General features: G+C 46.4%; 3 protein-coding genes across 3 annotated transcripts; 2 read left to right on the top strand and 1 right to left on the bottom strand.

Moving 5' to 3' along the window:
- Window positions 1-17,801: 17,801 nt before the first annotated feature.
- LOC127327376 (EID1-like F-box protein 3) lies at window positions 17,802-19,469 on the top strand. The gene has a single exon (XM_051354146.2). It carries the CDS (start codon window positions 18,133-18,135, stop codon window positions 19,018-19,020), a length of 888 nt encoding a protein of 295 aa, XP_051210106.1. The 5' UTR covers window positions 17,802-18,132; the 3' UTR covers window positions 19,021-19,469.
- A 21,338-nt stretch (window positions 19,470-40,807) lies between these two features.
- Window positions 40,808-44,266, top strand: LOC127327378 (potassium transporter 1). The gene is made up of 9 exons (XM_051354148.1): window positions 40,808-40,952; window positions 41,050-41,272; window positions 41,370-41,618; window positions 41,726-41,776; window positions 41,863-42,123; window positions 42,224-42,276; window positions 42,404-42,518; window positions 42,616-42,870; window positions 42,963-44,266. Exons 1-9 carry the CDS (start codon window positions 40,851-40,853, stop codon window positions 43,961-43,963), a joined length of 2,310 nt encoding a protein of 769 aa, XP_051210108.1. The 5' UTR covers window positions 40,808-40,850; the 3' UTR covers window positions 43,964-44,266.
- Window positions 44,267-46,579: 2,313 nt separating this feature from the next.
- Window positions 46,580-48,649, bottom strand: LOC127327377 (probable sugar phosphate/phosphate translocator At2g25520). The gene is made up of 2 exons (XM_051354147.2): window positions 47,378-48,649; window positions 46,580-46,911 (listed from the first exon to the last, which is right to left on the bottom strand). The coding sequence occupies exon 1, from the start codon at window positions 48,487-48,489 to the stop codon at window positions 47,425-47,427; it is 1,065 nt and encodes a 354-aa protein (XP_051210107.1). The 5' UTR covers window positions 48,490-48,649; the 3' UTR covers window positions 46,580-46,911; window positions 47,378-47,424.
- Between the last annotated feature and the right edge of the window lie 23,440 nt (window positions 48,650-72,089).

Below are 72,089 nucleotides of genomic sequence, written 5' to 3'. Positions count from 1 at the left end.
GTTTGTTGAAAATTTCAGAGAAGAGATGAAGAAGTTCAACTTTGGAGAGTTGTTCAAGAAAGGAACAACCAGCACCGGGAGGCCTTCTAGGGCCGCCACCCGGCTTAGGCGATCGTACAACGAGGATATCATCGCGCCTAGCTTCGCGCCCGAAGAGGACAACGGGGCTCCTAATGCTTCGTCTTTTCCATGCTATGATTTTCTGAGGAATGCAGGGATATTGGAGGATTTCTTCACACTTGTCAACAGGGCGGGCCTAACCACCTATGTGGGAGATGAAAGGGAGCAATACTACATGCTCACCAAAATCTTCGTCGAGAGCTTCAGGTTCCACAACAAGCAATATGAGCCAACAGTTGCATTCAAGATCTATGGTAATCCTGTTACTATGGGATTGGAAGATTTTTGTCGTGCATTGGATATTGCCCCTGTAGGTACAGCAAGTAGGATTGATGACAACCCCCGGGACTTGTTGGAGCTCTATCGAGGGATTACCGATGATGATTGTCGCACCATTCAGCGTGGCAAGATAAGGAACATTCAACTCCCCGCCATTAAGTATTTTGCATATTACATTGCTACTAGCATTCTTGGTAGGGAGAACACTAGCAATATTTCTAGTTACCATCTTGCTTTCTTGAATATTGCACTTACTGGTCGGACATCTTATCACCTTGGTTCTCTTATTGCTCGCCGCCTGTCTAATAGAGGGCCTATTTTTGGAGGAACTATTGCACTGCGCGTTTTAACTTATCTAAGGCTTCCTCTTGATCCTAATAATGTGCCATTGGCCCCTAGGAAACTCGATATTGCTGCTATGAAGAGTCATCATTTTGTTACCGCTGATTCTACTTTAGATAATATGGTCTATAGAATGTTGTTTTCTGACGGGGATGAGAAGGAAATCCCTCTTCCCCAACCAGGTTTGTTCAGTATTGACAGACAATCATGGTCGTGCACTAAGGAGGAGGTGGATGAACATATGAAGATACAAGACTTCCACCAGCAGCATGACTCCGAGGATGCCAAGGCCTCCCACGACTACACCGTCACGTATCCGGGTGCTTCTTCTAGCACATACCCGGAATACGATCCATCTTCGTCATACTACGGAGATATTACCTCATGGGATCGATGGGATTGAACTCCACTTAGGCCAAAAGCCTAAGCTTGGGGGGAGGTATACCGGCATCACTCATTCTTTGCATTTTTTGATTGCTGGATACTTGTACATACTTGTTTAGTCTCTTTGAGTGGTTTTCTAATGAGAGGAAGATGATATTTGGGGAAGTACTGCCTGAAAACAGATTCTGGACTGTTACTAGAAAAATTCGTGCGCACAGCCAGAGCGTTATTTTGAGCTGCCAATTTTTGTGCAGGTTCCCCAGGTTGTTATCTAACTTTCATTAGTTGAACACTTTTCGAGCTGAGCAACGTAAGATTTTTGTAAAAATCGATTTCTGTACTGCTGTCAGGTTTTGGCAGATTTCTGTCATCCTGCTATTATGTGTTTCTTTTAGTTTGCTATTTCTTGTTTTTGCTTTGTTTCTTTCCCAAAACACAAAAAGACCAAAAATATTTCTGTTGTTTCTCTTCACCATTTGTTTGCTTTGGTTTCTTGCATTTGTTTCGCTTTATTTGCTATTGCTAGTTTGCTACAAGAAAACCCAAAAAGATTTTGCTTTGTTTGCTTGTTTCCTTTTGTTCTTGTTCTCAAATTCGAAAACACCAAAAATATTTGCTGTTCCTCTTTGTTTTGTAAAGTTCATCTTGAGTTCAATGGTCTTCGGTGGCTGGAGCGTGGTTTTCATTTCATATTATCCAAGCTACACAAGTGAAAAGGCAATAATGACGATCTACGACAATTGGATTGTGGTGAGAGGCTGGTATGAACTCTATTTGTTTTCATTTTTGTACATATACTCATCCATGTGAGCATGCTTAGTTGGTTCATGTGAGGTATATGTTATTTGAGAAAGTCTAGTAGTTTATGATCTCTCATGTTTAGCTCCAATTTATTAATATGAGTAGCATGTCATGGATATTTGCTTGCATTGTTTTATTCATAAGTAAGTATGGCATTGTGGTATCCTCCTCTGAATAATTCATTTATATCGACTTGGCACATGCTCACGCATGCATATGACTGAACCAAAGTCAATTAAGCCTCGATGATCTATATTGCTTCGGAGTTCTTGTATCACTTTTATGCCTCCGTTAATTTATTTTGCCGCAAGCATGATTATGACAGTTACTGCTCTCTTGATTTGTCGCTCCCTAGTCTATTGCTAGCCTTCACTTGTACTGAGCGGGAACGCTGCTCGTGCTTCCAAACACATGAAAACCAAGTTATTCCAGAGTGTCCACCATAAATACCTATGCATGGCATTTCAAACCATTCCAAGTAAATTCTCATGCGCTACCTTTAAAACCTTCAAAATGCTTCTCAATTTGTGTTTATGTTTCATAGCTCATGAGGAAGTATGTGGTGTTTAGCTTTCAACCTTGTCATTTACTTTTGACGGACTCTCATATGGACTAGTGGCACATCCGCTTATCCAATAATTTTGCAAAAAGAGCTGGCAATGGGATTCCCAGTCCCGAATTAATTAACTTAAATAGACACTCCTCCATGGTTTGTGATTGTTGGACGGCACCCGAAGATTCGGTTAGCCATGGCTTGTGTAAGCAAAGGTTGGGGGGAGTGTCATCATCATAATAAAACTAAAATAAAAAGGCACTCCTTCATGGTATGAGATTGTTGGCAGGCACCCGAGGATTCGGTTAGCCATGGTTTGTGAAAGAAAGGTTGGAAGGAGTGCCACATAAATATGCAAATAATTCATGGGAGCCGCTCTTGGAAGTCCGGTTGGCGAGGTAGTTAGTGTACCCATTACCATTCGTTGACAACAACAAACACCTCTCAAAATGATTTTACTCCTGATTTCAAAAATGAAAAGCTCTAGCGCATGTTAATCCTTGCTTCCCTCTGCGAAGGGTCAATCTTTTACTTCTATGTTGTGTCTCCATTATTTCTTTGAGCACTATCTTGAGAGCACAACTGTCATTCTTAGTATAATATGCTTGTCTCAAAATATGATTGATTGTGGTATAACTTTGATGCTTTTATCTTTGACAATCACTACTTCTAGTCTTTCTATGAACTCCAGAGGTGCCCGGGCATTTATGTTTTGCCAATCAAATACAGGCAAGCGAGACGCCACTTTATCATACTCTCTTATGAACATTGCAATCCTGCTTATATACATGATTCATGATGCTTATTATTAATTATTGGTACCTCTCCATGATTGACATAGCTGTTAGATGATCTTATTTGCATGTACCTCATTATGAACTGCTTAAGTATTAGCCATAGCATGAGAATATATACATCATATGAGTAAATGTGTTCGTGAAAGTTCTTTTATCGCTCAGTTGTTAACTGAATTGCTTGAGGACAAGCAATAAGCTAAGCTTGGGGGGAGTTGATACGTCCAAAACGTATCTACTTTCCCGAACACTTTTGCTATTGTTTTGCCTCTAATTTGTGTATTTTGGATGCAACTAACACGGACTAACGCTGTTTTCAGCAGAATCGATACAGTGTCTCGTTTTTGTGCAGAAATCCAACTTTCGGGAAAATCCTCAGAATTTATGCAGAAGGCCCTATTTTCCCAGAATACTGACGGAGCCAGAAGGTCAAGTAAGGTGGAGGCCCGAGGGCCCCACACCATAGGGCGGCGCGGCCCAGGGGGGCCCGCGCGGCCATGTGGTGTGGCCCCCTCGGCCGGCCTCCGATGCCCTCCTTCGGACTATTTATCGGCCTCGACCTAAAAATGCACGGGGAGAAGTCGAAGTCGCCAGAAACCCTCCAGAACGCCGCCACATCGCGAAACTCCGTCGCGGGAGCCAGAAGTCTCCGTTCTGGCACTCCGCCGGGACGGGGAATTGGAGGAGATCATCGCCGCCATCACCGCCAACGCCTCTACATCAACCAGCCATGTTTCCCCCATCCATGTGTGAGTAATTCCCCCGCTGTAGGCCGAAGGGGATGGTAGGGATTGGATGAGATTGGTCATGTAATAGCATAAGATTGTTAGGGCATAGTGCCTAGTGTCCGTAATTGGTACTTTGATGATATTGTTGCAACTTGTTATGCTCAATGCTTGTCACTAGTGCCCGAGTGCCATGATCTCAGATCTGAACATGTTATTGTTTCATCAAGATAATCATCGTTTATGGTCTTACCTATAAGTTGTATACACATGTCGCTGTCCGGAACCAATGGCCCCGAAGTGACAAGAATTGGGACAACCGGAGGGAATGGTAGCGATGTGAGGATCACATGTGTTCACGGAGTGTTAATGCTTTGCTCCGGTACTCTATTAAAAGGAGTACCTTAATATCCAGTAGTTTCCCTTGAGGCCGGGCTGCCACCGGCTGGTAGGACAAAAGATGTTGTGCAAGTTTCTCATTGCGAGCACGCACGACTATATATGGAACACATGCCTATTGATTGCTTTGTACTTGGACACCGTTTTATTATTATCTGCAAATGCCCTGCTATGATTGTTACATGAGTTTCTCTCATCCATGCAACGCCCGTCATCCGTCCCCGTGCCTACAGTATTTTAATCCTGCTGTTTACTAAAATCACTACTGCTGTCTCTGTTACTCTGTCGTTATTTCACTACTGCTACTGCTATAAAACTGTTACTACTGATAAACTCTTGCGAGCAAGTCTGTTTCCAGGTGCAGCTGAATTGACAACTCCGCTGTTAAGGCTTCCAAGTGTTCTTTGTCTCCCCTTGTGTCGAATCAATAAATTGGGTTTTACTTCCCTCGAAGACTGTTGCGATCCCCTATACTTGTGGGTCATCAATAACTCAATCATGTGTTCAACAGCACTCTCTTTTTCAGTACCACAAAAGGGTGTTTTCTCAACAATAGCTATATGAGATAGATCAAGAGAAAAATCATAATCTTTATCCTTAATGTTTATAGGAGATGTGGCAAACTTAGGATCGGAGACAGCTTTATATCTAACGGCATGTTACGCAAGCAACTTTTTAATTTTTCTTGCATCAGTAGTAGCATTGCATTTTTCAATAAAATCATCATTAAGCTCCACATAATCTTCATCAGGATCATCACTAAAATAATCAAGTTCAGGTGAATTAACAGGTGTAGTAGCATTAGGAGTTTCAGTATTTTCAATTTGTCTAGACCTAGCAATTGTAGCATCTAGAAAAGATCCCAATGAACCACTATCATCAAGCACAGAAGAAATATTATCAATATTATGAGAGTTTTCAGATTCAGCAGAAGTACCCGCATGTGAAGCATGTGGCGGTGAAACAAGTTTATCAATCACAGATGGTGAATCAAGTGTAGCGGAGGTATTCAGAATTGTACCTTTTCTTGTAGTGGATGGTAATATGGCGACCTTAGTATCGCGAGGTTTACCCATGATGGAGAATTTGCAGCGAACAATATTAATCCAAGTGAACTTCCAAATAAAGCTATGCTCCCCGGCAACGGCGCCAGAAAATAGTCTTGATGACCCACACGTAGAGGGGATCGCAATGTCTTCGAGGGAAGTAAAACCCAATTTATTGATTCGACACAAGGGGAGACAAAGAACACTTGGAAGCCTTAACAGCGGAGTTGTCAATTCAGCTGCACACTGAAACAGACTTGCTCGCAAGGGTTTATCAGTAGTAACAGTTTTATAGCAGTAGCAGTAGTGAAATAACAGCAGCAGAGTAACAGAGACAGCAGTAGTGATTTTAGTAAACAACAGGATTAAAATACTGTAGGCACGGGGACGGATGACGGGCGTTGCATGGATGAGAGAAACTCATGTAACAATCATAGCAGGGCATTTGCAGATAATAATAAAACGGTGCCCAAGTACAAAGCAATCAATAGGCATGTGTTCCATATATAGTCGTGCGTGCTCGCAATGAGAAACTTGCACAACATCTTTTGTCCTACCAGCCGGTGGCAGCCGGGCCACAAGGGAAACTACTGGATATTAAGGTACTCCTTTTAATAGAGTACCGGAGCAAAGCATTAACACTCCGTGAACACATGTGATCCTCACATCACTACCATTCCCTCCGGTTGTCCCAATTCTTGTCACTTCGGGGCCATTGGTTCCGGACAGCGATATGTGTATACAACTTATAGGTAAGACCATAAACAATGAATATCTTGATGAAACAATAACATGTTCAGATCTGAGATCATGGCACTCGGGCCCTAGTGACAAGCATTAAGCATAACAAGTTGCAACAATATCATCAAAGTACCAATTACGGACACTAGGCACTATGCCCTAACAATCTTATGCTATTACATGACCAATCTCATCCAATCCCTACCATCCCCTTCGGCCTACAGCGGGGGAATTACTCACACATGGATGGGGGAAACATGGCTGGTTGATGTAGAGGCGTTGGCGGTGATGGCGGTGATGATCTCCTCCAATTCCCCGTCCCGGCGGAGTGCCAGAACGGAGACTTCTGGCTCCCGCGACGGAGTTTCGCGATGTGGCGGCGTTCTGGAGGGTTTCTGGCGACTTCGACTTCTCTCCGTGCGTTTTTAGGTCGAGGCCGATAAGTAGTCCAAAGGAGGGCGTCGGAGGCCGGCCGAGGGGGCCACACCACATGGCCGTGCGGGCCCCCCTGGGCCGCGCCGCCCTATGGTGTGGGGCCCTCGGGCCTCCACCTTAATTGTCCTTCTGGCTCCGTCAGTATTCTGGGAAAATAGGGCCTTCTGCACAAAAACGAGACACCAGAACAGTTCTGCTGAAAACAACGTTAGTCCGTGTTAGTTGTATCCAAAATACACAAATTAGAGGCAAAACAATAGCAAAAGTGTTGGGGAAAGTAGATACGTTTTGGACGTATCAGCTGCCACCGGCTGGTAGGACAAAAGATGTTGTGCAAGTTTCTCATTGCGAGCACGTACGACTATATACGGAACACATGCCTATGGATTGCTTTGTACTTGGACACCGCTTTATTATTATCTGCAAATGTCCTGCTTTGATTGTTACATGAGTTTCTCTCATCCATGCAACGCCCGTCATCCATCCCTGTGCCTACAGTATTTTAATCCTACTGTTTACTAAAACTAGCAAGGTGGCCCTCGCAAATGCGAGGGCCCTATCTTTAGTGTGCCAAAAAATACTTGATGATTTTCTGCAATTTTAGTTAATTGTAGTGAGTAAGTGATCATATATAATTGTGGTAGGTAATGATTTATTTTTTGTAACATTTGAATTTCTAAGGGCTTAATATTCAAATCTACTACCATAATTACAATATTCATCTGTCAAAAATGAAGATAGGGTCATCTAAAAAGATTCATTCTCCACGGTTTCTTTCGACTTCTATTAGACGTTGAGAGATGAATTTATGCTTTCATCAATTTATATTAATCAAACAACCAACAAAATCTGAACAAATAAATCACGTATTTGACTTCAAGGTTTTTTTGACAATCAATACTATATATATTCATATGAAAACATAGTTGAACACTTTGGCAAGGAAATGGTTCAACGTGTGTATCCACTGGTTGCGGAAGGTTTGAACGGTGTGTCTATTATGGGGAATTGATGTTGGTTGTTTAGGATATCCAACGCACAATACTTGATGATTTATTTCATGAGAAATGATTGGAAGAAAAACTTGTATAGAGATTTTTCTCCTCGTTGATTAAAAAAATATTTATACGCGAGAGGGGAGAGATGACATGTCGTCAGACATTAGTGGTGACGGGTGGTAGCGTGGTCACCGTCCTCGATTTGTATGCAAAATGGCTGTCGACCGGACACGTTGTGCCACCGGATATTCATGGTGATGAGCGGCAACATGGTCGCCGCCCACCGATCAATATGCAAAATGGCGGTTGGCCTAACACGCAAGAGCAAGGCTGCCTAGCTAGCAGTAGGAGGTGGTTATATGCATGGACGCGTAGCTAGTTGTGCCCGTGGGCAGCCGGATAGATCGGATGCTTCCGTACCAAGCTAGCAAAATGTGCAACTACGATCAAATCACCATGCCAATATGTTGCTGGAGTATTTAATCTGTGGTGCACGCACGTATCATTCCAACAACGATCAACTCAGCATGTGGGATTGGCTAACAAAAAAAACCCTCACGGTGCCCCGTGCTAGGAGTCAGGACGAACGTATTGGCTTATTTTGCGAACCGTGAGTGGATATTGTCCAACCATGAACACATGTTAGCTTAGATTTACTTGTGCCGAAATATGTCGTTGAGGTCACATATGGTTAGGCTTGCTAGTAAGATGGAGTTGGCCCGATACTATTGGTCGCTGAAATCTCAGCCTTTATGTTCATATTTTTATTAACGTACTTTGAAATTACACGGTATATTAACTTGACACAGAACTCCATATATTATATGAAATTTGTTCCTGACTATTTTTACTTGAAATTTGTGTACTCCTCCATTCCAAAAAAGATGTCACGGATTTGGCTAAATTTAATTTTACATCAAATAGTGTGTAGATACATTAAAATTTAGATAAATATACTACATCCCTTTCGGAGCGAATGGAGTATTATTTTACATATTATTTAATAAGTATAGTTGTGTTCCTGTATGCATGGGCCGTAAAAAACTATATGTACTTCATGCATGTCAAATTCTATTAAGACACTGTCCGAGTTCAATAATTGACCTTAGGCCAGTCTGCATGTATTCTCCTTGCAACAGTTTATAGGCATATGTTTATCTCTAATAGGCAAATAATATTATATATGTGTGAATATTATAATATTATATATTATATGAAATTTGTTCCTGACTATTTTTACTTGAAATTTGTGTACTCCTCCATTCCGAAAAAGATGTCACGGATTTGGCTAAATTTAATTTTACATCAAATAGTGTGTAGATACATTAAAATTTAGATAAATATACTACATCCCTTTCGGAGCGAATGGAGTATTATTTTACATATTATTTAATAAGTATAGTTGTGTTCCTGCATGCATGGGCCGTAAAAAACTATATGTACTTCATGCATGTCAAATTCTATTAAGACACCTTCCGAGTTCAATAATTGACCTTAGGCCAGTCTGCATGTATTCTCCTTGCAACAATTCATAGGCATATGTTTATCTCTAATAGGTAAATAATATTATATATGTGTGAATATAATCAATGCACTACGGTTTTGAGGAGAAAAGAAGTGTAAATTGGTCTAGTGCATGAATGTATTGGAGTTGGAAACAAATTAAACTTAACGTTATTTTTGAAACATGGAAGTGCTAGATGAAAAAAATAGAGTTGGAGACTAATAAAACTAATCACGTGCATGTATAGTAATGCTTCTGGACTCCTTTCATTTTTATTTCGTACGGACAGAGACATGTACGTATCAAACTGACATATTGTGTAGGTCCAAAATATATGTTGGTACATGTTACCTAAAATCTTTTCATCTTAACCATTATAATTATAGATCGAATCATTAAAATAATTTTAATGATGTGGATTAACGTGATGTCTCTATTTTAGACCCTCGAAATATGGAAAGGGTAGATGAAAAAATAGAGTTGGAGACTAATAAAAGTAATCACGTGCATGTATAGTAATGTCTCTGGACTCCTTTTATTTTTATTTTGTGCGGACAGAGACATATACGTGTCAATTTGGCATACTGTGTAGGTCCAAAATATATGTTGGTATATGTTACGTAAAGTCTTTTAATCTGAACCATTAATATTATAGATCTAACCGTTAAAATAATTTTGATGATGTGGATTAACGTGGTGTCTCTATTTTTGACCCTCGTATTGTGCTTTTAGTATATAATAGATCACTGCTGCTGTCTCTGTTACTCTGCTGCTGTTATTTCACTACTGATACTGCTATAAACTGTTATTACTGATAAACACTTGCGAGCAAGTCTGTTTCCAGGTGCAGCTGAATTGACAACTCCGTTGTTAAGGCTTTCAAGTATTCTTTGTCTCCCCTTGTGTCGAATCAATAAATTGGGTTTTACTTCCCGCGAAAACTGTTGCGATCCCCTATACTTGTGGGTCATCACCCCACGAGGACATATTTGGTTAAATTTGGTCTAGATAACACGCTTTAGTGTTTTTTTAAAGCTACGACACTTAATTTAGAACAAAGGAACTTTTTTCGATCAAGGAGCATAGCCCTAGCCTCTGCATCCAAAGGATGCACACATCCTTCTTCTTTATTAAATTATTCGCAATGCCTTAAAGGGGAATACAAAGATCAATCTCGAAGCCTCCTTCCTAGCGACAACTCACCATACCTACGATGAAAGGGGGACCATGAACAAGGCCATACTCCCTGACGGTACACCAACACACATCATCCAAAAAGCAAAACCTTGAGGGTGTGCCATTGCACACGTCGCAGAGTTCGCAACCGCCATCTATCTTGAACCCATCTCCAAGTGAGATCAACGTATTGACCGTGCCAGGCCTGCCGTCAATGTCACCATAACACCAAACAACTCCACCATCCTGCCCACGTCCAGCAATCCTCGCCCGTCTTCCATACCCCGCAGCTCCACGCTGCTGAGAATCATCGATGGCAACATGGTAGATGAACACCACTCCACCAAAAACCACCTCCATCCAGCCGCTGCTCCAAAAACGATGCCCCAAGAGGTAGCACGACGCTGGAAGCGCCGTCATTGTCCGATCCTGGCTGGATCTAGGGTTTCCCCCGGAGCAGCACGAGTGAGTTCCCGTGGACTGCGACGACGATGCCTTCAAGAAGGAAGCCTCATAATTCTTAAGTAGTTTTGGCTGATACTGGTAAATGATGTTAGTTTGTTACTAGCCAGCCTCATAATTTCCAATTCTGTCTTCACCCTAGTGGGGAAGATTGTGGGTGAAGTATTTTACAGAACATCTTACAATTTGAGGCGGTGTGATATTTATATGAAGCCATTGTCCTGATCATCGAAACAGAATATTGGAATTGATATCAGAAAAAGTAATGAACCTCAATGCACGTAGTGGTTGGACTTGGTTCTAAAGTTTATTACATTGCTACTGTCTGCGAACTTCATTAACGTTTTGATTATTTTGCTTTCAGTTCTCATATTGGTGTCATAGTCTAATTAGCAATGTTTACATTTTCTTTATCTGTTTTTGGTGCCACCCAGGATATTATATTAAGGCCCAACTACTTGAAGCAATAGCTTTGCATCTAGATTCTGTGAATGGGAAGCCTTCCATCTGGGAGGAACTTGTATCATGCTTCATTCGGCTTTTTTCTGATCGTACTACTGACAAAGAGGATTGTATTTCATGTAATATTAAAGGCGATGCATCAATCAATGCTTTTAGTAGCCTTTCTTCGGTATTCCGTGAGCAGCATACAAGAGAATCATGGAAGGTCCGATGCAAATGGTGGATGAACCATCATTTCAGCCAAAGCAGCTATATGTCAGAAACAGGGAAAGGTAGCTGCTTGTCCCTTGATTTCAGTCATTGCTAGAATTAATCACATTGCGCTCTACAAAAAGCCATCAAGTTGACATTGATTTAGTACGGTCTCTAATCTATACTGTCTAATCAATATTAGATTTTGACGGTTTATACAACTAATATACTCTTTATTGTATCGAGATAAGACTGTCTCTGCCTCACTCATAAAAAAGCTACACTTGATTATTGTGTGCCGAACTATCAATAGTAAATATGCATTCTAGCTAGATTCCATCGATGACATGTTGGTGCAAAATCCACAGTTTCTATTTTTTGCAACTGCCATTTGCACTCTGTTGTGATGACAGATGACGGGGCCTTTTGCGTGATTGCAAGCTCCTCGCTTCCAAGGCAGCCTGTGCTTCTCACCTGTTTGGGTTTCACTATGTCAGAGGCTGAGAGCTATCTTTCCAAGCAAGAAACGAAGGATGAATTCAGACTCTTGTCCAGGAACACGCTGAATTCTGTCAAACTGTTAGGTAGTCTGGAGAAACTAAAGTGTAATGGCTAGGTTTAGTTCCGCTGCTGCAGCAGCATAGCATAGCATAGTTCATGTTGTAATTTGTAATTACACTTGGACATGATTATAACTTTATACAAGTGTACTGATCACCGAGAGTGTTGAATCCATGTTCCAGAGGTTTCACTGTGAATGTGCTGGAGGTAAGCAACGATAAGGCTACCTGATCGGGTGTCACTCGCTTACTGGAGCTCGTACGAATCTGCTGATCCTGCCAACGTGTGTCAAGTAAGAGGTGAACACACGCCGATGAATGAGGAGGAAGCGGAGCAAAAGGAGCAGAACTCCTGTAACAGCAAACAAAAACTCTTTTCTCGATCGGTCTGAAAAACAAGACAACAATCTTTTCCGTGACATATACAAATCTTAAACACTTCAACCAATAAACATATATACAGATCATCGTGAAACACTTCGCATGTACTCTCCTTTTCCTCCATAATAAGTATCATGGTTTTAAAAAAAGAGTAGTACAAATTATACACTAAGGCCCGGTACTTATTATGAATCGGAGGGAATATACATAACCGGATGCACATCTCCTCCGGGTGTGGGTGACATGTAAAAACATTCTAAATTTGCATAGCAGAACAACTACATGAATCAGCAAGCAGGGCTCATGGTTGCTCGAACGTGCCTGTGCTTACGTGTGCTTTTGGTTCCCTCCGTTGCCTACCGTTCTTGTCGTGGTACCATAGGCTCTCTAGCCTGCGGCAGGTCGGGTGGCGCATGTCTCCTAGTTCCCGATCGCTCGAGCCTAAATATCTTCATAACCACGTCACCTCGTCACTAACAATTTTATAGCATCGATCTGCATGTGCGGGATGTACCTACGTGCCCCTGTTCTTATCCACGGCCGTGGATCAAGGCGTCGAGCGGAATCTCGTCAAATTCCCACTTCCACTTTATTTATCACATTAATTTCTACTAGTTAACAATTCAAGATCAAATTTCAAACTAGAAGTTACAAAATAAGACAAAGGCTAGCCACTGTAGCTACGGCCTATGGACGATTGTGCTGTAGAGATCCAGTAAATGCTAAGAGCATCTCCAGTCGCGTCCCCCAAAGCGTCCCCCAAAGGGATTTGGGGCGCGCCGGACAAAAAAAGCGTTCCAGCCGCGTCCCCCAAAGCCCATTTTTGTCCGGCGCGGCCCCATACGGTGTCCGGCGCCCCGAGCCCGTCCCCGTCCCACAGGGGACGCTCCGGGGACGCCGGACACAACGAAAAGCGAGGCGGGCTCCCACATGTCGGCGACTATTTGCATAAACCGTTGGTTCGCGCCTCTTTTCTAGTCGCTCCTTCCTTCCCGCGCCTCCCACTCCACCGCCGCCGCTGGATTTCCCGGCCGTTTGGGCGTCTGATTTGTGCTGGGAGTCAGCACCGTTGTCGCGGCTGGGGCTCTCGCCGGTCGTGCCGCCGCCGCCGCGTCGCCAGCGCCTCCCAGAACGCGCCGTCAAATCCGCCCCACCTCCGCGCACGGAAGGTGCTCGACGACTTGCCAGGTAGGCGCGATTGGTCGCTGTTTGTTGCGTCGTCTGCCTCGGCGCAATTTTAACCATTGATTTTGCTTTAGGCATGGACAGCGACGATGAGATGGTTGCCCTGCTGCTGGAGGACGAGCAAGCGTTCGACGACGACCTGCGGGAGCATTTGCTGATCATCGCGTCCCTCCAGGACATGCTTGACGCTGAGGCGGAGAAGAGGAAGAGGCCGCGCCGCGGAGGATCAAGGCCGGGAAGAAGGAAGTCGAAGCCCCGGCAGAGGATGGAGGGGCATGCCATGCTGCACAACGACTACTTCGCCAACGGGGCAACACATGCCGACAATTTTCGGCGCCGGTACAGGATGAGCAAGGGCCTGTTCATGAATATCCTCCATGGCGTTCGAGAGTTCGACCCCTACTTCAAGCTCAAGGTCGACGCTGTAGGCGTTCTCGGGTTCTCATCCATTCAGAAGTGCACCGCCGCCATGAGGATGCTTGCATACGGAGCACCTGCCGATACACAGGACGACTACCTTCGCATGAGTGAGTCTACTGCCATTGAGTGCATGTACAAGTTTTGCCGAGCTGTGGTGGGAAAGTTTGGCAAATACTACTTGAGAGGGCCAACTGAGGAAAAGACTGCAAGGATCGTGGCACAAAATGCTGCCAGAGGATTTCCTGGAATGCTTGGAAGCATCGATTGCATGCAATGGGCATGGAAGAACTGCCCGTTTGCTTGGCAAGGTATATACAAAGGGCGTCATGGATATTGCAGTGTGGTGCTTGAAGCTGTGGCAGATTATGACCTGTGGATTTGGCATTCTTTCTTTGGCATGGCGGGATCACACAATGACATCAACGTGTTGCAGCGGTCTCCGGTGTTCAGCAAACTAGTGGAAGGGCATGCTCCACCATGCAACTATGAGATCAATGGCCACCAATATACCAAAGGCTATTATCTAGCCGATGGTATATATCCAAAATGGGCCACTTTTGTCAAAACAATCTCGAATCCATCAGGTCTGAAGAATTCTCACTTTGCTACACGACAGGAGGCTTGCAGGAAGGATGTCGAGCGGGCATTTGGTGTGCTTCAAGCACAATTTGCCATTGTCCGGTACCCTGCTCTAAGCTGGTCTCACGACCAAATGTGGGAGGTGATGCAGGCTTGTGTGATCATGCACAACATGATCATCGAGGATGACCGCAAGAATCATGTTAGGTCACATGTTGGTCCCTATGAGTGTCAAGGCCCTCTCGCGGAGGTTGATCATGAGTTGCCTGCAGATTTTGCTGATTTTCTCGCCATGCACGAAGAGATCCGTGACAGCAATGTGCATGAGCAACTTCAAGCTGATCTCGTTGAGCATTTGTGGAGGATCAAAGGAAATACCGTGGCACCTTGATGTATCATCTAGCCCTTTTTTTTATATTTGATTACTTGTTTTATTGTTTGTTGTAATTTAATTTGAAAACAATCCTCGAAAACATTTTTTTTTCATATGCTACATTTGATATAAATGGTTTATGTGTTAAAAATATTATTTTAAATGTTTGGGGGCGGCGTTTGGGGGACGCGGCTGGGGAGCGACGTCCCCCAAAGGCGGCACGAACAAAACACGTCCCCCAAACGCTCAATCCGGCGCGGTTTGGGGGACGGTTTGGGGGACGCGACTGGAGATGCTCTAATGCTGCCAAAAATCCTGAAACTGACTCTTTCATGTGTATGTAGCATTTTTTCTAAAAAAGGTGGCATCGTTTTGCAACATTTTCGTGCAATGCATTCAATATTCTCCGCCTAACTTATCCAATATTATAGAAATACATATGTAACATTCGATGTAGCATAAGTAGAAAAATTATTGTAGCACTAAGCTCATACTTACACAATAACAGCTATGCACACATGTAGCAAAGCGAAACACTGTACGAGTAACATCGATAGAAATCTCCTAGAATTCTCCTTCCTAGGGACCGTGGTGCCGCTACCATGGCCGATTTGAGCTCGATGGAGGTCCCTCGGAGCGAGATCGGGTGAGCCTCCTACTAATTTGCTTGCATACGTAGACTTAGGTGGTGTGTGGCGAGCTCACCATCAATCGCCTCCAGGTATTAGCGTTAGCAAAGGAACTGCGAGAGCAGGACCGAACTAACGGGGGATCAAGGAGTTGTCGTCCATGGCGGACTCACGAACATCATCTTCTCCCGCCTGGCGGTGCGTGGGAGGTCAACGTCCATGGTGTCCTCACCGACCGGCAGCATTGGGTGGCAACATGCCGGGGTTTCGCGCCAGGAGGAGTGCTCGTCCCGGTGACTCGGTCAAAGGTAGTTGAGAGAGAAAGATGAGAGGGAGAGAGAGAGCACTGGCGCGGAGAGAAGGATGCCCATGCGGCATCCGCATTGAACTAGTCGTAGCTACAACCTGTTGTCAAATATAGAGTATTTCTAAAATAAACTTAAACTTGAAAATTTAATACGTACATGTTTCCTCTACCAAATTTTTTTCTTCGAAATGTCAGAAAATTTTGACAAAATATTATTAGCTCCTTGGTGCAAGATGTTAGATGTAGCTGGCGCCGACAATTGGAAGCACCTGAATTGTTGACCCTTTTCAGGCTAGCGAGGCATAGCGTCGCATCCGAATGAGCCATCACTTGACGGACGCTACGCGCGTCACGATCCGTTCCCGCGCGCGTAACGCGACAAGAAACGCAAACTTTTGCGTGCAGCGCATGCGCAGCCAGGAGCCAGCTGAGTTGATGGGACTACCGGAAAGTTGTTTAGAAACAGAGCGCACCACTCGCCGACGCGTGTGCCGGTGGGCCAACGCAGGCAGGCCACGTGCCCTCAGATATTTTCCGCGTGTGGGCTTCCCGGAGCCACACGCGGCGGCCTCGCCGGCGCCGGAGCCCCAACGAAATCCGGCAATCATTTTTTGGCAGGAGCGCCACGCGTCCCATCGAGCTAGGCCACGTCGTCACGTGTCGTCCCAGGGCGCGGGAGGCGAGACTTCTCCGTGCGGATGCGGCCGCCGCGCCACGTGTCACGGCCGCCAGTCGTCGCGCGCGCCGGCTCCGTTTGCTGTAGACTACGTACTACGTCAGGTCAGAATAAACGCGCATGGCAGGATCGCATGATCTGGATGCTCGGATAAGATAGGCACGGCTGCACTGTTCCCGCCAAGATATTTCTGTGATGGGTAGTGAGTGATACAGTGCTGTACACTACGAGTGTGTGCGGCGAACGACCCTAGCGCGCGGCCTCTCTGCACTTTGGCCAAGAGTTGGATCGGTCGCGACAAAATTTCACCAAATGCAAACTAAACATTTCAGAAATTCTTCTAGACTTGTTGATCCACAGTCGGGCAGGGCTAAACATTTGGCTAGCAAAGGTACGCGCTCACTACTTTGCAGAACCTATACGTCGACTCAAGACATGTGGTCATACTCATGCGCATGCACCCATCAACAAGACCACCGCAATCGTATGCAATCACACGAATAACTACAGACCATTTTGGGTAAGAAGTGAAGTTAATCTTAGCGGTGGCATCGCTCTTGCATTAGAATTACGGACCATGGTCCCTCACGGCATCGAGAATATTAAAAAAACAAATTTCTTGACATCCGGAAGGGGCTCAACTCCAAAAATAGTGCATCGATATAGTGTGAGTAGTTCTTGTAGAGTCGGACATGACATCTTCTCGATTACGCTTCAAATTAGTCTTGCGTGACCTTGTCGAGCCCCTAAACTTTGGCGGCTGCATTTCATTGTGGCCATCAAAATTTACGTTATCACCGTTGGACTCATCATTGAACGATGTATCATGTATGGATGATGATTGTAGAAAATTTCATCAACCAACTGTTCATTTACGTACAACGTAAGGTCAATGATCTAAGGTCAATGATCGTATGATGATCATCAACCAACTGTTCATTTACATATGGTAAGCCCTGCAGTTGACAGGCGGGTTCGAGCTCAAGGTTGACGAGAACGACCTGTTTAGTGTCCCGGAAGGCCGGAAGGCAGCCGCAAAAGGCTACCATCCTATTTCAATCGCGGACTGGTCTGGAATGATCAGTTCGTTTGGGTCGCACCAAGTGTTGTGCCCTTATCTGTCTGGACACGTTATAACACCCTCGGTCTGTTTGCGTCGAACCAACTAAAGATGATCTAATAATAGTATTTTCCACTTTCACAAAAAAAAAGTATTTAGAACAATATATGTAATGGTCATGGCGCAAGACTGCTCCAGTCCAAGAACGGCATTGTTGATGGAGGCACGCAAGAGGAAAGTAGCGTGTGGTGATGATCGAGATATTTTGCGGGTGCGACAAAGATGGCTTTTCATCGCGCCGTAGCGGTTATCGAGGGCGGCTGAGCCGTACAACTGTCGCGCGCGCCGCGGCGACACGAGGACCGGGATCCCCTTCTGCTCCGGGGAGCACGGAGCCAGCGTCTGTATATAACTGGCCACCGGCCGGCGCCGCCCCTCGCCCCTGTTCAGGAAACGCGCGAATCCACTGTCGAGCTTGTCACAGCACCAGGTCGGGCGAATTGAGTTGGGGTCTGACGGTCGGCCGGCGAGGCGGTGGGAAGGGGAGACATGAGCGAGGGCACGCTGGAGATGAAGCGGCTGCGCGTCGGCAGCGGCTGCAGCATTGGCGCCGTCGCCGACGACTGGAACGGCCGGGGGCGGTGCATCGGCGCCCGGATCCGGGGAGTCAACGTGGGCATCCTGGACGAGCAGGTGCTGGTGCTGGTCTTCCGCGCGCTCAACTGGGACCCGCAGGCGCTCTGCTCCGTGGCGCGCGTCAGCCGCCGCCTCCGCGCCGTCGCCGAGCGGGTGCTGTGGCGCGAGCTCTGCGGCTCGCGCGCGCCGCGGATGGTGTCCGCGCTCACGGCGGGGTCGTCCTCCGCGCCCGGGTCGGGCCGCGTCGGCGGCGGGTGGCCGGCGCTGGCGAAGCTGCTCCTCTTCTGCTGCGGCGCGGCGGGCGCCGGCGTGCCGGGCCACTTCGCCCCGGTCTCCCGCTTCTCCAAGACGTCCGGGCGGAGCTTCCTGTCGCGGCGCTGCGGCGGGGACCTGCTGTACGTGTCGGACCCGTGCGAGCACGCCGTGCCCGGAACCGCCGGCGACGAGGACGTGGGCGCGTACCGCGGCGTGTTCCGCGGCTTCATGCGCTCCCGCACGCGGGCCTGCCTGGTGGGCGGCCGCGCCCCGCTGGAGCCGCGCGTGCGCTGCCCCTACTGCGGCGCGCGCGTGTGGAGCGTGACGGCGGCGGGGCTGGCGCCGCGCAGCGCGTGCCGCCGCCTCGGCGCGCACGAGGGCCGGCTCGAGTACTTCGTCTGCGTCAGCGGCCACCTCCACGGCAGCTGCTGGCTCGCGCGCCTCTCCGACAGCGACGGCGAGCGCGACGGCTCCGGCTCCCTCTCCGACGACGGCGACGCGTTCGGCGCCAGCGAGGAGGAAGACGACAGGCGCATGGCGCTGTAATAAAGCTCAGATCTTTGCTTGTTTTGCTAGCCACATGATGAAAGTAGCATGCTCCTTTTTTTCTTCCCTGGCTGTTTTGTTTGCTTGAAACTCGTGGCTCCTGTCTCTTGCGGCGTGTTGCGCAATCGATACCTGCACCATTGCAAGCCTGTTCTTACCGGTTTCAGATGCGAACGCGTGGCCAGCCTAGAGGAAAACGTTTCGCATCCGGCGACCGATCGCTCGTCGTCCCCGCTCCCGCGCGATCCTATATTAGCCTGGTTTTTCGGCCTAAACTAGAGTGTTGCTTTTTTTTAAGAAATATACAGTATTGTTTCCAGATTTATAACAATTAGATAAAAAATTTGTTGTAAACCTACACGACATAATTTGTAAGATTTTTCTAAGTGATATGTTACGAAAATGTGTGTTTCCTGATACGTTGTAAACGGATGACTTTTTCGTTGTAATTACTTGTGATTTTTGGTGTAATTGTTTTAGTCATGGACACTTTTTTTCGTAGAGATGTTGTATATGTTCGTTAGTTTTGTAACAAATGCGTATAAAAGTTATAGAGAAAGCATGTCAGAGATGTTGTAATGTTTACCTGAACGTTTGCTATAAATTATTTTGTTGTAATCGCTAATAATTTTTGGTAAAAATAGCTGGTGATTTTTGTTGTAATTTGATATATATATATATAAAATGTGTTATTTTCAATCAAATTTTCATAGCCACGAACACATGTTTTTTGTTGTTATAGCTTTTGATTTTTTATTGTAATTGTTGTCAAATTTTGTTGTAAACCAACCTATAGCAAAACAATTGTTGTTTAATCATTTTTTATAATACTATTTTGTTTATATTTTTTGTAATTTTTTTGTTGTAATAGTACATATTTTTTGTAAGCGAAGTGAGTTATTTTGTTGTAATACTTAGTACAAGGACCACGGGTTAAGTTTCAGAAAAACAGGGGGCAAAATGCAAATCTCGCACCGCGGTAGATTTCGGACATCGGATCATGATCGTACGGCGCGGAGAACGACCGATTTTCGGCCTTTCCATCCGCCGACCGACGCGTAGCAGTCGCCTAGCCTAGAGCGCAGCTTACCGCTTTAAGCAGTGGCGCACCGATTTGTCGCCGTCGTTCTTGGTTAGGCATCTCCAGCAGCGCGACGCAAATGGACGCTGAGCGACCGTTTGTGTCCGCCTTGACCGAAAATACGTCGTGCACCACCTCCAGCGGCGCGACGCAAAGTGACTGGGTCGTCCGCGGCGACGCAAATCTGGCCCAAATATGCGCCAGGTTTGCGTCTCGGTGGACGCCGCGCGGGCGCAAAGTGTCCGCTCGCGTCTCCACCGGGCCCGTCTGGCAGCGAGTCCGCTCGCGTCTCCATCCGGCGTACGCCATCGACTCGGAGCTTTGGCGTACGTACTTGTCCACGGAGACGGATATGAGACGAAGGGCAGGCTTCATGGGCGACAGGGATTACCCCTTCGGCCCTGCACCGCCGGCTCGTCGTCAGCAGGCGCCGACGCGTCATCAGCAGGCGCCGACGCGCCGTCAGCAGACGCAGCACAACGACACCGACGACCGCGAGGATGACGACGACGAAGCCTACGCCGTGTACGACGACGACTACGTCGAGGCGCTCGCGTACCATAACGAGGAGGTGAAGGACGACAGCGACGACTACGTCGTTGTCATCTTCCACGAATGGCAGCAGGCCTTGGTGGAGGGCCGGAACTTCGAGTTCCCGGAGAACATGACGGACGACGAGATGGCGAAGGTCGCCGTCCTCGTCTCCGAGTACGACGCGCCTGTGCAGCCGCCGCTGCCCCGCTACGCCACCGCCGTCATACCGACGGGCCTGTTGGCGGATGAAGCACTTCGACAGGCGCTCCTGGAGTCGGCGGCGCCTCCGCCACCGCTGGCACAGCCGCAGCAGTGGGCGCCTCCACCGCCGCCACGCCTACGGCGGTGGGCGCCTCCCCGCCGCCACGGTCGCCGCAGTTCGGGCGCTTCCACCGCCGCCACGGTGCGGCAAAGATCGGCGCCTCCACCGCCGCCACAGCCGCAGTACTGGGCGCCTCCACCGCCGCCACAGCCACAACACTGGGCGCCTCCACCGCAGCCACAGCCGCAGCCTCCTCAACCTCGAGCACCGGCGGCGGCGCGCCCGACGTATGCTCCCCCGGATGGCAACTGGCCTTGGGTCATACTGGAGTTCATCATGCTCGACAGCGACGAGGAGCAGCAGAGCGACGAGGAGCAGCACATCGACGAGGAGCAATAGGCATTTAGGTTTATTTTTTATGTTTTAAGTATGTAAACTATATTTCATGTTTAAAAAAATGATTCGTTCTACAAAAATGCGTCGTGCTGCTGGAGCCACTCCCGACGCAAACAGACGCGCGATCGATTTCGACCAAAAAGATCGACGCAAACGGACACGCGCGGACTCTAAAATGCGTCGCGTCGCTGCAGATGCCCTTACAACCAGAACGGGAACGGGAACGGCATGGGCACGCCACGCTCATCAACCGTGCAATGCTGCCAGCAGCACTACTGTTGTCAGGCTCGAATTGCTACTCTGCAAGAGGCGATTTTTTTTAAAATAAAATAGAATTATTTTATAATTTCTAGAAATATCACGCGTTTTGAATCATTTTGAGATAGGTGATTCTGTCGGTTTCCAGTCGACCGATCGGTCTACCGGAGACCATTTAAGCTGTTGGCCGAGCGGTTTTCTTACGTTGTGTCAAAAATTAGCCATCTTCGAACCGATCGACAGCAGCAGACCGTCCGGCCAACAGCAGGCCAATCGGTCAGCTAGAAGCCGACAATCTCATACATGTTCTAGACAGATCACTACACTGTTTGCAGCTTGCAATCTGTCCAACCACTCTAAAGCACGAAAGATATTCTAGAAATTATATTTAGAGAGTAAACCGAAATAAAGGACTTAACACCCCGAGTTTAACTTTTACAGCCAAGCTTAATGCTGAAAACTACACATAAATACACCTCTACTAACTGAACCTTCCTGAACTGAATATCTCATCACAGCCTGCAGTTCTGTTGCAACACTTATTCTTGGTTTTTAGTAGAAGCACAAACCTAGGCTTGAAGTAAATTAGTTCAAGTAAAACTGGAATGAACAAAAGTAATACTGTAGACGAGTAGTGAACATGAGGTCGCCAAAGTACTGACTACCAATCCTATAATCTCCCAAGAAAAATGCATCTTAAATATCATACTACAAAAATGAAATATGGGGGTTTTTCTAATGAAATGAAATTGCCAAGCTCCTCCGATCCGGACTGAACCATGCACTGCACTAGCACACTAATACATAAACTAATTGAATCATAACTGAACCATCAAATACAACTTGTCTATCTCAAACTGTGTCCCGTTTTTCGTCATTGCGATGCAAGTATGCAACCACGATCATGGAGCCAGGCCCAGCCCTCCCGTAACTCCTCCCCAGCCCTAAACGCCGCCGCCGCCGCCTCTAGCGCCGCCGGGGCAAAGACCCTCGGGGCGTGGCGGCGGCGGGGGCCCTTCCTCGTCGACGCCTGGTGGACGGCGGCCGGATCCCCTTCCTCGACGCATGGCGGGCGCGCGGATGGGTTGGGCGGCGGCGGCCTGCGCTGCGCCCCTTCTCCCGTCGGCTCTCCCTCGGCCGGCGCGGTTGGGATGGGCGGCGGCGACCAGCGCTGCGGCCTCCCTCCTCCCGTCGGCTCTCCGCAGCACTCCGACAGGGGCTGGTGGTGGGCGGCGGCCAGGCTCATGGCCTGCGCCAATTTCCCCCCGCCTCTCGCCGGTGAGTGGAGGGGATCTCGGGCTTCACCCGCGACACGAGGTCGCCCGGGGCAGCAGCCTTGGGTAAGACGGTGGAGGTGGCCCTCTTCTTCGCCGGAGGGCCTGCGGTTGGTGGTGGTGGATCTATCGATCTATCACCGTGTTCCGGTGGCGAGATGGAGATGCTTGGAAGCCGGCGACGAAGTCGCCGGTGGAGGGTTGGAGTGGCCAGCCCGGGATGGTCGCCGACGTGGGGGTCCGACCTGAATAAAGGCGGTGGTCCTATGGTCTCTCTTGCGTGAAGAGGAAGACCTACCGGAGGCCTGGACTCGTGATCTAGCCAGAGTGTTGAGTTCCGGAAGGCTCCGCCGGCGAATGTAACAGTGCTTTTTGCCTGGAGTTTGCTGGATCGGTGGTATTCGGTCGTGCGCACCCATGCTTTTATTCCGACCGATTGGTTCTGGAGGGAGCGGCGCGAAGCTCTTTTTCTGTGTTGACATCAAGTGACTATGGATCCATGATGAAAGTCGGAAGAAGAGAAGTTCATGAAGGCCGGAGGGGAGGACTAGCTAAGGGAGGTTCAAGTCTCCGCGTTGTTGAGGGACTTGCTTGGTGTTCCGGGCTTCACAGCAGCGGTATGAAAGTGGGGGCGACAACACAGGTGAAGTTCAGAGTCCTACCTTTCAGGGTGAAAACCCAAGGTCTGGCCTTAACTGATTGTGCCTGGCAATGACCTTGTTAGAGGCATTGTTTTGAGAGCGGGGACTATCTTCAGGGTGAAAACCTAAGATCGTTGATCGGGCGACGATGGTGTCCGCGATGGTGTCCGCGCATTATTCCCTTCTTGGAGGCGTCGTTTTTGGAGATTCTGCATTTCAGGTGTTGTCTTGGCGGTGGATGTATTGCTGTCGTTAGGCCCGAGATACTGTAGCAGGACTTTTGTTTCTTAGTTTTCTTTTCTTCTTTTTGGTTGTGTGCATCCGTAGTGCCATTAGGGTGGTGCGTTGTTGCAGAGGCTGGGTGTAATTGGTATCGTTTTGATATTAATATATTCCCTTTATCGAAAAAAAAAACCACGATCATGGAAAATTACAATTATGAAAGCAACCGTAATCAAGTGTTGAGAAAGTCAGCAATTGAGTTGAACAACACGTACCTGCTAGATGTCTGTACGACTGTACCCAACGGACAAGCACGTCTGTGTTAGCATAAGCCGTTGTATGGCGATGGCGACATGACGCAGCTAGCGGGCGCAGCGGAAGCATGACGACGCCCAGGTCTCGCGGAGGAGCAGCGGGCTCACGAACGAGGAAGACCGGATCGTGAAGCGTTTGTGCGCGGGGCGATCGGTGAGTGCGTTGAGTCAGTCTGTACCGTTGTAGCTAGCTGCATGTCGTGTGTGCATGATCCACTAGGATAGGTGAGTGCTGTTAGTGGTGTGAGTGCATGGGGTGCATGGGTGCTGCGCCACCGGACGGCTATAAAGCCAGCCATGTATTGATCGTTTGAGTAAGGGGAGTTGCAGCAATGTAGCCAGCTGAATAGAAAAGATTCGGGCCGTCTGTGCGCCCGCGGCGGCGCTCCGTGCGCCGGCCCGTGAAAAATTCTGTGCTGTGTCTCCACTCCTTCTTCTACCTTCGTCTGTGCGAGAGAGAGAGAGAGAGCACCGGCTTTTGTCGCCGGAGGGGCTGGTTCGGCGTGTGTCGCCGAGGCCAGCCCCAACATGTGGTATCAGAGCCTCGTGCTCGGGCCGTGGCGCGGCGAGGCTGCGGCGGATGCGGCGCGGCGGCGGCGGCCGTGGCCGTGGCGGAGGTGAAGCCGTTCGTGCGGCAAGGTGAAGGCGGCTCGGGCGGCCGCGTCGTCGCGTCGGAGCGCGACATGGGCGCGAGCCGAGGGTGCGCGGATCACCGGAGGAGCAAGGCGACAAGATCGCGTCCTGGGCACGCAGGGCCGGCCGTGCCGATCGCGTTGGTGCGCGAGGAGGACACGAGCTGGGGCGTGCTGGAGCGCGGCGACGATCGCCGAGGAAGGAGAAGACATGGTCCAGCCGCGCGGCCGGCCGTGGCGATCGCGTCTGAGCGCGTCATGCGCGAGCTGGGGAGTGCTGGTCATTGGGCGAGTGGGTGCGTGTGTGCGCGGCCGTGGCGACGTATGTGCGAGCCACGGCTATCAATCCCCACTCCCTGTAATCTCCATTGGCAACTCCAGGAGGTCGAGCTCGGGTTGCAGAATTAGTAAGAGGCGTATGTGCGCCAGGGCGTTTGTGCGCCGGGAAGAGAAGCTGCGGCGTGTGTCGCCGGAGATGAAGAAGGGCGTTCCCCGCGTCGACGAGGAGCCGGCGTCCTGTATGTCAGGATGGCGGCGCAGTCACGGCTTAGGGGGGTGAATGTTAGCATAAGCCGTTGTATGGCGACGGCGACATGACGCAGCTAGCGGGCGCAGCGGAAGCATGACGACGCCCAGGTCTCGCGGAGGAGCAGCGGGCTCACGAACGAGGAAGACCGGATCGTGAAGCGTTTGTGCGCGGGGCGATCGGTGAGTGCGTTGAGTCAGTCTGTACCGTTGTAGCTAGCTGCATGTCGTGTGTGCATGATCCACTAGGATAGGTGAGTGCTGTTAGTGGTGTGAGTGCATGGGGTGCATGGGTGCTGCGCCACCGGACGGCTATAAAGCCAGCCATGTATTGATCGTTTGAGTAAGGGGAGTTGCAGCAATGTAGCCAGCTGAATAGAAAAGATTCGGGCGTCTGTGCGCCCGCGGCGGCGCTCCGTGCGCCGGCCCGTGAAAAATTCTGTGCTGTGTCTCCACTCCTTCTTCTACCTTCGTCTGTGCGAGAGAGAGAGAGAGAGAGAGCACCGGCGTTTGTCGCCGGAGGGGCTGGTTCGGCGTGTGTCGCCGAGGCCAGCCCCAACAGTCTGATGGCAAGGTGAGCTCTCCGGCGGCGGGGATTTGTTCAGCTACCGATGAATGACGGGCGTGGCCACGCGACGACGGGGCGAGGACGCGCTGGTTTCGGTCGGGAGCGCGCGACGATGGGGCGAGGACGGCGGGGTGTCCGAGGTGGTGCTGCTGAGGCGTGCGGCTTGTCGGCGTCTGGGGGCGTGCGGCGTGCGGCGATCGTCGCCCAGCGTAACCAGCGGATGGCGTCCGACCGGAAATATGGGGCGGTGCCTCTCCAGCGGGGGCGATCCATACCTCTTGCCATGTGCAAAACTGGCCGCGGGAACACATGACCAGTCGCTTATGCTGCAGCGATTCAAACGGACCGATCTATCCGACGCGATCCATCAGTCCATAAAATTTGGAGAGTGGATGCGTCTGGGTAGACGCTACGCTGACAATGTGCGTGTTCGGCTCACGTGCCGTAGGCCCGTGTGGAAGCGACCCAACGACAGAAGGCTGATCGGCGACAGCAGCCACTGCCACCGCTGCCTGCGGGCCCTGCCGCCTATCCTTCATCAATGCCGACGGTTCGTGCTCCACGCTGGTATGCAATGTCTCGGCCTTTTAACGTGGTCTCCGTCGTGCTCACCACCAAACTCTTCCCCCAACACATCCTCGCCGCAAGGCCACCACCTGCTCTATGTTCGATCGCAACGGTCACACGACGCTTGCACCTCCGCCTTCGGAGCTGGAGCTGAAGCAGGAGCCCAATCCTTCAGAAAATTACAACCTAGGCCTCAACGAGGCGGACATAGCGGAGTCCGTCCTCCTCGACACATAGTTTGAGGTCGACGTGAAATGTGAAGCGGTCGAGGAGGAGCAGGAGCCTGTGGCCGATCAGGAGAAGGCGGCGATACTAGATTCTTGCGGATGGCGCACGACCAGGGGAATGCCGCCTGCACCCTAGAGCAGGCCGACCAGCAGCTCCTCCAACGTGTCATGGTGATCTCCCGCGAGCGGTTGCCTACTGAGGAGGCTCCTCATGGAGGCCGAGCGGCAGAGGATCCTTGAGCTAAACGCTCAGACCCTTGCCTAGGAAATCCGCCGCGAAGATGAGTGGCTCACTATGAACACCGAGTTCACCATGAGGTTGCGGTTCGTGATGAACCAGCGAGCCGCCTCTGCTCAGACCTCACCGTTGACCGCCCTGCTCTGGGCGTGAGAGTATGCCTCGGACGAAGAACGTCGACGAAGCTGGGCCGCCGCCCCGCCACGACTGCAAGTAAGGTTCTTTATATTTTAAATTCAGTTGTTTTTCATTTAAACTTGTAGCAAAAATGTAGAGGAAAACATCTCCAGCACGGCCTTCTAGACCTCCTCCGAGGTCGTGAGACCAACCATCTGGGTGAGAGCTTCTCTTGACATGTTGCGCATAAGATAGCCAAGAACCGGTTGGTCTAGTGCAATCTGCCTTGAGTACTCCGGGTTGGTGGTCACCTCCTTCCTAGATTGGTCCTTTGTATTCACTTCCTTCTCGCGCGCCGGTGTAGATCTAGCTAGAAACCCGAACACTTGAGCACCACGGATATGAGCTTGCCACAAAAGGAAATTGTCCTGGTTCAGTTTCTTGGTAACAACAACAGTTAGCGCCCTTCCGGCAGGCATTGACGACGAAAGAGGATGCCCCCGAGCGACGTGGTTACAACTCACAATTGTGGTATTATTCACGATGCACCAAAACATGACGTGCGGTGATACGTTTAGAAAGAAACTGGCTCTGATACCAACAATTATGGGAAGGCGTTAACCTAACTAGGGTTGCCGTTGTGCTTTATATATCAGGACATTACACGTCGGTCCACCTCAATACAAGGGTGTACATAATACAAATACAGGAGGAATACATATACTCTAGACAGCTAACACTATACAGTTTAACAATTACTACCTCGATACCGATTTATTAGGGTATTAAGCATTTTGAGTTATTTCATCATACCCACTACCCACGGGCACGTGTCCATCATCTTGCGGATCCGACACACGCATGTTTCCTCTCGCAAAAAAATGGGAAACACTCAAGAGGTTTTTGTTTTTGAAGTTGTACGGTGAGTTTCCTCGCTGCATATTTTAAATTGTTATTATAAAAGAGTAATTATGTACATGGATGATGCTAGTGATAGCACCAAAGAAGGAAAAGCTAACTAATTTATACAAAGTTATCTACCCATGTCCTAAGCCTCATATAAGATTTGTGCTTAGCCTTGTGGATCAATAAGGCTAGTTCATCCTTGAATTTTCACCTGTCCAGATAGACCAGGAGATAAGCATAATAAGCTCCATGAAAAAAAGGTTGTTAGATCTGCATCTTGAGGCTGTGAAGAATGTTTTGCACAGAAATGTGCTGCAGCAAGCGAACGAACCCAACCAGGACAGAGATATCTCCAACAGCAAACAACAAAGGGGCATGTGAAGAACATATGGCTGCTTGTCTCCAAAACAGAATCATTACACATGATGCATGTGTTGTCAGGCATGAAAAAAATTCTTCCTCTGCAATAGGGCTATGGTATTGAACCTATTGTGTAGGAGCAACCTAAAAAGGTAAATGAAAGATAACCGAGTGTCATTGTTATGACCAGTCTTAGTTATGTGAGGAGGGGGTCCAACCGTGGGCTCAATTAGGGGCTTAGCCCATTATCAGTTTAGGGTTTTAGCTCTTTATATACTGGTTGTAACGAGGCAAACAATCAAGCACTAATAATATTCATTATTGCCGACTCCCTGATGAGTCGGTCTCCTAACCCTAGCCGCCGCCCCTCCTCTCTAGCCCGCGCACGACGGCGCCCTGCCGCCGGCGTTCGCCGCCTCGCCCGCACGTCTCTCCCTCCTTCCCCTACAAGCTATGCCCTAGGGCAGGTAGAGCAGTTGGTTCTACCAATTTGGCAGCTAGCTCGGCTGCGATCATGTCGTCTCCGCCGCCCACCACCACGCCGTCCGCGCCTCCGCCCGCACCCTCGATCGTCGCCACAATGGCGGGCTCTCCGGTGGCCGCCACGTCGGCGGGCTCCGCCGCGCTGGCGCCCGTCCTCTACCCGCCCGAGCAGATGAGCGGGGTCATCAACGACCTCGTCACCGCGGTCCAAGGCATCCGCCTCTTCTTGATCGGCTCCCAGGGGCCCCCGACGCCGTCGCAGTCGGCCGCCTTCTCCGTGCCGGCGCCCGCGCCATGGGCTCCGCCCTTCACAGGCGTTTCGCTGCTGCCTCCACCGGCGTCGGTCCAGCCCTGGGCGCAGTGGCCGCCGTCCGCCCCCGCCAGACCGAGTGCCACCGCCACGGGGGGCATTCCCATCCACCAGATACGTTTCCCCCTGTCTCCGTCTCTGCTGCCAGCGTGGCTCGCAGCGCCATCGACCCAGCCGGTCTACACCACCACCGGCGAGCCGCCGGTTCCCTCCCTCTCGGGCGCCGCCCCCGGGGGGGGTATGCATGCCCCCATGAGGCGCGCCCCGACGCGCACGGCCCCGGCGGGGTTACACAGCCACCGCCCCGCTACACCAAGGTCGACTTCGCCACCTACGATGGGTAGGAGGACCCCCTGAACTAGCTTAGCCAGTGCGAGTAGTTCTTCCGCGGGTAGCGCACCCTGGCGTCGGATCGTATCTGGCTTGCCTCCTATCACCTCCGGGGCACCGCCCAGATGTGGTACTACTACCTAGAGCAGGACGAGGGCGGCATGCCTCCTTGGGACCGCTTTCGGGAGCTATGTCTCCTTCGCTTCGGGCCGCCGATCCGAGGGAGCCGCCTCGCGGAGTTGGGGCGCCTCCCCTTCACGTCCACGGTGCAGGACTTCGCCGATCGCTTTCAGGCCCTCTCCTGCCACGCCCCGGGCGTCACAAGGCAACAACGCGCGGAGCTCTTCTTCGGCGGACTCCCTGATCACATACGGGTGGACGTGGAACTCCAGGCCCCCCACGACTTGCAGACAGCGATGCACTACGCTCGGGCGTACGAGCGCCAGGCCCAGGCCCTGCAGCCGCCTCCCCCGAGTCGCGGGGCCCGACCACCCGCCGGCCGCAGCACCGTCCGCTGCAGCAGCGCCGCAGCGTACCTTCCGACGCCTCACCCCGGTGGGGCAGTTGGAGCGCCGTCGCCTCGGCCTGTGCTTCAACTGCGACGAGCCCTACGCACCAGGTCATGTCTGCATGTGCCTCTTCTACTTGGAGACGGTAGACGACGACGATGCGGACACGGGCGTCGACACAACGATGGAGACCGCCCTCGATGTCGCGCCGGCCACGGCGTGCGTGGTCTCGCTCCATGCGTTGGCGGGATTCCGCAACGAGCAGACAATGCTCCTGCCGGTGACGATACACGGCGAGCAGCTGGTGGCCCTCCTCGACACACACTCCACACATAACTTTCTACCGGAAGCCACCATGCGTCGCTTGGGCCTCCGGCCGAAGTGCGGCGATCACCTCCGCGTCACCGTGGCCAACGACGACCGCCTTCGCTGTCACGGCGTGGCGCAGCACGTGCCGCTCTCCATCGGCGACGAGCACTTCACCATCGCGTGCACCGACATCGACTTGGGCTGTTTCGACTTCATCCTCGGCGTGTACTTCTTGCGGCCCCTCGGGCCCATACTGTGGGACTTCGCCGCCTTGATGATGACCTTCTGGCGCCAGGGCCGCCGCGTCTGTTGGACGGGCATTGGAGGCGCCGCCCCGGCACCGCAGCTCCAGCTCACCACGGCCGACATCGACTCCGAGCACCCTCTGTTGGCCCACCTCCTGCAGCAGCATGGCGACCTTTTTGACGAGCTGCAGGGCCTCCCGCCTACCCAGGTATACGATCACTGTATCCACCTCGCCGCGGACACGGAGCCGGTGGCCGTGCGGCCTTACCGCTACCCTCAGCTACAGAAGGACGAGCTCGAGCGACAGTGCGCCCTCATGCTTGCCGCGGGCGTCATCCGGATCTCTACTTCGCCGTTCTCGGCGCCGGTGCTGCTCGTCCGCAAGGCAGATGACACATGGCACCTCTACATCGACTACCGTGCCCTCAATGCGCTTACGCTGAAGGACAAGTTCCCCATTCCGGTGGTTGACGAGCTCTTCGACGAGCTCCATGGGTCGCGCTTCTTCACCAAGCTCGACTTACGGTCGGGCTACCACCAGGTGCGCATGCACCCGGGCGACATCGCCAAGACGGCGTTCCGGACCCATCATGGCCACTTCAAGTTCGTGGTGATGCCCTTCGGCCTCACCAACGCGTCAACGACATTCCAGGCCCTGATGAACAATGCACTCCGCCCCTATTTATGTCGTTTTGTCCTTCTTTTCTTTGACGATATTTTGATCTACACCGCCTCGTGGGCGGAGCACCTACAGCACGTCGCCATCGTCTTCAACGAGCTTCGAGCGCATCAGCGCTTGAAGTGCTCGTTCGGGACGACATCGGTCGCCTACCTCGGTCACGTCATCTCCGTCGAGGGGGTGGCCATGGACGCCGACAAGGTGGCGGCCGTCGCTGCGTGGCTGCCTCCTCGTTCGCCGCGTGCTCTCCGTGGCTTCCTGGGTCTCGCCGGGTACTACCGGAAATTCATCCGGGACTTCGGCATCATCGCGACACCTCTCACGCGGCTTCTGCGCCGCGACACCTTCGCCTGGGATGACGAGGCCACCGTCGCGTTCGAGGCCCTGAAGGGGGCCCTCACGACGGGCCCGTTCTCCAGATGCTGGACTTCGCACGACCGTTCATCGTCGACTGCGACGCCTCCGGAGTGGGGTTCGGTGCCGTGCTTCACCAGGGCGATGGGCCGCTTGCCTACTTCAGCAGGCCTTTCGCTGCACGCCATCTCAAGCTTGCGGCGTACGAGCAGGAGCTCATTGGCTTGGTGCAGGCCGTGCGCCATTGGCGTCCCTACCTTTGGGGGCGCTCGTTCCAGATTCGCACGGACCACTACAGCCTCAAGTACTTGTGGGATCAGAGGCTCTCGACAGTTCCACAGCATCAGTGGATCAGCAAGTTGTTCGGCTTTGATTTCAGTGGATCAGCATTAGGGTTTTAGCTCTTTATATACTGGTTGTAACGAGGCAAACAATCAAGCAGTAATAATATTCATTATTGCCGACTCCCTGAGAAGTCGGTCTCCTAACCCTAGCCGCCGCCCCTCCTCTCCAGCCCGCGCACGACGGCGCCCTGCCGCCGGCGTCCGCCGCCTCACCCGCACGTCTCTCCCTCCTTCCCCTACAAGCTACACCCTAGGGCGGGTAGAGCAGTTGGTTCTACCAGTCATGCACCAGTTGTACAAAGTGATGATATTCCGCCATAGCTTGCACAGACAAAGGTAAATGAAAGAGAGTTGCAACATCATCTGTGTTAATGGCATCCTGAACAGAGTGTGAAGCATCTTTGACAAAAGTGAAAAGAAATGGCCACTTGTTGGATAAAACCTCCAGTGACCATTTATCAGACCAAAACAGAATGGATTTTCCACTCTTGACACTACAGGAATGGGGCTATATGCCGAGGGCCGGGAACCCTCGGCGTAGCATGCTTTGGCCCTCGGCGTAGGCTATGCCGAGGGCCGCCCTCGGCATAGCTCCTCGGCGTGTAAGTCCCTCGGCAAAGGCACTATCGCCGTCGGCGTAGCCCGGCCCTCGGCGTAGCACGCTACGCCGACGACAAAACCCTCGGCATAGACTTTTAAAAAATTCAAATTTTCCGTTTCCAAAAAAATTCAAAAAAAAATTTCGAAAAAAAAATATTTTTTTCTATATGCCGACGGCAAAACCCTAGGCATAGACATTTAAAATTTTTAAAATTTTAATTTCTTTTACACAATTTTTTCTTTTTTTTTCTTTTTTTTTCTTTTTTTTTACTTGTTTATCTTTCACCCAATACACTTTTAATTCTAACTACACTTAATCTTATGTCAAATTACAATCATGGTTAAACTTCCCAGTCGGTCACCCATCCTCACACTACTCTAGCCTCAGCACGCTTAACTTCTTGGTTCCATTCGGATGAGCTTCCATTATAGAATTGACACCTCTTGCTGATAATAATAGCATATCAACCCTATTAACCCTTGAACCGTGATGCACACTTCTTTATTTTTGAATCCCAAACAATTACTTAAGTAGACAACAATGAATATATATAAGTAATAATAATATTGAATTCAAATAAAAATAAAATGATTTTATTTTTTGGTCTTTTTTTCTATTTAATATTGAATAATTAATATCCTTAAATCGGAAAATCAAAATTCCACAAATAATATGTCTAAATCGATCAGAAAAATGAGAGGAATCTAAATATAATATACATATCATCATTTGAACCTAAAAATTAGAGGAATCCAAATATGACGCCCAATTTGCCATGTGGCCAAAACAGCCCCCTCGCGAGATGCGAAATGGCCGTACCGGGCGGGCTGGTGCACCGTTCGCCAACACGCTAAACGGACAAAAATTAGCACATAAAGTGATGTGTTATAGACATAAAAACATTTTTTGCGGAATTTATTGAGTGACGGAAAGTGTACCCCTAGTTCAAATCCGGTCAGTTTCCAGCGGATTCGGCGGGACACCGCAGGAAGCCTGCATGGATTCCCAGATAGCTAGCGCGCACATATGGCATGTGATATGTGGTGCGAAGGCGGTGTCCTACCACTACGCAGAGGTCTCGCGCAATACTAAAATACGCCCCATGTAGCTGCTTCACAAAATAAACCCGTTTTGGCACCCCGAAAATAAAAAAACCATCGCCCATCGATCGGATTAGAAATCCGCTCCCGAGGCCTTGCTTCCCATCCCAGGGACCACGCACATGCCAAATATGGCCTCGTTCCGACAAACTATGCGGTGTCACGGGCCGTTTCCTACTCATTTGCCCTAAAAGGCATAGAACTCCGGACGTGATAGCCCTGTTTGTGAAGGGTTTTCCAAAATAATTGCCGTATCCTAATTCCGACTTTTGGAGTGGTTACTAGGACACATAAAATGACGCCACGCGGCTCCGCGGGATTTTCTGACTTTGTTTAAATTGTCATTTGGCCAAAACGGGCCCCCACGGAGATGCGGTATGTCCGTACCGGGCGCGCTGGTGCACCCGTTTACCATCGCGCTAAACGGACAAAAATTGGCACATAAACTGATATGTCATAGACCTAAAAACATTTTTTGCGGAATTTATTGAGCGACGGAAAGTGTAGCCCTAGTTCAAATCCGGTCACTTTCCAGCGGATTCGGCGGGATACCGCAGGAAGCCGCATGGATTCCCAGATAGCTAGCGCGCACATATGGCATGTGATATGTGGTGCGAAGGCGGTGTCCTACCACTACGCAGAGGTCTCGCGCAATACTAAAATGCGCCTTATGTAGTTTCTTCACAAAAAAAACCCGTTTTGGCACCCCGAAAATGAAAAAACCATCGCCCATGGGTCGGATTGGAAATCCGCTCCCGGGGCCTTACTTCCCATCCCAGGGACCACGCACGTGCCAAATATGTCCTCGTTCCGACAAACTATGCGGTGTCACGGGCCGTTTCCTACTCATTTGCCCTAAAAGCCATAGAACTCCGGACGTGATAGCCCTGTTTATGAAGGGTTTTCCAAAATAATTGCCGTATCCTAATTCCGACTTTTGGAGTGGTTACTAGGACACATAAAATGAAGCCATGCGGCTCCGCGGGATTTTCTGACTTTGTTTAAATTGTCATTTGGCCAAAAGGGGGCCCCACGGAGATGCGGTATGGCCGTACCGGGCGCGCTGGTGCACCCATTTGCTATCGCGCTAAACGGACAAAAATTAGCACATAAACTGATATGTCATAGACCTAAAAACAATTTTTGTGGAATTTATTGAGCGAAGGAAAGTGTAGCCCTAGTTCAAATCCGGTCACTTTCCAGCGGATTCGGTGGGACACCGCAGGAAGCTGCATGGATTCCCAGATAGCTAGCGCGCACATATGGCATGTGATATGGGGTGCGAAGGCGGTGTCCTACCACTACGCAGAGGTCTCGCGCAATACTAAAATACGCCCCATGTAGTTCCTTCACAAAAAAAAACCTGTTTTGGCACCCCGAAAATGAAAAAACCATCGCCCATGGGTCGGATTGGAAATTCGCTCCCGGGGCCTTGCTTCCCATCCCAGGGACCACGCACGTGCCAAATATGGTCTCGTTCCGACAAACTATGCGGTGTCACGGGCCGTTTCCTACTCATTGCCCTAAAAGCCATAGAAATCCGGACTTGATAGCCCTGTTCGTGAAGGGTTTTGCAAAATAATTGTCGTATCCCAATTCCATCTTTTGGAGTGGTTACTAGGACACATAAAATGATGCCATGCGGCTCCGCGAGATATTCTGACTTCGTTTAAATTGCAATCTGGCTAAAACGGGAACCTGAGAACATATAAGAAAGTGATTGAATTGTTTCTATGTTAACATGTTATTATACATGATTCAAATATGCATGATTTTGACATAAATGATAGAGGATATTTTTCTGAACATTTTGATACCTCATACGCATTTTTCTGACATCCTATGAATTAGTTATGATTTTTACAAAATTAGACAAATTTGAAAAATAGCCTACGCCGAGGGTGGCCGTCGGCGTAGCCCTGTCTACGCCTAGGGCCAAAGATATCCCGAGGGCTGCCCTCGGCGTAGAGATCGCTACGCCGACGGCCACGTTTCGCCGAGTGTTGAAAGGGCAGGCTGGCCTGGCCGGGCCATACGCCGACGGCCCCGACTTTTGGCCGTCGGCGTATAGCCTGGCCCTCGGCATAGCCTCCCATTCCTGTAGTGTGAGTGCACAGGAAGCCATATCCTTTAGGTATCAAGTGACTTAAGACAGCATCTCCACCAAAAAGAAATTTCCCTGGTTTTAAGAGGAGGCAATGAATGCTGATAATATGATTCCCACACTAATTTTACCCAAGGAATATTCTCTTGATTATAGAATCTATGTATGTCCTTCATTAACAAGCAGTCATTCTGCACTGATAACTTGAGCCCTCCTAATCCACCTTGATCCTTTGGTCGGCATATCATCTCCCATGATGCCAGAGGAGGAGCTTTACTATCCAAATCATTGTTTCTCCACAAGACAATGTCTCCTATACTTATCACACTTATCAAGCACCTACTGGTGAATCTTGAGTGTACTCATACAAAAGATTGGCAAGGAGGATAGGGCAGAATTTACAAGCCTAAGCTTGCTTCCATAATTCAAATGCATAGCACATGCTGGCAGCCGTCTCTGAATGCACATGAACAGGGGCATGAAGTACTCTTTTCTAGGCTTGGTAATACTGAGAGGAAGTCCCAAATAGATAAAAGGGAGATTCCCTAATTGACAATTGAGGGCAGAAGTGAAAACACTCACTCTGTCTTCAGGAATATTAATAGGGACCAAATTTGATTTGGCATAATTTACCTTAAGCCCAGAAGCCTCACAAAAGTTTGTAACAATTCCTTAAGATGCAATAATCGAGTGACATCAGCTTGCATGATAATGAGTGTATCACTTGCATATTGCACTATTGTGAAATCAGAGGAACTTTGAAGTGGCAAAGGCCTATGTATATTTCCATTAGTCATAGCATGGTTAACCAAAGATTGCAAGGCGTCAGCAGCAAAGGAGAAAGAGGATCTCCTTGCCTCACTCCTCTTCTACATTTAAAGATAGATCCTGGTACTCCATTGAGCAGGACCGCAGATGTAGCTGAAGTGATCCAAAGGCACTCAAGAGGATATTACACCGAGTATCAAGAGGATAATGCAGTACGCAACGCCAAAAGACTTAAATCACGCAAGACATCCAGCAAATACAAGATTGGGCGCCAAATATGTGGATCTTTCTGCTAGCCCATTAGAAATCTATCGTTAATGCAAAAGAGGAATGCATGCACGGAGTGGGCTGAAGCAATGTGGAGCTCAAAGCGTGAGCAGGTCCTGAAAGAAACCTAGAGCTTGAAGGGAAAGATCTTGTCCAAAGTAGGAATCCTTGCTTGTATTTTTCACGATTTACTCTCATCATTCAAGTTCATTTTTCCGGCCAACCTGTCAAACATAATTGATTAACGCTCCAAGATGAATGTGTTAGGAAAAAATGTAAACATGCACAATGCCAAAAATTAATGCTTCCATCACTTTAGTAGTACTAATTATATTACTGCATCAAAGTTGACTCAAAATTTAAATCAAGAGTAGGCTTAGCACGAACATGCTATTTTACTTCATGTGTAGTGAAGTGCACGAGCATGTCTAGCAACAGCCAAGAAGCATTGCACCTTCGTCACCTACTCTGTCGTTAACCTGCCTTTGTTTGCTTTCGAAGACTTTAGCCAGCCTTGGCCCTTGCCATGCCAACCTCCCTTTCACAGAGTCTTGCATTAGTTTTATAGAACTGGTACTAATGTCTCTCAGGTCCGCGTTAACTCCGCGTCTGGGGAAAATAAACCAAATGATGAGATCATTTGGAGTTTCTAGTGAGCCAACTGGTTTTGAAGAAGAAATAAACTCAATATTTTTCAGAGAACAGGCAAAGAACCTTAATTTTAAGTTCCAACTAACAATACTCACATTATTGCACATAATGTAGCATGGAAATGTTGCTTCTCTACTTCCGATACCGATAGGAATGGTATAATTCCGACCAGCTCATGAAAGTCTCAAGTAGTACTCCCTCCATACCAGTCCCACCACTAATTTCGAGAAAACAAACTTACCATAAGTTTGGTCAATAAAATATGATATATATGCCACAAAATTTATAGCATTTTATTCATAATCAAAAGAAGTTTCAATGGTATAGTTTTTGTTGAATATATTTTCATATTTTCTTGACCAATTTAATGGTAAAAAAATTCTCTAAGCTCATAATGGGCTTATAAAACGGTGAGGAGTTAGTATTAATTTCAGCAATGTCCTGATTATGTTGTAAGATATTTTTCCACGTGAATTAAAAACACCAATCATTGTCTAGAGTTTTAAGAACCTAGGGGAATGACAGTTATTTATCTTCTCTATCATGACTCTCTGATTAAAGTAACACCAATAATGTATTTTTTTTGTTGTTGTTCTGTAGAAGTCAATGCACTCATAGTCAGTGCCTTAAACAAACGTCGAAGTCAGCTCTCATGAGCACCATTAGTTGAGAAACTTATATTGAATAATCTACTAGATTCACAATATTTCATCACCATCCGTACAATTTGTTTCATCGCCATCCGTACAACCTGTACGATCCGTCCCCTCTTTGTTTCTGCCAAATGAAATGAAATGAGTGCCAAACGAGCCAGACAAGATCGTAAGACAACTCGATTTAAAATATTGAAAAGTAAATTCACTAGCAAGACAAGATCTGGGTGCTGAAAACTACCACAATAAGATGCTGAAAACATCACAAATGCACAAGAATGAATGATTTTTCTACACAATTAATAACTGCTACCTACCAAAACATCTTGTAATTGGGAACGGATGGGAGTACATTGTGACCACAAGAAAGGTATGTACACAAACAGAATCCCCTCAAAGTCAACGTGGCAAACTAGTCCATGATGCTATATGCAACTGAACAGAAACTGCTGCCTGCCTCAGATGGGCACTGCATCTGCTTTCAAACGGGCTAGCAGTTAACGAAAAGCAAGCAAAATATAACTGCAATATGAATTGGTCTGGAGATTTAGTGAGCAATTATTTGCAGTTTAAACTAATTGGTCTAACCTTTCAGCAAGCCAGGAGACGTATAAAGTTAGGAAATCAAATGACTTCGCATATATAGATGCAATACCATGCGGTAGATATGTGAGTATATGTTACGGCATTATATATTGGCTGAAACATGAAGGGATTGCAGATTCAGAAGTTTTCTGCAGAACTACATATATACATGAAAAATCGAAATTTGCAGCAGGTTTTGACAACGCCCTGGATCTCACCAGCTATTCCAGACATTGGGTATGGCACAGAACCGATTTTTGAGTATTTTTGGGCAGCTAAATTTTACCGTGACACAATTTATCTGCGCTATTAATTCCTAGAAGTTGAAAAAATCAAATAAATTCAACATACCTGTAAGAAGAACTGTGGGTGCGTGTATGTGTGGGATGCCAGGAACTGAATAAGGTTTTTAGAATGGAAAAGAGAATAGTACATTGGGTAGGCAAGATCAGCCTCCTGCAACCTCTTCTCACGAATATATGCTACAAGCTTGGGAATGTTGGGAAATGCATGTTTTACAAGGCAACCAATTGTCCTATCGAAGGCCCTTTTTTTGGCGGAGAGTGGAAGGACATGCTGACAGATACTGAAACACGAAGAGGTAGTTAATTACTTCCCAAGATGATGACAAAAGCTATACATTTCAGCAGACCCATTCTCAAAAACGTTGACCAACGGGGGAATGATCTCTCCCTTGGCTATACGTTGTTAGGTAGGATGAGACCCTCCCCGCGGATGGACGCTAGGATGATAACCCGGTTTATTCGCCCCTCCCTGCGAAATTACCGCAAGATGGGGATTCGAACCCGGGTGGGCTGGCTGCGCACTCGCTTGCCTTGCCACTGAGCTGGAACTCAGTTCTCCAGCAGACCCATTCTCATGGTTTTGTTTTATCGGTCGATGCAAATATTGTGAAAACTTCACTTGATTAAAATCCGCACCCTCATAATTGTCTTGTTTATTTGGATGAGGATGAGAGTTGAAACTAGTTAACTATCCATTTTTAGTACAGCTAAAGGAAGAACTCTCTTGAGAGTAAACCACCACCTGGCCCAATCATACAGTACTACACTGCATGATAATTCACAATTCTTTATGGTTTCAGTCTGCTTGCCGCTCTTTAAAGGAGCCTTTCTCCCCATCTCCCTCCAATGCAGAGCCGCAGCAGGCCAACTCTGATCCCAGCTTCTTCCTAGTACCTGGAGAGTGTTGCTTTCTTGTTAGAAGCAGTCCCCCTCTGGTTTGTCTGGCTGTCCTTCAGTCGTCTAGCCAGGTAAGGTACCATACCATCTAGTACTATCTGTGTAAAGCTAGGGGTGTAGCTTCTTCTCTTCATGGAGGCCTATTTTTTAGTAAAAGGTTTCTTTTTTAATCTCATACAATCTGTTAAATTCAGAAGTTGAGATGTTTATTTGGTTTATAGATCCTTGAAACCCCAAACTATATCAGGATTTCTTGTTGAACCGTGAGCTATCCCACCCAGGTTTGAATCGCACGTGAAGCTTTCGGACTAAATTGTGTGCTATTCGCGGTCTCATCTACCTAACTACGTATAGCCAAGGGAGGGATGTTTCCCCCATTGGTTAACGTTTTGGTTATACATCTTTGCTATGCATGGACTGATGTTGCATCCTTGTAGAGATTATGCAGGAAAAAAAATCTTCAGATTTGTTTTATCTCTGTAATTAGTCTTAGGAAAAAGAAAGGAAACTTTTTACCACTCATGAACAGAGGCTTGCTGCTATAAATAGTAGCTGGGCTCATGTTTTCCGTAGAAAGACATGGCGTTTTAACTCATAGGTCTCGACGCACCTATTAAAGTTAACATTAGATAGAGCAGGTTGGGAGGTCAAAGGTGCACCCAATGAGGTTGATCTGTGATCAGATTATAGCACTGAAACAAATTGGACTTGATACTATCTGCAAGTGAGCGAGGGCGGCATGCATGACCCAAGAAGATCCGAGATGAATTATAGAAAAACTAAGCTTGTATCATGCGAGGCTCCTAGTCAACACTTTGTGCGTGAGTTAAACTCAGGGCTGGTGTATCTGGCTGGCGTGTATCCCTTGGTTGGAGGTCCAGATATCGCCGTAGGATGATACCGATGCTCTGGAGTATACGTATTATTGCTTAGCAAACAAGGTGCCCTTTTCTGGGTTATTTTCAAAGCTACCATGTAGGTTTATTGCCAACCTTTTTTCTTAGAAAAGGTAAAACAGTTAGTACTACACTTTGTTCAAAAAAAAAAAGTTAGTAGTACTACACTACTTGGTCTCCACACAAGCCTTGGAACCATTTATGCAGGTAGTAAGTGCCACAGGAGACTAACTGTTTTACCATACCATTACTCCAACACATGTAGGTCTCCAAGGTATTCAGAAGTGGTCAGCTTCGACATCATCAGGTAATCAGAAATGCCGGTCGAAGTCAAGGAGACACCTGCCCCGCTCAAGCGCCATGACTCGCTGTTCGGCGATGCAGAGAAGGTCTCCCATTCCAAGCATCATGGCTCCCAGGCACGCGTCTCCTGCAACTTGGTATCCATGCTAGCCAAATGTTCTATTTCTGAGTCTGACCATATATGGTTTGCTTTCCTTCGGGTAACGCTTGCAGGTGAGCTGGATGCGGACGTTGAGCCTTGCTTTCCAGAGCATCGGTATCATCTACGGTGATATCGGGACATCACCGCTTTATGTCTACTCCAGTACCTTCCCTAATGGAATCAAGAACACTGATGATCTCCTGGGCGTCCTGTCGCTCATCCTCTACACTCTAATCATTATACCGATGCTCAAGTATGTCTTCATCGTACTGTATGCCAACGACAACGGAGATGGTAAGCCATTTCAGGCAAGCTAAGTCCTCAACTGCTCAAGTGCTTGCGGTATAGGGTTATCAAGTTGATATGAAATAACAACGCATTGCCGTTGTAGGTGGCACATTTGCGCTTTACTCGCTGATATCACGGTATGCAAAGATAAGGATGATTCCGGATCAGCAAGCTGAGGATGCGGAAGTGTCCAATTACCACATTGAAGCCCCGAATTCACAGCTGAAGAGGGCGCAATGGGTGAAGGAGAAGCTTGAGTCCAGCAAGGCAGCCAAGATTGTACTCTTCACCCTCACCATCCTTGGCACATCCATGGTGATAGGCGATGGAACCTTGACACCAGCAATTTCTGGTAATGATTAAAGAAAATGGAGATTCAACAGTATCATATTGTGCTTTACACAATACACAGAGTGCATGTAGTATAAACAGAGCAGTACTGATATTTTGTTCATGCAGTGCTCTCTGCAGTGAGTGGGATAAGGGAAAAGGCACCAAGCTTGACTCAAAGTATGTGAAAGTAGATTAGACTTTCTTATTATTTCTTACTCTGTGCCCATCACATCTAATATTTCTGATGTTGGTACTTTGTACAGCACAAGTGGTCCTCATATCGGTGGCAATTCTGTTCATGATCTTCTCAGTCCAACGTTTTGGGACTGACAAGGTCGGGTATACCTTTGCTCCAGTTATCTCAGTGTGGTTCATTCTGATTGCTGGTATCGGACTGTACAACCTCGTTATTCACGATATCGGTGTTCTACGGGCCTTTAATCCGATGTACATAGTACAATACTTCACAAGGAACGGGAAGGATGGATGGGTTTCACTTGGTGGAATTGTCTTGTGTGTCACAGGTAACCTTTCTGGCTGAAAAACGCAACTGAAAAGGGCTCTATAGCATGCAACCTGCAAGGCTGTAATCTGAACCCACTGACTGATGGTCATATGAAACAGGCACCGAAGGTATGTTTGCTGACCTAGGACATTTCAACATCAGGGCTGTTCAGGTAACGAGCAGCATAATACTCATATATGTTTCGTGCTCCCTATTTTGTTACCACTTTAACCTTTACATATAGCTTTCAAAAGTTAAAAGAGAACCATCTCACAGTGGTTGCTGTATTTTGCTTGCAGATCAGCTTTAACGGAATCCTCTTCCCATCGGTAGCACTGTGTTACATGGGACAGGCGGCTTATCTGAGAAAGTTCCCAGAGCACGTTCCGGACACCTTCTATAAATCCATACCAGGTATACGAATAATAAGAGCAGTTCTGCTTCATGTAATAGACGTACTTGGTAAGCATACCACAAGTAAAATAAACTCTCCATGTTTATGCTCATGCAGCACCAATGTTTTGGCCAACCTTCATCGTTGCCATTCTTGCTGCCATCATAGCAAGCCAAGCTATGCTCTCTGGTGCATTTGCTATCCTCTCCAAGGCCCAATCTCTCGGATGCATGCCCAGGGTTCGAGTGATCCACACCTCACGCAAATATGAGGGGCAGGTGTACATTCCTGAGGTAAACTTCATGATGGGACTGGCGAGCATCATAGTCACAATCGCCTTCAAAACAACCAATCACATTGGCAATGCTTATGGTAAGCAGCTCGCAAAGAGTTACACACTGAGGCTTTAGTACATGGAAATAATGATGAACACATTCATCTGATCTGATGCTGGTGATGCGCAGGGATCTGTGTCGTGACCACCTTCTCGATCACCACCCATCTGATGACCGTCGTGATGCTCCTCATATGGAAGAAGCACGTCATCTTCATCGCACTGTTCTATGTAGTGTTTGGCTCCATAGAGTTGATCTATCTCTCTTCCATACTGTCGAAGTTCATTGATGGTGGATACCTTCCGTTCTGTTTTGCGCTGATCGTGATGAGCCTGATGGCAGCATGGCACTATGTCCATGTCCAGAGGTACTGGTACGAGCTTGAACACATTGTGCCTATTAGTGAAATGACAACGCTTCTCGAGAATAATGACGTGCGGCGGGTCCCTGGGGTGGGCCTCCTTTACACGGAGCTGGTTCAGGGTATCCCCCCAGTATTCCCTCGGCTGGTCAAGAAGATACCATCTGTGCACTCCATCTTCATGTTCATGTCAATCAAGCACCTGCCGATCGTGCGTGTGGTGCCTGCAGAGAGGTTCCTCTTCCGGCAAGTCGGCCCAAAGGAGCATCGAATGTTCCGGTGCGTAGCACGGTATGGGTACAGTGACAGTCTGGAGGATCCCAAGGAGTTTGCAGCATTTCTTATGGATAGGCTCAAGATGTTCATCCAGGAGGAGAGCGCATTCGCACAGAACAAACCAGAGAGCAACAACAGCATTGAAGTTTCAGAAGACCAGACCAGGCCGAGGCGATCTACACAAACTGCAGTGTACAGTGAGGAGGTGATCGAAACACGGCTGAGCAACCACTCTGGGAGGATCACTAGTTCCCGTGCACTGAACCAGACAGTTGAGGAGGAGAAGCAGCTGATTGACAAGGAGATGGCGCAAGGGATGGTGTACCTGATGGGGGAGGCGAATGTTACAGCTAAAGCCAACTCCTCGATCTTGAAGAAGATAGTGGTGAACTATGTTTATACATTCTTGAGGAAGAACTTGACACAGGGGCATAAGGCACTGGCCATTCCGAAAGACCAGCTGCTCAAAGTTGGGATCACATATGAAATATAGTGATTTTACCCAAGTACGAGGCGAGCCTAACCATGTGATTCTGGGTCCATGGCGCTGAATTTAAAGAGCAAATTAGTGCCATTGTCGATTCAATAAAGAGGCATGCAGGTGTGTGAGGGGTTTTGCTTTGGTTGGAAGGTTTTCCTTTTCATTTTATCTGTACAGTGTGGCGTTATTCGATGTGTCCAATGTAAGGGTAATATTTCCTTTTGCAACTAAAGTGTGACTGGTCTCCCAGGCATAAGCAAAGTTCATAATATTTCATATATTTACCAAAGGATAAAAAAATATATTTTATTACCATGTTTACTTGTCTAACATTATTACCTTTGCTCTCTTCTACTTGTGCTTGGTGCGTCAACATCTTAGCAAAAAAATATAATAAAATGTATAAATGATATAGGAGTACCATTGATGGGAAATCTGCCAATATAATTTTCTCTAAACATCTTTATGAGTATTTTTGTTGTCAAAATTTTGAAATATTGATTGCACACATCCTAAAAGGGAAAGAACAATGGGCAGAGTATACTAGCATTACTGGTGCTATCACGGGAAGTGAGGAGTGGTTGCAGAAGAACACCTTACCAGATATCCAAAAATCGAACCCTTTTTTTGCAGTTCTGTGTTACATACGACTAGCTGAAAATATAGTCTCGAAACAGGCACCTGCAAATGTAGTAGAAGGTTTGTTCAACAATATTAGGCAATGCTGCTCAGGATGGACAGAATGGAGTGCCAAATTACATAGTGTAAATTCTGGTGTAATTTACAGTAGAATTGTTTAATCATTTTCCTATTGATCATTATCTTCTGCTTATCGTTTTTAACTCTTTTGTCCAGTTCAGGGAAAATCAGTATGTATCATTACTACACTAGATTATTTTTAAAATCAACACTAGATGTTATACATAACTTAAGGTTCTCCACCTTAATGTGAATTCAATGCAAGGCCTGAATGCTAAAATTCATCGGGACATCATGCCCAAGGAAGTGTTCACTGTCTTTTTTGTTGATAACTAGCTGAACCGGCCTGAGGTCGGTACACTTTATTCAAGTGAAGAACCACTACAGTGAATTCCAAGAAGGTAGACACACAACTAATACTTTTTTAGATAAATTTCAGCAAAGGCAACAAACAGGGAAGTTTCCTAAAAGCAGTTATACCTCGGCTCCAAAATATAAGCCTTTTAAGAAAGCTAAATAAGGCTTACTTTTCTGAACGGAGGTGTTATTTTTTTGTACAAAAGATAAAATCGGCAAGTAAGCGAAGAAGCCAAGCGAACCTGATGACAAAGAGGCATCACTCAAGAGTCCAATGTTCCACTGCCAATCTCTCTCAAAAAAGGCAATCAGTCCCATTACCTATTGACAGCACAAGTGTTTTCCAACATCACCCTTGGCGCTAGGAAAAACCATATCTAGAGAATTTAATCCTTCAACACCATTGTTGACGTCGGGAGGAGACAAGGGTTTACGTTGCCTTGTATCCGAAGTGATATGGTAGCCCACAGCCCTACACATTAGGTCAGGATATATGGTCCTGGTCCTCCTTCATACCCACAGGAGCTTTTGGCAAAAAGAGCAAGGCTTGCGTAGTATCGCCCATAAAACAACCTGTTGCGTGGTGTCGCATGCACCAAAAGGGACCCAGAGTTTATAGCGCCATTACAATGGCCCCGGCTTTCTGGACAGTGCTAGAACGTGACTCCCAAAATTTCTGGTGCTAATATACTACTGAAATCTAGATAATTTAATATAGCCACATAGTGCTGCCACATAATGTTATTTCAGACAATCAGGTTCAGGTTCAAACAACTACTGCTGATCCCCACAATCATGCCCCAGCACTCCGTCAACGAGGACATGTTTCCAAGAATTCATGGTGAAACTCCCGGGCAAAGATTTCTTAAGTGTGCAAGTACTCTTGAGCTTTATGTCGCCTTCAGCTTGCCACTTGACCAGTTTAATACTGCTAACATAGACTCTAGACAAACCAATTAGTAGTGAAGATCGACCGGGACCAGGAGTTTCAGGCCACATTTATGAAAACGGAACAACCTAACACCAGACCTTAACTTCTTCTAGGATTGTTAGGTTGGTATATGATCGGATGAACAGCGACAGGTAGCAAGAGTTCCATACAGCCCCAGGACCATTTAAGGATAATTCAATTCAGCTACCATAACAGCTTACCAACACAGTTCAAACTATCAGTGGGGGCAAATAAATTGATACGCTCAACAATTCTTGCTCTCAACAAGCAAATTAAATGTCAAGAAGGGCCCCAAACCCCATGACATAATGCTGACCAGAAGGAACTGCTACAAAGGAGCCGAAGTCATGCAAACATGCAGATCATAATAAAATCCTAAATGTCATGATTCCAAAATCTGAATCTATGACAATACACAACTGGAGCTACCACCAACTAAATCTCATCTGAATCTAGTGTCAAAACGAAACCATATGTAGCTGGTAGCAGAGTTCATTAACATGCAACAATTGTCATGTGATCAGAGGTTTAAAATGATCAAGCAAAGATTATATCCCCTGTGCAACGAGTGAAGCCATAATCACACGATTAATAAACAGATAAAGGACAAGACTACGGAATAGTTTACAGTAAGCTCATTATATGATAGAGTGTGCAGTACATTTTTACCTAGGCTACTTGAACAAATAAATAGGCAATGATTGAGAGAGGAAGCAAGGCCGCCTTTCGATGGGACAAAAACGCAAAAATAAATAACAGGGTAATATAAGTGTTTCTTCTAGCTCTCCAGAAGCAAAGCAGGTTCAAATGCAAGTATTTTCCTAGACCAATAAGTTCTCTTGATTTGCTTCTCAGGTCCAACTAAAGTTAAAAAGTAGAACGGAACCGGCATCCACCTCCTCGAAAGCAACTGTAGACCAGACTATAGTCCTTGCACTTTGAACCAGATTCCCTGTCCAACATCCATCATAATTAGAACTAGGAATATGGTACACACTGCTACAGAAAGGATCATGGTTTTGGGTGTTTTTCAAGGTTTATCTGATAACATTGCAAAACAATCATGATTTCAAGTACTTTCATGGTGTGTCTGGTAGCATTACATATTCTGAAAGTACTTTCATCGTTTGTTTGACAATAAAATTACATATTCTGAAAGAATGCAATTGACTATCTAAAGCATGTAGATGACAGTTCACAGCAGGAAAGTAGAAACCCAGCGATGTAATTGTGCAAAAAAGCATTCCCATTGATCTTTACCACTTTTCTTCTCTAGTTAAACGAAAAATAGTAACACATGTGGGAGGATCACAATTTCCAGCATGTAAATGTCAAACTCATAGTACATAACAAACATATTGTACTGTGTGCAATTGAAAAATACAAGAGTATGAGACAATAATGGATTTAGAACCAACCAAATGTGTGCATGCCAGATCCACGGATTTGAAGAAGAAGAAGCTCTCTATGCTTGGTTTTCGCTCTTGCGATCACTGTGGCCATCTCGCTCCTGCAAGAGGGAGCCAGCCTCCTCATCTGCCTGTGCGTTCTTCTTCTGGGCCTCCTTGGCCTTGAGGGCCTGGAGCTTGATGTGGTTGTAGTATCCCACCCCAAGGAAGGCGATCCCGTAGCCGAATAGGTTGATGGGCGTGACGGTGTCCCTGATGACGGACCATGAGAAGGCGATCAAGAGCCAGTCCTTGACGACTCCTGCGACATTCATGGTGAGCGCGGAGGTCTTTCCGACGAGCAGGAACACGGCGAGGTTGAGCGCGAAGGCGCATAGGGAGTTGGTCCCGAAGATGAAGAAGTCGGGCTGGAAGGTGCCGACGGCGCGGAGCCTGGGCAGCTCGACGAAGATCCATGGCACGAGGAGGAAGCAGAGGCAGCATGGCGCGACGTAGTAGAGGGACGTGATGGGGTTGAGCGAGATGCCCTTGGAGGTGAGGAGGATCTGGATGAGCACGAGGCGGGTGGCCTCGAAGGCGACCGCGGCGAGCTGGAGGGCGACGCCGCGGACGTCGAAGCGGGCCTCGCCGTATGCGGCGATGGCGACGCCGAAGGAGATGGAGAGCATGTTGAGCATGGAGGCGGAGCGGAAGGTCTCCTTCTTGAAGAGGACGCCGATGGAGTAGACGGCGACGGGCATGAGCGCCTTGAGCATCTGGATGAAGGAGACGGAGAGGTAGATGTATGCGGAGTTGGAGAACCAGAGCGACATGGCGTAGAGCGCGCCGATGGGGACGACGGAGGAGGTGTAGAGGTGGGGCGTCATGGGCGGCGAGGAGGGCGGGTCGACGAGGCGGAGGAGGCGGACGAGCGCGACGGCGAGCGTGGAGCAGAAGGTCATGTGCACCATGGTGAGCGAGATGGGGAAGGGCCAGTTGTACATCTTGGGGTCGAGGATGTACTTGTTGTAGACGATGACGGCGAAGGAGAGGAAGATCCAGACGGCCACGTAGCAGTAGGAGAGCAGCACCTTGCGGAGCACCGACTCCGACAGGCCGCCGGCGCCCCCGCCGCCGGCCATGGTTGCGAGGGTGGTGGTGGCGGCGGATCTGGATCCGGGGGTACGGAGCGGTGGCGCGGTGGGAGGGTGGACTGGGGGTGGAGGAGGAGGCGGATCTGAGGGATTTGGGGACAGACAGAGTACGAGTATGAAGGCAGGAGGTGGGGATGGGTTAAGGTTGTGTTGTGTTTGGGTTTGGGTTTAGGTGAGGTTGGACTGGGTGCGCTGGCCACGTGGAGAATACCAGCCAACCTTTGTGCTTTGTTGGGGAGCACTTTGACTCGTCGTTCGGGTTTGGGTTTTCCAGTTTTTTTTTTTTTTTTTTTTTTTTTTTTTTTTGCGAATCGGTTTGGGTTTTCCAGTTCTTCTGCTAGTATTAGCATTATTTTTGAACTAGTAATCCATCCATTGTGACGTTGACGTGCAGGTTTTAAAGGTAACACGTTCCTTTCTCATCAAAGATAATTCAAGCTCTCATGCGTTTCTACCTCCCATTTGCGTGACATGGTCAATGATCCGTGTGAGTGCGTGACAATTGTTGTTTTTTCCTCGGCCGGTTTTTCGATACCTCGCTGGTAAAAGTTTTTTTCGAGAACCACCGTGTTTTTTCGAGAACAAGACAAAAAAATTGACTAACAACATGTGATGTGGTAGACCACGAATTGAAGAATTGGCGTCATAGAGAATAAGGGGAATGGTTCAATCACCCTTTCCTTCTTATTTTAGGAAACATATCTCACATTAATTTATAAATCAATACATGACAATTAGTACATACTGATTACATACTAAGAGATCCTAGTCACCAAAGTCTTCAACTCGGAATTAACACAAGCCCAAGGGCATGTATAACGTTAGAGAAGGTATGCTTTATTTTAGCATTCCACATCATCTAAAGAAAAGTCGTAGAGATAAGTCATATAATGCATTATCTCTTATTATCATCTCTAGTAATTAATGATAAATAAATAATTTTTTAGTAAGAAATTAATTTGCTAAGGAAAAACATATCGTAAAACCCATAAAGTAGTCTTCTCTTTCTTATTTCTCTTTCCTCTAAATAAGTAAAAAAAATACTATGTACCTAGACTAAGAGAAGGCTAATGTAACACCATTGTACATGCCCTGAATCACCACCAAAGGATTTTGTGAAACGCGTTAACTAGAAACTTTCCTACATCGGCAAGCAAAGGCTTCACCGTTCGAACATCGGCTAGGAAAGCACCCCTATTTTTGCCTCCAAGGTTGAACAAGATATCAGGAACATGATCTAGAAGACCAGATCCACCTAAACACGCTCCCACCGGCCCCACGTCGACGCTGAATACACTTCTTTGACAGGGAAAGAGCCGAAGATACTTATTTACAAGCAATGGCATCGCCACCGCCATGGCACCGACCATATATACAAGAACGAAGACAACACATAAGTACGAATGAAGAAGAATGCCCCTCCACCCACCCCACCCGGACACAAACACACCCGCTAGCCGACGCCAGAGCGGCAATCAAGCCTTGCTTATCGCCTCGTCGCTACAACTGTCTAGAGCAGTTTGGCTAGGTTCCCTTTACTACTTCTTTTACATCAACAAGTGTGCCGCTTCCAACTTCAGGGTAGGATAATCATGATCGAGATAGCAGATCCAAATTTAAAACTTCAATATTTTCCGACCAAAGATTTTATTTACTTCTAGATTTCTCCTTATAAGTTTTTAATATCATACCACGAACAATTTTTGACATACAATTTGAGCATGCTAATGGTAACAATTTACCTAGAAAACAACATGTGTGGTAATTAGTATCCGTGAGTAAAATAGGAGCCGACACGAAATGATTAGCAACAGATTTAATCAATGTTCATAAAGATAAGATGCACGGTTTCATCCATGGTGGGCCCTCATGAGTCAAGAAGCAGTGATATTGATCCCTCTCGCTAAACTTGGCTTTATCAATGTGTAAAAAATATTTTTTAAGGGATAGTTAAATGCGTACCTAGATGGTCTATATTTCCATCTTTTGGCAATTAATTGCTTCAAATAAGAAGGACCGTCATAGCGAGCAAATGTGACAAAATTATGCATCGAGTGCGACCAGAAACTGAAGTTGTCCGGGTAATTTTATTGTGGGCCCTGGTAACTGATACGTCTCCGACGTATCGATAATTTCTTATGTTCCATGAAACATTATTGATGATATCTACATGTTTTATGCATACTTTATGTCATATTTATGCATTTTCCGGCACTAACCTATTAACGAGATGCCGAAGAGCCAGTTGCTGTTTTCTGCTGTTTTTGGTTTCAGAAATCCTAGTAAGGAAATATTCTCGGAATTGGACGAAATCAACGTCCAGGGGCCTATTTTCACACGAAGCTTCCAGAAGACCGGAGAGCTGACGAAGTGGGGCCACGAGGTGGCCAGACAATAGGGCGGCGCGGCCCAGGTCTTGGCCGCGCGGCCCTGGCGTCTGGGCCCCTCGTGACGCCCCTTGACCTGCCCTTCCGCCTACAAATAGCCTTCGTCGCGAAACCCCCAGTACCGAGAGCCACGATACGGAAAATCTTCCAGAGACGCCGCCGCCGCCAATCCCATCTCGGGGGATTCAGGAGATCGCCTCCGGCACCCTGCCGGAGAGGGGATTCATCTCCCGGAGGACTCTACACCGCCATGGTCGCCTCCGGAGTGATGAGTGAGTAGTCTACCCCTGGACTATGGGTCCATAGCAGTAGCTAGATGGTTGTCTTCTCCTCATTATGCTTCATTGTCGGATCTTGTGAGCTGCCGAACATGATCAAGATCATTTATCTGTAATGCTATATGTTGTGTTTGTTGGGATCCGATGGATAGAGAATACTATGTTATGTTGATTATCAATTTATTATCTATGTGTTGTTTATGATCTTGCATGCTCTCCGTTATTAGTAGAGGCTCTGGCCAAGTTGATGCTAGTAACTCCAAGAGGGAGTATTTATGCTCGATAGTGGGTTCTGTAGGATAACGTTGCATAGAAAACAAAAAATTTCCTACCGCGAACACGCAATCCAAGCCAAGATGCAATCTAGAAGATGGTAGCAACGAGGGGATATCGAGTCTCACCCTTGAAGAGATTCCAAAGCCTACAAGATGAGGCTCTTGTTGCTGCGGTAGACGTTCACTTGCCGCTTGCAAAAGCGCGTAGAAGATCTTGATCACGATCGCTTCCGGCGCCACGAACGGGCAGCACCTCCGTACTCGGTCACACGTTCGGTTGTTGATGAAGACGACGTCCACCTCCCGTTCCAGCGGGCAGCGGAAGTAGTAGCTCCTCTTGAATCCGACAGCACGACGGCGTGGTGTCGGTGGCGGTGGAGAACTCCGGTGGAGCTTCGCTAAAGCTATGCTGGAGATATGGAGGAGAGGGGGGCGGCTAGGGTTTGGGAGGGGGTGGCCGGCCACTTCAATGGGGCGGCCAGCTTGTGGTCTTGGGGTGGCCGGCCCCCTCCCTTGGCCCCTCATTATATAGGTGGAACCCCAAGTGTTGGTCTCCAAGTCTTCGAATAAGACCCGAACCAAAAACCTTCCATATGGAGGGGAAACCTAGCCAAGCTAGGACTCCCACTAGAGGTGGGAGTTCCACCTCCCATATGGGGGGGTGGCCGGCCCCCTAAAGGGGAGTCCACTTGGGACTCCTCCCCCACTAGGGTTGGCCGGCCATGGAGGTGGAGTCCCATGTGGACTCCACCTTCCTTGGTGGTTTCTTCCGGACTTTTCTAGAACCTTCTAGAACCTTCCATAGAACCTTTCGCGACATTTTAATTCACATAAAATGACATCCTATATATGAATCTTATTCTCCGGACCATTCCGGAACTCCTCGTGATGTCCGGGATCTCATCCGGGACTCCGAACAAATATTCGAACTCCATTCCATATTCAAGTACTACCATTTCAACATCCAACTTTAAGTGTGTCACCCTACGGTTCGTGAACTATGCGGACATGGTTGAGTACTCACTCCGACCAATAACCAATAGCGGGATCTGGAGATCCATAATGGCTCCCACATATTCAACGATGACTTTAGTGATCGAATGAACCATTCACATACAATACCAATTCCCTTTGTCACGTGATATTTTACTTGTCCGAGGTTTGATCTTCGGTATCACTCTATACCTTGTTCAACCTCGTTTCCTGACAAGTACTCTTTACTCGTACCGTGGTATGTGGTCTCTTATGAACTCATTCATATGCTCGCAAGACATTAGACGACATTCCACCGAGAGGGCCCAGAGTATATCTATCCGTCATCGGGATGGACAAATCCCACTGTTGATCCATATGCCTCAACTCATACTTTCCGGATACTTAATCCCACCTTTATAGCCACCCATTTACGCAGTGGTGTTTGGTGTAATCAAAGTACCTTTCCGGTATAAGTGATTTACATGATCTCATGGTCATAAGGACTAGGTAACTATGTATCGAAAGCTTATAGCAAATAACTTAATGACGAGATCTTATGCTACGCTTAATTGGGTGTGTCCATTACATCATTCATATAATGATATAACCTTGTTATTAATAACATCCAATGTTCATGATTATGAAACTAATCATCCATTAATCAACAAGCTAGTTTAAGAGGCATACTAGGGACTTCTTTGTTTGTCTACATATCACACATGTACTAATGTTTCGGTTAATACAATTATAGCATGATATATAAACATTTATCATAAACATAAAGATATAAATAATAACCACTTTATTATTGCCTCTAGGGCATATCTCCTTCAGTCTCCCACTTGCACTAGAGTCAATAATCTAGTTTACATTTGTAAAGATATAACACCTTGGCCTTCCGGTGCTTTATCATGTTTTGCTCACGAGAGAGGTTTTAGTCAACGGATCTGACATGCTCAGAACCGTATGTATTTTGTAATTCATTTGCGTCTCAACGCTTTACTCATTTCCAAATGAGGCGGCATTAAATATGTTTGGTCTTCTGGTGGAACCTTAATTCCGCGGTCTGAAATATGTCACTAATATTGTCACACACAATATAGCTTCAAAGTTCCGACACTATCGGAACTACACCAAGTCCTCAAAGAACTTCTTGATTTAACATCCTCAGTCATTGTCAAAACAATGACATACTCTGCCTTTCGTTTGTAGAATCCGTCACAATATTTAGAACTCTTCTAAATCTAACATAGACAACTTCTAACTCATTGTGCTACCTTTTAAACAACACTTAGTCAAATTTGAGATTGAAATTATATTTTATATGTGACAAAACCAATATCGGTGTAACACCTTACAGCGATTTGTTTGTCATTTCTCCATACAAAATTATATATATATATATACTTGGTTCTTCTTAAGTACTCAAGAATATTCTTACTGTTTTTCAATGATCATCACGTGAATCATTCTGGTACATGCTCATAACACTTTTAGAGCACAGGACATCTGATTGTGTACATATTATTCGTGATCTATAATCACTCATGTGTTTTTACTCATTGAGTATCAGATACACTCAAGTCTTGTTAAACCTTCACATGACAAGAACATTTTCTTAATATTTCTTTATTGAACTACTTCAATATCCATCCTATGTACTTTGACTTAAACTTATTTATGTGTTTCAATCTATCTTCATAGATCTTGACACTAAATTTGTTTCAGTCCATATCACTTTCATTGAAGTTAATTTTTCAATGAAACCTTTTAATCAAGTATGTAATTACATTATTTATAACCAACTATATGTCTTCTATATAAGTATTATAAATATGTCTCAGCGCTCCCACTTAATTTCTTGCAAATGCAAGCCTCCTCATCGTCTCTGATGAAGTCAAAAACTCTTTGACTATTTCATCTGGTGAAGATTCCAACTCCGTGATACTTACTTCATCCAATTGAAGTTCGTATACCTATCTAGTATTCCACGGACCAGCAAAACTCTTGGTTGTATCTTGTATACACCTTTAATACACACTTTTGATAAGTAATGTATTTTGCCATCCTACTAACATATCTCATAAAGGAAATATGTAGTGATTACTAGAATAATCCATATAGACTTTAAGCATTGCTACGGAAGATCTAATCTTGTCGTAGTCAACTCTTTGAACTTTGTCGTAAACAACTTTTCGACAAGTCAAGCTTCTTCAAGGATATTTCATCCAAGTCCATCAATTTTATAGATCCATTTACTTTCAAAAAATATTCATCTATCTTGGATTTCATGGTGTATAGCCATTTTAACGGAGTCAGGGCCCATCATAACTTCTTTGTTTGTAGTTGGTTTATCATTGTTCAAAATCAATCCTTTGTCCACAAATCATTTATTTGATCACAAAGTAAACCATATCTACAAGGTTCAATATGTACTTCGATCTCCATGGCTAAACCACTTTGTAGTCATGGGAGCCATGATCGTCGTGGCCGCTTTCGGAACCATTTCCAATGCTGCGCTACTCTGATCATTATGCTCAGGTTCATAAACCTTATCAAGTTCTATTGTCCTCCCACTCAAAAACTTCGCTAGAAACAATTTCTTGGAAATAAGAAACATTGACAAACACTTTTGTCTTTGTCTATATAGTGGGAAGAATTCCCAATCAATTCTTTGGGATAACCAACAAAGACATTCATCCGATTTTGGTTTAGACCAAAATTTAAAGAAAGGACTATTAGGGTTTATACCCATGCCATAACCTGTATGGTGTCATTTCAACGGATCATGATGATGCTCTATTTAGTGTAAAAGCGGTAGTCTCTAAAGCATAATCCATAAAAAAAATATTGGCATTAATATTTTATCTCATCATTGACCCAACAAGGTTTGGATACATCTCTCGGATACTTCATCATCATTATGATACTCCAAGAAACGTGAGTTGTAGAACAATTTCATAACTCTCTTAGATGTTCACTAAAACTAGTAATTCAAATATTTCCACTATGATCCAATCATAGATATTTGACTTTTCTATTACGATGATTTCCACTTCATGCTGAAATTTATTTGAATCCATTCAAATGTTTCAAACTTCTTCTTTATTGAATATATCCACATATATATACTCAATTCATTGTTTGAAAGTTTTCATGAAGTAGAAGAATCTCCCGCACACAACTATGCCCAGTGAACCACATACATCATCATGTATTTTTCCACTAAGTTAGTTGCCCGTTCAACTCTTGGCCTATGAACGGTATTTTAGTCATTCTCTTTTTAGAAAAGATTTGCGAGCGCCAAACGATTCAAAAATCAAATGACTCCAAAAATCCATTTACATGGAGTTCCTTCATGCGTTCCTTTCTAACATGACCTAAATAGCGGTTCCACAAATAATTGGAATTCAAATCATTTGCCTTATGGATTTTTAGCGTCAGTGTTATGTATGTGTGTTTCACCATTAAGATTTATAATAACTTATCCATCATACTTGGAGTAATGTCATAATTTGAACAACTCATTATTTTCATTTGACCAGAGTAAAATAACAATTATTAAGTTCTTTATTATAAATTCTAAGGGCTAGATAGAATGCTAACGACGAACATAATAACACTTTATTTTGTTCCAGACGTGCATTCTTATCATATTCTTTGTCAGTCACTTAGGCCATTGTATTCTTGTATTGCGTTGTTTTGTATGACACTTCATACCAACCAATATAGTACTAATACCAAAGAATTTCATAGTGTGACTTTAACTAGGAATACAACCATAACATGTATATCATTTATATACACCTGAGCTAGACTTTCTAGTCTTTTCTTTTTTTTTTTGCCAAAATATCTTTTGCAGTTTCTCTTTTAGCTTTCCTCATTATTCAGAAAAACACTTCAACATCAATAACTTCTAGGTTTGTTGGTCTAATACCAATAACCTTGAGGTTCTTACTTTGAAGTTGATCATCATATGACAAGTGTTTCAGATTTCACTATTAGTAACTTTGTAATATGATGAACAATTTCACTCATAATTTTATCCATTGTATCATGATGACTTTCTGAGACCATGTCTGTACATGCTAGGCTCGTAAAGTTTTAACCTTGGTATTCGCATGTGCAAATCTGGCTTGCACCCGTTGTATGCACACGTAGAATCTATCACACCCGATCATCACGTGATGCTTCGAAATGACGAGTCTTAGCAATGGTGCATACTAAGGATGATAACTTCATGGATATGCGAATATTATTAGTGCCCCAAAAGTTGGAGGATTGTGACGCCTGGCGTCTTCAACCTTCATACATTCCCATAAAACTTATGAGTTTATGTAGTCTCACCAAATTTATATTCTATCATCTTGCAATAAGGTCTTAGATATCACATATATCTCATACCTTGATTATTTCTGAAAACTAAATTTTCAGCTCCTTACTTTTCAAACAGATTTGAACTTCAAGTTTCACGGAGACAAGATAACTTTAGGTACTAATTGAAACCATAGCTTATTGAATCAACAATATGAGGTTTACTAAAAGTTTGCAATAGGACTTAATCAATTCTTGATTCTTTAACAATACGGTACCAATCCGTAAAGTTTCTTATCAGATTTTAACAGTATTTCTATCTCAATTACAAGACTAACGCATAGTAGTAAACGGATGCCAATACTATAAAATTAATTCAAAATACTACTCAGACTATGTTTATGATAATTAGTTCATGTTTTAATCTAATTACTAATGAACTTCCACTTAATACAACATCCCTCATAGTTGTTAAGTGGTACACGATCCACATCCACTACACCATAACCGATCATCACGTGAGATGATGTAGCTTCAATGGTGAACATCAACATGTTGATCATATCATCCATATGACTCGTGTTCAACCTTTCGGTTTCCGTTGTCCCGAGGCCATGTATGTACATGCTAGGCTCGTCAAGCAAACCCAAGTATTCCGCGTGTGCAACATGGTTTACACCCGTTGTATGTGAACGTTGAGTCTATCACATCCGATCATCGCGAGATGCTTCGAAACGACGAACTGTACAACGGTGCATACGAGGGGAGAACACTTTATTATCTTGATATTAATGTGAGGGATCATCTTATAATGCTACCGTCGCGATCTAAGCAAAATAAGATGCATAAAAGGATTAACATCACATGCAGTTCATATGTGATATGATATGGCCCTTTTGTCTTTGCGCCTTTGATCTTCATCTCCAAAGCACGGACATGATCTCCATCATCTTCGGGCATGATCTCCATCATCATCGGCGTAGCGTCAAGGTCCATGGCGCCGTCTTCATGGTTGTTCACCTCATGTAGCAACTATTACAACTACTTTGAAATACTACTCAACATGAAAATTAAAGACAACCATAAGGCTCCTTCCGGTTGCCACAATACAATAATGATCATCTCATACATATTCATCATCACATTATGGCCATATCACATCACCAAACCCTGCAAAAACAAGTTAGATGTCTCTAATTTGGTTTGCATATTTTACGTGGTTTAGGGTTTTCGAGAGAGATCTTATCTACCTACGAACATGAACCACAACGGTGATACTAATGTTGTCAATAGAAGAGTAAATTGAATCTTCACTATAGTAGGAGAGACAGACACCCGCAAAGCCTCTTATGCAATACAAGTTGCATGTCGAACGAGGAACAAGTCTCATGAACGCGGTCATGTAAAGTTAGTCCGGGCCGGTTCATCCCACTATGCCACAAAGATGCAAAGTACTCAAACTAAAGACAATAAGAGCATCAACGCCCACAAAACCATTGTGTTCTACTCGTGCAACCATCTATGCATAGACATGGCTCTGATACCACTGTAGGATAACGTTGCATAGAAAACAAAAAAATTCCTACCGCGAACACGCAATCCAAGCCAAGATGCAATCTAGAAGACGGTAGCAACGAGGGGATATCGAGTCTCACCCTTGAAGAGATTCCAAAGCCTACAAGATGAGGCTCTTGTTGCTGCGGTAGACGTTCACTTGCCGCTTGCAAAAGCGCGTAGAAGATCTTGATCACGATCGCTTCCGGCGCCACGAACGGGCAGCACCTCCGTACTCGGTCACACGTTCGGTTGTTGATGAAGACGACGTCCACCTCCCGTTCCAGCGGGCAGCGGAAGTAGTAGCTCCTCTTGAATCCGACAGCACGACGGCGTGGTGTTGGTGGCGGTGGAGAACTCCGGCGGAGCTTCGCTAAAGCTATGCGGGAGATATGGAGGAGAGGGGGGCGGCTAGGGTTTGGGAGGGGGTGGCCGGCCACTTCAATGGGGCGGCCAGCTTGTGGTCTTGGGGTGGCCGGCCCCCTCCCTTGGCCCCTCATTATATAGGTGGAACCCCAAGTGTTGGTCTCCAAGTCTTCGAATAAGACCCGAACCAAAAACCTTCCATATGGAGGGGAAACCTAGCCAAGCTAGGACTCCCACTAGAGGTGGGAGTTCCACCTCCCATATGGGGGGGTGGCCGGCCCCCTAAGGGGGAGTCCACTTGGGACTCCTCCCCCACTAGGGTTGGCCGGCCATGGAGGTGGAGTCCCATGTGGACTCCACCTTCCTTGGTGGTTTCTTCCGGACTTTTCTAGAACCTTCTAGAACCTTCCATAGAACCTTCCGCGACATTTTAATTCACATAAAATGACATCCTATATATGAATCTTATTCTCCGGACCATTCCGGAACTCCTCGTGATGTCCGGGATCTCATCCGGGACTCCGAACAAATATTCGAACTCCATTCCATATTCAAGTACTACCATTTCAACATCCAACTTTAAGTGTGTCACCCTACGGTTCGTGAACTATGCGGACATGGTTGAGTACTCACTCCGACCAATAACCAATAGCGGGATCTGGAGATCCATAATGGCTCCCACATATTCAACGATGACTTTAGTGATCGAATGAACCATTCACATACAATACCAATTCCCTTTGTCACGCGATATTTTACTTGTCCGAGGTTTGATCTTCAGTATCACTCTATACCTTGTTCAACCTCGTTTCCTGACAAGTACTCTTTACTCGTACCGTGGTATGTGGTCTCTTATGAACTCATTCATATGCTTGCAAGACATTAGACGACATTCCACCGAGAGGGCCCAGAGTATATCTATCCGTCATCGGGATGGACAAATCCCACTGTTGATCCATATGCCTCAACTCATACTTTCCGGATACTTAATCCCACCTTTATAGCCACCCATTTACGCAGTGGTGTTTGGTGTAATCAAAGTACCTTTCCGGTATAAGTGATTTACATGATCTCATGGTCATAAGGACTAGGTAACTATGTATCGAAAGCTTATAGCAAATAACTTAATGACGAGATCTTATGCTACGCTTAATTGGGTGTGTCCATTACATCATTCATATAATGATATAACCTTGTTATTAATAACATCCAATGTTCATGATTATGAAACTAATCATCCATTAATCAACAAGCTAGTTTAAGAGGCATACTAGGGACTTCTTTGTTTGTCTACATATCACACATGTACTAATGTTTCGGTTAATACAATTATAGCATGATATATAAACATTTATCATAAACATAAAGATATAAATAATAACCACTTTATTATTGCCTCTAGGGCATATCTCCTTCAGGTTCATGTCTCCGTGAATCTGGGGGAGTGAGAGAAACCTCTAAGATTATGGATGTGTTGTTGCCACTAGGGATAAAACATTGATGCTATGTCCGAGGATGTACTTATTGATCACATTACGCACCATACTTAATGCAATTGTCTGTTGTTAGCAACTTAATACTGGAAGGGGTTCGGATGATAACCTGAAGGTGGACTTTTTAGGCATAGATGCATGCTGGATAGCGGTCTATGTACTTTGTCGCAATGCCCAATTAAATCTCACAATACTCATCATATCATGTATGTGCATGGTCATGCTCTCTCTATTTGTCAATTGCCCAACTGTAATTTGTTCACCCAACATGCTATTTATCTTATGGGAGAGACACCTCTAGTGAACTGTGGACCCCGATCCTATTCTTTACATCTGAAATACAATCTACTGCAATTGTTCTACTGTTCTCTGCAAACAATCATCATCCACACTATACATCTAATCCTTTGTTACAGCAAGCCGGTGAGATTGACAACCTCACTGTTTCGTTGGGGCAAAGTACTTTGGTTGTGTTGTACAGGTTCCACATTGGCGCCGGAATCCCTGGTGTTGCGCCGCACTACATCTCGCCGCCATCAACCTTCAACGTGCTTCTTGGCTCCTACTGGTTCGATAAACCTTGGTTTCATACTGAGGGAAAACTTGCCGCTGTACGCATCACACCTTCCTCTTGGGGTTCCCAACGGTCGCGTGCTGTACGCGTATCAAGCTCTTTTTCTGGCGCCGTTGCCGGGGACGCGAAGGAAAGTTGCACCACAGAGATCTCCAACTCCCACGTCAACTTTGCGCCAGCAGCTCTTTTTCTGGCGCCGTTGCCGGGGAGATCAAGACACGCTGCAAGGGGAGTCTCCACATCCCAATCTCTTTACTTTGTTTTTGTCTTGCTTTATTTTATTTACTACTTTGTTTGCTGCACTAAATCAAAATACAAAAAAATTAGTTGCTAGTTTTACTTTATTTACTATCTTGTTCTCCATATTAAAAACACAAAAAAAAATAGTTACTTGTTTTACTTTACTTAATATCATGCATGTTTTTATTTCACTAGTTAAGCATAATGGAAAACAACAAAAATATGAGAGATCTTTATGAACTTTATCTTGAATTAGGACATGATGTGTTTGAAGAGAGAATTAAAAAACCCATGGAACTTTATATGCATGCTAATGGGAATGTTATTACTATGAATGCTTTGAACACCATTGTTGCTAATGCTATGGAAAATTCTAAGCTTGGGGAAGCTGGCTTTGATGAGCATGATCTTTTTAGTCCCCCAAGCATTGAGGAGAAAATTTTCTTTTATGATTACAATATGCCTCCTATATATGATGATAGCCACTTTGTTGAATTTGCTCCCACAACAACTAATAAAATTGATTATGCTTATGTGGAGAGTAATAATTTTATGCATGAGACTCATGATAAGAATGCTTTATGTGATAGTTATATTGTTGAGTTTGCTCATGATACTACTGAAAGTTATTATGAGAGAGGAAAATATGGTTGTAGAAATTTTCATGTTACTAAAATGCCTCTCTATATGCTGAAATTTTTGAAGCTACACACTACAAGAAAAGTTCTGATAGACAACGTCTCAAAATCGTCCGCTAAGGGGTATTTTTCGTCGCCTATGGGCCTAACCCGACGATATGGGTTCTGTTGTCGAAACTGCGTCAGGCAAAGTCCTACCACATATTTTTCGGTCCGTTGCGCTTGGGTGCCCTTCCGCCACGGAAAATCGGACCGTTGCAGAAGTGTTTCCGGGAGCCCGTTGACTGCTGACGTCATGCAAATTGCCACGTGGCAGATGCCGTTAACTGGCAGTTAACGGCGTTAACCGCTGAAACCCCGTGGTAGATGGTAGGCCCACACGAGGCCTGCCACGTCTTAAGCGGGCCGGCCCATTAAGTTTGCGGGCCGGGCCAGCTGACTTAGTTTGACCGGTCAACTATATAGCTGGGCTGGTCCATTAGTTACGTGGGCCGGGCCTAACCTCTAAGGTTGACTGGTCAAAACATTAATGGGTCGGCCCACTAAGCATGTGGGCCGGGCCGAATGCACTCATTTGACCGGTCAACAGGCAAAAAGGCTGGCCCACAAAATAGGTGGGACCCACTTTCATGTTATCGGGCCGGCCCATTTACAAAGTGGGATCCACCTTAAAGCAAGTGGGTCGGCCCAAGAAGTTATTGGGCCGGCCCAATTAGCAGGTGGGTCCCACTTTCCTGCTAATCGAGCCGGCCCATTTAGTGCGTGGGGTCCACATTAGATCAAATGGGCCGGCCCACCAAGCCAGTGGGCCGGGCCAAATGCACAGGTGGATCCCACTTTCCTGTTAATGGGCCAGCCCATTTAGTATGTGGGGTCCACCATATAGCAAGTGGGCCGGCCCAACAATATAGTGGGCCGGGCCAAAAACACAAGTGGGTCCCACTTCCCAGTTAAGGGGCCGCCCATTTAGTATGTGGGGTCCACCATATAGCAAGTGGGCCGGCCCAACAAGATAGTGGGCCGGGCCAAAATCACAGGTGGGTCCCACTTTCCTGTTAAAGGGCCGGCCCATTTAATATGTGGGGTCCACCATATAGCAAGTGGGTCGGCCCAACACGCTAGTGGGCCGGGCCAAAAACGCAGGTGGTCCCACTTTCCTCTTAAAGGGCCGGCCCATTTAGTATGTGGGGTCCATCATGTAGCAAGTGGGCCGGCCCAACAAGACAGTGGGCCGGGCCAAAAGCACAGGTGGGTCCCACTTTCCTGTTAACGGGCCGGCCCAGTAAGTAAGTGAGCCGACCCAAAATGAAAGTGGGTCCCACACTACTGTTAATGGGCCGGCCCAATCTGTTATAGGGCCCTGGTTGTTTGACTAGTCAACTTGCATTAAATTTCATGAGCCTAAAATCTGATATCAATGATACACACAATTACATACACAAATAAAATAACTAGGAAAATTACAAGGCAATTAATATGCCCAAATAAAAAATTACATAGAATCATTGAGGACTTCTATTAGCATCATCAATAACATGTTGACATTGCAATCGCCTTGATTGAATCTTGTGTACTCTTGGTCAACATATCAGCTACAGACCTTAAAGCAGCAATACCATGTCTTTTATAAAGTACAACCTTGAGATGTTCACTGTTTGATGAAAAAGAATGGTCTAGGTTGACGGCTATGAGAGGATGCATCAGAACAAAGATCAGAACTTTTTGTGGGCCTCTCTTCTAATGAAGATTGCTTCATCAGAACTGCATTCTGATAATAATGCAAAAAGATTAAACGATGAACTATGCAAACATGTATTAAGTATTGTCGATATGAGATAGTCACAAGTACTAAGCGCAGACTTACATTATATCGTTGCATAGGCTCACGCCGGAACCTTTTTTGCGCTCTATCTTCTACTAAGGACTTCTTCATTACAACTGCATTCTAGTAATATTGCAAACATAGTTACAATAGTGAACTATTCAAACATTTATTATGCAATGTAGATATAAGATAATAACAAGTTGCATAAATAAGACAATGTATGGAACTTGTATTAAGCAGACTTACATCATAATGTTGCACAGGGTCGCTTTGGCGACTATCTTCTAATGATGACTGCTTCACTAAAACTGCATTCTGGTAATATTGCAAAAATAGTTACAACAATTAACTATTCAAACATGTATTACGCAATGTAGAGATCAGATAACAGCATGTAGCAGAACATACCGCTCATTGCAGGTCCTTCTCTTGCGTGCACTAGTCGTGGTCGACATGCCTGTCATTTTAGGTTCAGCCATCACGTGAAATGCTAATCCTCCTGCTCCATTGTCCTTAATCTGTGTTTAGATATCACATTTAAGACCAAGTCAGCTGGTTTCAAATAACAAAAAACTTGAGCTGCCAAATGAATAAGCCAATATTTACCAGATATCAAATTAAAACCAACTAGATGTTGCTTTGCATGAGATACGAATTTCAGACATTCAGATTTAGAGTAGGGTAATGCCAAGGTTTTCCACATAAAGTAAACTGGCATTAAGAATGACCAAATGTCAAGTTCAAATCACCTTCGCAGTTGCTCCAAGACAAGCATATCAAATAGGCAGAAACATAGTAAAGCATGGATGGCATTGCTATGGCAGGGTTCCAAGTGTTTATCTCTTGCATAAGGAACAATGCATATAGGTTATAGATAATAACGGAAGTAATCTGCCAAAGTTACCAACCAAGAACTCAGATTCCAACCTTCGCTAGCGTCCCCGCTGTTAATGTTGGATATTCTAATAAGTGGTTCGCATGATCAATCCCTAGTAAAAATAAGATTGACAAGTTAGTCTACGATAATACAAAGACCAGACATGCACGCAGCAATAACTATACAAGCTGTGCGACAGGAGCATTCATGGAAAAAATAGCTATAAGCTAAAGACGAGGTATAAGAGCAAGCAGATTGGAAATGCACATAGCATGATTATAAAAGCAGTAAAAGAATAGCAGACACGAGAAAACAGCTAGCGGCTAGCGGTGAGCTAATGACGTGGTATAAGAACAACCAGATTGGAAATGCCCATAGCATGACTATAAAAGGAATAGCATGCAGTACAAAAACAGTTGGCAGCAAATGAATGGGTCCCCTATAAATATGTGGATGCACACAGGTGTCAGTAGAATGAACAGGATGGTAGCGACCGGATAATGCTTTGGTACTGTACAATATTTAAACGAACTTCATGCGAAGTAACACATCAAGAAATTTAATGGCATATGAGATCTGCAAATAACTACACAAAACATGGCTAAAGAAACACCGCGATCTAACGGGCTAGCGTACTAACCAAGCTGCGGCGGGGTGGACGGGGGCGGCAACTTGCATTCCAGCGGCGGCGAACGCGGGAGACGATGAGTCGACCCTGTTTCAGTAGAAGCGGGCGTTAGTGAAGCAGATCTGGTTGGCTGGCAAGGGATTCGGTGAAGTTGATACAGCCGCTGCGCCGAGGTAGTCGGTGGAATAGATCGGCTTCTGTGGAGGGGGGGGCGCGGTGAAGTAGACACGGTTCCGTTGGAGAGGATCCGGTGCGTCAACAGGAAAGGCGTTGATTGCTACGCTGTGGATGAGGTCGGCGGTGAAGCAGATCCGTCGGTGGCGAGGTCGGCGGTGAAGCAGATCCGTCGGTGGCGAGGTCGGCGGTGAAGCAGATCCGTCGGTGGCGAGGGCGGCGGGGGAGCGGATCGGGTGGGTGGACAGCCAACACGATCAAGGCTAGGCTGTGGAGGAGTATGCCGGCGGCGAAGCAGATCTAGTACTGTAGAGAGTCAGAGCTTTGGCGTGTGAGAGTATTTTTGAGCTAATGGGGCGAATGGTTGGTGGGTGGGTGTGGGCCTGTGGGGAGGGTTCGGGATCTAGGCAAGATATTTCATTGTTACCGAATGAGCCCTCCATGGTCGGTGGGTTGTAGCTTCCGGACCAGGGTTGAAAGAACATCTCTCACATTATGTTTTGTGTGTTTGATGTCAATATATGTGATACACTAATGTTTGTTTAAGTGGTACAGGGATTACATAGATATTTATTCATGTGTGTTGGATATGGTCGGTCTGTCAAAAGGAATCAGAAAAAGTTGGGCAGGCCGGATAATCCGGGCCGGATATTGTTGAAATATCCGGCCCCCAGATTTCGGCTAAGTCAAATGAGGAAAAGCAGCGCAGTATAGGGGGCGGATTTTTGCCCGGATATTGTCCTGGTATTGTAGCAGGGCCGGAATATCCGGGCCGGATATTTTGGGAATATCCGGCCCCCTCGAATTTGGCTAAGGACTGGAAGAAAAACAAGTCTGGCATAGGGCCGGATAAAGTCACAGTTTTGTCCCGAAGGCCGGATTATCCGGGGGGGGGGGGGGGGGCGGATTATCCGGCCCTTACTTAGGCCGGAATATCCGGCCCCCCGGAAGCTGCAACGACTCAATTTTGAGGGGGGGGGGGGGTATAAATACCCCCCTTCTTCTACCTTGGTTGCTTGCTCAATCATTACACAAGAAATCTGCCAAGCCACCTCCATTAGAGCCACCTCAAGAAACTCAAGATTTGCAAGATCTCCTTCCTCCCCCAACCAAAGCTCTTGATCTTTGGAGATTCGAAGAAGAAGACACCGATCTACATCCTCACCGAAGCGTTCTTCATTTCCCCCTCTCTTGTTTGAGGGATCTCATGCTAGTGTTCCTATTTGGTTCCCTAGTTGATTTGTGTTGATGTATTGTTGTTGATTGTTGTGTTGTAACAGATTTGGGAGCCTCCAATTTGGTTGTGGATGTGTGCCCCAAGAACCTTGTAAAGGCCCGGTTTCCGCCTCGAGGAAATCCCTTAGTGGAAGTGGGCTAGGCCTTCGTGGTGTTGCTCACCGGAGATCTGAGTGAAGCCTTCGTGGCTGTTGGTTTGGCTTTCATAGCAACCACACTCCTCCAAACGTAGACGTACCTTCTTGCAAAGGAAGGGAACTACGGGAATCATCTCCGTGTCATCGCGTGCTCCACTCTCGGTTACCTCTATCCTATTCTATCTCTATATTGCTTAGATATATCTTGCTTTGTTGTTAGCCTTGTCATATAGGTAAATTCACTTAGTTGCATATCTAGAGAATTTACCTTTTGTGTCAAGCCTAAATTGAAAAAGAACTAAAAATTGGTTAGCACCTATTCACCCCCCTCTATGTGCGGCATACGATCCTTTCAATTGGTATCAGAGCCTCGGCTCTTATTTCGGGCTTAACCGCCTAAGAGTATGCCGGACGATGGACCATCGGAAGGGGAGACTAGGCCGGTCACCATGGAGGATATCAACTCGTTGAAATCATCCATGGATGCTCAAATGGAAAGCATGAGAAAAATGATTTCCGAGCTTTTGGCTCCTCCCCGTCCCGTGGCTCCCACCATAGAGGTTAATATCACGGATGCGGTTGTAGAGGGTGATACTTCGGTATTACCCTCCGCTACCACACCCATGGATGGTGATAACTCAAACACTGACAAACCCCCCATTGCATCTCCCAAGGGAACTAGTGGAAGTGAGAGCTACAATCGAGTACCTCCACCTTTCCAATCACCCGATATACTGGTTCCCCATCCTCATATAAACATCCGGGGCGACCCACCTAAGTTTTCCGTTAATGATTACGATACTTGGCAATTTGAGTTTAGCTCTCATGTTCGCAGTGCCTCCAATGAACTTTGGAGAATCATCGAGGAAGGCTTCAATCCTTACAACCCCAAGAAGTTGACTAGAAGAGAAGCGGTTGATAGTCAACTCAACAACACCGCCTTGCACATGATTCAAACCGCCGTGGGGACAAAGGAGTTGACTCGTGTTCGGCATTTCACCACCGCCAAGGATGCTTGGGATGCTTTGGCCGCGAGTTGCATTGGAAGCGAGAGCACAAGAAGGAACAAGTATAATGCTCTTCGGAATAAAGCCGAAGGATTCATGAGGCTTCCGGATGAAGATCATGAAGACATGTATGGAAGACTTCTCACCGTTGCCGACGCCTTCCGGATTGTTGGTGCCTCTCACATTAATGACTCTTGGATCAAGGAGAAGTACATTGAGTGCATGATGCCGTTCGAGCCTATTGATGTCAAGACACTTGTCGGAAGAGAATGCTATGCCTCTCTCACCTCTCAACAAGCCGTGCACGAGATGCAAGCTCTCAAGGTGCTTGAGCAAAACTCTCATGATTCTCGCAATCGCGCCATTGGGATGACAAAAGGGTCCAACCTTGCCTTGATGGTCAACCCCGTGCAAGAAGTGATTCCTCAAGAATCTTATAGGGCATCTTGGAGCATGACCTATCCGGAAGACTTGGAACACCACTACCATGACCACATGGCATTCCATGCAAACACCTTTTGGATTGATCCTTCCAAGGCCAAGGAGGACAACATCAAGAGAAACAACTCAAGGGGCCCCTCAAGCTTGGGCCCAAGAACAAGATCTTGCTACAATTGCAATGACAAGCGCCATTTCATCGCCGAATGTCCCTATGAGAATAGGGAGACTCATGGTGGAAGGCTCATCCCCAAGGACAAGAGCAAAGACTCAAAGGGCAAATATTCAAAGCCCCTCAATAAGAAATTCTACAACAAGAACAAGAAGGGCAAGAGGCCCTCAAGGATTGTGCTAGTGGCTAATGAAGAATACTCTTCCGATGAGATTGCAAGTGCTAGTGATGATGATGAAGAGGAAAGCTCAAGAGAAGTGGCCGCCATTGTCACCACCAACATTCCCTCTTCCTCTCTCTTTGATTCACCCAATGAGAACCCTCAACGCAAGAATGCACATTGCTTCATGGCAAGGTCCACCTTGAACACATCTATTGTGCTATCAACTCAAGAAGAGTACACCTCCGGAGATGAAGATGTTGATGATGAAGAAGATGCAACCTCAAATGGATTGGTTGCCCTTGCCTCCCTCACTACTAACTCTTCATCAACAAGTGAATCTCCCAATGAGGTCATTCATGTGGAGGAAGAAAGTTGCCTCATGGCTAAATCTTCCGAGGTATCATCTCCTAACCCCTCTATGCCTAACATTGCTAATGATCTAGGGTTGACCCCGCTAGTCTAAAAGTGAAACAAGAGATGCTAGAATTTGATGAGTTCATTAGTAGCCTTCAAGGTAACACTAAGAAGCATGTTTCAAGTCTCATGGTTCGTATGGCTCAACTAAATGCTACTCTTGAGAAAAAGTGCCAAATAGAGAGAGAAGACTCTCTAGAAATACATGCTCTTAAAAATGCTCTTGAGGAATGTCAAGAAACTATAGCATCTCTTGAAGAGAAGCTAGAAAGTCTTGAAGAACCTCAAGATAAACTTAACAAGCTCACTAAAGCTAGAGATCTTGCTAGAGCTAAGACTAAAGTGCTTATAAAGGAAAAGGCCAAATTTGGTGTTGATCATGAGAAACTTGTGAAGGATCTAGATGAACTAGACAAGGCTCACAAAGCCTTGAAGAGTGAATACTCTCTCCTCTCCGAGTCTTATGAGCAACTTCAAATTAGGCTTGCTTCATATGACATACCTAGTACCTCTACTCCCTCATGTGATCATGCAAATATAATTGAGGAAAATGCTAGGTTGAAAGATGAACTTGCTAGGACCTCCTCTCCCCAAAGTAAACTTTCCTTGGATGATCTTTTGAGTAAGCAAAGGTCAAACAATGGGAAGGAGGGACTTGGTTATAATACCAAGGCTAAAAAGGCAAACAAGAAAAAGACCAAGCCCGCACATGAAAAAGTTAATGGTGAAACCCGAAAGGGCAATACCATTAATGATGATGGTGCGGGAATAGATAACCCTCACTATGTTCTCTTTAAAGATTATTATGGTGATGTCTATGCTAAATATGTTGGTCCATATGATGGTTATGTTGCTTGGTCTATTTGGGTTCCAAAGACCCTTGTTGCTAACAAAAGAGGACCCATTGAAAAATGGGTACCTAAATCCAAGAATTGATCTCATGTAGGACTATGCCGCCGGAGGTTCAAAATGGGTACTTGATAGTGGATGTACAAGTCATATGACCGGCGGCAAGAACCTCGTCAAGGAGTTGAGACCCAACATAAATCATATCACCGTCTCCTTTGGCGATAATTCTACATCCGAGGTATTGGGTTTTGGCAAGGTTGTGGTTGCACACAACATTACTCTTGTGGATGTCATGCTTGTCAAAACCCTTGGTTACAATTTGCTTTCCGTTTCCGCCCTTGGCAAGATGGGTTTCGCCGTCTTTATTGATAAAGATATTGTGGTCCTCTTGTGGAGCAAGACTCTAAAAGTCGCATTCGTTGGGTATCACGAACACAACTTGTATGTGGTGGACTTTTTGGGGACCACCACGACAAGTGCGATGTGCCTATTCGGAAAGGCGGACGTGGGTTGGTTGTGGCATCGCCGCCTAGCCCATGTCAACATGAGAACTTTGCAAAGTCTTCACAAGGGGAACCATATTGTGGGACTAATGGAAAATGTGTCTTTTGCCAAAGATCGTGTTTGTAGGGCTTGTGTTGAAGGCAAAATGCATGACTCTCTGCATCCAAGCAAGACCATTATCTCTTCCAAAAGGATCTTGGAGCTTCTTCATGTGGATATCTTTGGTCCCGTTACTCATGCAAGTCTTGGTGCGAAGAAACATTGCTTGGTGATTGTCGATGACTACTCAAGATACACTTGGGTCTACTTTCTCAAGACGAAAGATGAGACTCAACAAATATTCATTGACTTTGCTACCGAGGTGCAACACCAACACAACCTCCTCATTATGGCAATAAGAAGTGACAATGGCTCCGAGTTCAAGAACTACACACTCAATGATTTTCTTAGTGATGAGGGGATTCGTCATCAATATTCCGCTGCTTACACCCCTCAACAAAATGGTGTTGCGGAGAGGAAGAACCGGACTCTTATGGATATGGCAAGGTCTATGATGGCGGAGTATAAATCCCGCTATAACTTTTGGGCCGAAGCCATCTCCACCGCTTGTCACTCCTCCAACCGGCTCTATCTCCGCAAGGGCTTGAACAAGACACCATATGAAATACTCACCGGGAACAAGCCTAATATCTCATACTTCAAGGTGTTCGGGTGTAAGTGTTTCTACAAAATCAAAGGAGTTCGTTTATCTAAATTCGCTCCTAAAGCTTTGGAGGGTATATTTGTTGGTTACGGTGCCGAGTCTCACACTTATAGAATCTTTGATATAGCCTCCGGGATTATCATTGAATCTTGTAGTGTGAGGTTCGAAGAAAATGATGGCTCCCAAGTGGGGCAAGTTGATGTTTGTGCAGGTGATGAAATACCTCAAGATACCATAGTAAGAATGGGTGTGGGATTTTTCCGCCCCGTTGAGGGACACGGTGTGGCGTCTCGGGAAGGACTATGCTCTACCACGGTGGAGCCCTCATCTTCTCAACATCAACAAACCCCATCAAGTGAAGCAAATGATGCACCAACCCAAGAACAAGAACAAAACCCTCCCTCTAGTGTGCAAGATCAAGGACAAGATCAAGGGCAAGATCAAGGACAAGATCAAGGACAAGATCAAGGTCAAGATAAACCAAGAATTCATGATGGTTCCGACGAGTATCCATTTGATATTTGCTCCGCACCAAATGATGTCCAAGATCAAGCACATGATGTTGAGCACTCACAAGAAATTGTAGTTGCTCAAGTTGAAGGTCAAGACGGGGACCCAAAAGATCAAGTTGATCAAGTGATACCTCCAAGGCCAAGAAGAACCAAGGAGGAGATCGAGGCCCGTCGTCTAGCAAGAAGAGAAAGGAACCTTGAGCTTCGTGATCACACTCATGATAAGGTTCTTGGTGATATAAGGGCAAAGGTTTCCACAAGAAGGCAATTGGCTAATTTTAGCAACCATCATGCTTATATCTCCTTAGTGGAACCCAAGAAAGTATTTGAAGCCCTTGAAGATTCGGATTGGTTGGAAGCTATGCACGAAGAACTCAACAACTTCAAGCGCAACAAAGTGTGGTCATTAGTAGAGAAGCCAAAGGGGTGCCGCAATGTTATTGACACTAAATGGATATTCAAGAACAAGCAAGATGAGTTTGGAAATGTTGTGAGGAACAAGGCAAGATTGGTGGCTCAAGGGTTCTCTCAAGTTGAGGGAATTGACTTTGGAGAAACCTATGCTCCCGTGGCTCGTCTTGAGTCCATCCGTATCCTTCTTGCTTATGCATCGCATCATAACTTCAAGTTACAACAAATGGATGTGAAAAGTGCATTTCTTAATGGTCCTATACATGAAGAGGTTTATGTTAAGCAACCCCCGGGGTTCGAGGATCTCAACTTCCCTAACCATGTCTACAAGCTCGATAAAGCTCTTTATGGTCTCAAACAAGCTCCTAGAGCTTGGTATGAGCACCTTAAGGAATTATTGGTAGACCGTGGGTTTGATGTTGGGCTAATCGATCCCACTCTTTT

Source organism: Lolium perenne, chromosome 1 (genome assembly GCF_019359855.2).
Source record: "Lolium perenne isolate Kyuss_39 chromosome 1, Kyuss_2.0, whole genome shotgun sequence".
Taxonomy (NCBI): Eukaryota; Viridiplantae; Streptophyta; class Magnoliopsida; order Poales; family Poaceae; genus Lolium; species Lolium perenne.
The sequence above is the reverse complement of the archived record's forward strand: the minus strand, read 5'-3'. Positions and strand labels throughout refer to the sequence as shown.

Excerpts from the sequence above, each read along its gene's own strand:
- LOC127327377 (XM_051354147.2), bottom strand. The coding sequence starts at position 48,489 with ATGGCCGGCGGCGGGGGCGCCGGCGGCCTGTCGGAGTCGGTGCTCCGC.
- LOC127327378 (XM_051354148.1), top strand. The coding sequence starts at position 40,851 with ATGCCGGTCGAAGTCAAGGAGACACCTGCCCCGCTCAAGCGCCATGAC. Across the intron at positions 40,953-41,049 it reads CCAAGCATCATGGCTCCCAG|GTGAGCTGGATGCGGACGTT; the intron begins GCACGCGTCTCC and ends TAACGCTTGCAG. Across the intron at positions 42,124-42,223 it reads AATTGTCTTGTGTGTCACAG|GCACCGAAGGTATGTTTGCT; the intron begins GTAACCTTTCTG and ends CATATGAAACAG.
- LOC127327376 (XM_051354146.2), top strand. The coding sequence starts at position 18,133 with ATGAGCGAGGGCACGCTGGAGATGAAGCGGCTGCGCGTCGGCAGCGGC.